This window comes from Helicoverpa zea, chromosome 14 (assembly GCF_022581195.2).
Source record: "Helicoverpa zea isolate HzStark_Cry1AcR chromosome 14, ilHelZeax1.1, whole genome shotgun sequence".
In the NCBI taxonomy this organism is placed as follows: Eukaryota; Metazoa; Arthropoda; class Insecta; order Lepidoptera; family Noctuidae; genus Helicoverpa; species Helicoverpa zea.
In genome coordinates this window covers 2,260,613-2,332,701 of record NC_061465.1, presented here as the reverse complement: position 1 = coordinate 2,332,701, position 72,089 = coordinate 2,260,613, and the positions used below count along the sequence as shown (strand labels likewise).

At 35.6% G+C, this 72,089-nt stretch overlaps 2 protein-coding genes across 2 annotated transcripts; both read left to right on the top strand.

Moving 5' to 3' along the window:
* Window positions 1–16,236: 16,236 nt before the first annotated feature.
* LOC124636338 lies at window positions 16,237–36,128 on the top strand. Its single transcript, XM_047172398.1, has 2 exons — window positions 16,237–16,302; window positions 34,231–36,128. Exon 2 carries the CDS (start codon window positions 34,234–34,236, stop codon window positions 35,581–35,583), a length of 1,350 nt encoding a protein of 449 aa, XP_047028354.1. The 5' UTR covers window positions 16,237–16,302; window positions 34,231–34,233; the 3' UTR covers window positions 35,584–36,128.
* Window positions 36,129–56,584: 20,456 nt separating this feature from the next.
* Window positions 56,585–69,209, top strand: LOC124636550 (odorant receptor 13a-like). Its single transcript, XM_047172682.1, has 10 exons — window positions 56,585–56,778; window positions 57,736–57,908; window positions 58,108–58,257; window positions 58,533–58,721; window positions 59,282–59,486; window positions 66,517–66,613; window positions 68,393–68,497; window positions 68,694–68,782; window positions 68,912–68,978; window positions 69,074–69,209. The coding sequence occupies exons 1-10, from the start codon at window positions 56,696–56,698 to the stop codon at window positions 69,137–69,139; spliced, it is 1,224 nt and encodes a 407-aa protein (XP_047028638.1). The 5' UTR covers window positions 56,585–56,695; the 3' UTR covers window positions 69,140–69,209.
* Window positions 69,210–72,089: the final 2,880 nt, after the last annotated feature.

Genomic DNA, 72,089 nt, shown 5'->3' with positions numbered 1-72,089 from the left:
CAACAAAGCATGAGTCTACAAAGTTGAAGGATAGATGGAGGGCTATGGGGGAGGCCTTTGACTAGCAATGGGGCAGTGTTGAAGAAAAAATGCATAAACTTGTAGCATACATGCACATTTACACATACAAAATCAAAATCAAAAATCATTTATTCAAACTTGGCTGCAAGACAGCACTTTTTGAACGTCAGGAAGTTACAATAGACAGCCCCCAAAACACCCACCCTTCACCACTTCCTATGTGTTTTTGCTGGGAAGAAGAAATGGCGCAACAAACTCCCCAGCAACGAGAATGAGCGGCGCTTTAGCACAGGAGAGAACACTGCAATGGCGTCTCCAGTTATTTAAATTCTCTAAGCTGACCACTGATTCGCTTGCCAATCGTATTTATGGTAATACGCGAACAAAATTGTCCATTACGTCAGGAAATGCGGATAATGTTCAACAATGGACGTTCGGGGAGTATTATATTGTTGCGAATTTAATCTGGTTTAGAGTACCATGTAACGATTTATATTTTTTATGTAAGTTATTTGTGTATAACGCTGTAATAGATACTGTTGCTCGATGGGCAATTATTATTATGATTAAGCTTTATTAACTGGTGTTTCTGCTGGACAAAGCTGAGGCCCCAAGCCAAGGGATTTTGACCATATTCATCACGCTGGGCATGTACCTATATTGGAGAGAGCTGTGTTGGATATTTTGTAGCTTCGGAGATGCTGCTCCCCATCTCCGAGCAAACTTGTTGCTGTGTGGTCATTATACCACCAGTCGGTTGCTAGAGCCTCGTTTGTGCTTCACTAGGGTGCACCGCAGGCAGGCGAGGTTGGCAATAGGGGCAGAACCATGGTGTTTTGCTCCCTTACACTCTTACACACTATTTTTTGCCCTTCTTATAGTTAACAAAAGTTAACTGTATATCAGATTGTCATTAATATTCTTTGACTTACGTTTAAACAATATTGGTTCCAAGAGTACTGTCGAGGTTATTGACCTCAACGTCGAAGTTTGAAAGACTGAGTCTCCAGAAACACTCATACATATTCAAGCCACAGCAGTATTTCATAGCTTAAACTCTTAAACACTTAACATATTATTAAAGAGAAATATTATTTGGCAGCTGAAAAGGGTTAAAGTAATTTATTATTTAAGAAAACTGTTTAACTCAGTAAGATCTTTTTCTTAAAATAAACAATGGACTGAACTTGAAGTCGTAGTGGCTCAGCAGTTAAAGCACCAGCTAGCAAGTATGACTGTGCAGGTTGTTTATGTTTTGGGCTATGTTTTGGGTCAGGCAAGTACCAATATAACTTTTCTATGTTATGACTCTCATACAAGGTGTTGATTTGCATTTGTGCCATACTTCAGGAGGAGGACATAAAATACGTAAATAATCGATTGGAATTACAGTGGACGGGAAATAGCTAATATGTACTGCTTTTTTTGTCATTGTAATGTCGTAGTATTTCAGAAGTAATCCAATTTTATGAATGAAAATTATGAATAATCGTTGCATATGCTTTGTGTTTGCGTTTGTGTGAGGGCGCAGCACGGTTTTAAGGCCAGTAACACACGCGTCAAGTTCAAATACGGCTAGATGACATTGACGGAATTCCGAAAAAAAAAAATTAAAAAAAAATTACGTACCAATTTTTTTGTTGATTTGGGTCGAGAATCATTAGCATAATTACGTCCTTGATTATGGCACGGATGCAAATCAACAGCTTGTATTATATCTTGAATCAATGACCGAGTAAAAGTGAAGGAAACGGCAGTCTTACATGAATAAGCGTGGCGATTCTCGATCATTTCTTCTCTGTGCCTTAATGTGGATCAATGAAAAACTGATGACGATGAAACAAAGAACTCAGTACATCTAATTTTAAAACGATTTAAGTATGCAAGTTCATTTACACCAGTAAATATAATAAGTAGTAGGTAAACACGAAGTGTAAAAATCTTTATCTACTACACTATAATAGAAATGGTTGTTAATCTCACAGTGTCGTTTTATTTATTTAGTCCTCGCTGTAACATTATCACTGTGTAACTTTTAATTAGATTAAAAGCAAGATTAAACGTTACACAAAGGGTCCTTCAGAATTTCTGAAATAGTACCATTGTGAACATAATCAAACCTACGCATTTACTGTGCTATGAATGCCAGAAAATTTAAATTAATCTCCTCATTTTGTTTTATATTTTACTGGACTTCGATGGGTGAAGAAGGGGTATCTAGTTCATACTCCTAAAATCATCTGCCTACCCTGAATTATCTTGAAGTTGCTTAAACGCAATGCTTAAGTCATTTGATGATAATTTTTAATTCACAAGCATAAAAAAATTAATAACGCAAAAGTGAGGGGGGGGCTACAGAAAACAAATATATTTTTCACTCTGGTCGAAGAAATCGGGTGAAACCATTTACTAACCTACTGCGTGCCTAGTGTAGGTATGCTATTTTCACAAACAAGATAAATGACTCATTATGGATTCGCTGCATCATTACACGCTTTTTATTAGCTTCACCTGTATGTTTGTATGTTTGTAACCGACTTCTTTGGGCGCGATTTTGACCCACTTTAAACGGCCAGATTTCGTTCAAACTTTGTAGATTTATTGAGGACCGATGACAATACACTAATTTGATAAAATTATTCCATTTTAACCGACTTCCCAAAAAGGAGGAGGTTACACATACACATCGATTACTCCGAGGTTTATAGACCGATCTACGTGATTCTTTTTTTGTTCGACTCGGAATAGCTGCCAGTTGGTCCCATAGTCATCAGGTCAGGATCTGATGATGGAAACCCTGAGAAATCGAGGGCAACCTTCGAAAGTTGTAGGCATACATAGGGTAAAAACTTGACACTCAGGTGTACGCCTAAAAGCACTATTCAACTGTGAAGATTTGGAGCTGACCTGATGATGGAGACCAGAGAGGGTCCAGGGAACTCGACAACTGAATATGTAAACTACCTCGTGTTTGGGCTTAAATTATTTGTATTGACAAGACCTTTGCAACAGTGAAGGTTTGGAGCTGACCTGATGATGGAGACCAGAGAAAGTCGAGGGAACTCGACAACTGAATATGTAAACCTCGTGTTTGGGCTTAAATCATTTGTATTGACAAAACCTATGCAACAGTGAAGGTTGGGAGCTGACCTGATGATGGAGACCAGAGAAAGTCGAGGGAACTCGACAACTGAGTAAATAAACAAATAAACTGAATATGTAAAATACCTCGTTTGGGCTTATATTCTTTGTATTGATGAGAACTTCCCACTTGTATGGATAGTGACAACTATTCGTAATATCACCCGTGTCGTCACGTTACGCACCAAATCCTCAACCATCAAGAGACCAACATCCAAAATATGTATTTTACCCGTAGTTAAATAAGCTTTATGTTTTACGCATGTTATTTTAGAAGAAATTTACACTTTACATATGTTTAAAATCAAGTAAGTATACAACAAATATTTACTACTTTACTTTTAGATCAAATGTACAAAATCACAATATTGTTAAATTGTCTTTCCATATCTATGTTAATTATTTTAAGATAATATTGTTATTCATATTTAAACTTTGTTAGTATAAGGTCAAATTGTTATATTTATTATGTATATATTCATTGTCTAAGAGTCATAATGTGTAAATTTTGTTCGAATTTAATGTACCTATACAGTACAAGTGCAAATTATGTAGTTCAAATGTTTTTAAGTATAGTTCATCCTTAGTTCATTTTCGCCCACCAAGGACGTTCCTTCAGTAACGTCCTTGGTGGGCGGTATGTTTGCGACTAACATTTGAATGCTTCCTACTCGCTCGATAGATGGCGTTGTCGCGTTTCAATGCGCGCTATGGTTTCGTTACAAGCGATACTCTAAGACAAAATGTTTTTTTTGTAAGACTTTAATATACCAGCTTAGAACAGTGCACAGAGGAGGTTTTATTTATCATCACCCCATCTTGTGTACTAGTAGGTCAGCAGATCACCTAGTAGCTTAGCTAGGAAACAACAGTCGATAAGGCAGGACTCGTTGTTAATTTTTATTTCCAATAATTATCTTTAGCCGTTTTCTCTAATATTGTAAAATTTTTGTATACTAAAGAGAATTTTAATTCTACAAAACAAATAATAGTTTAAAAAAAAACTAAATCTACTTTAAAAAAAAAAAACAAACTAAAAAACAGAAAATGCAAAATATCTTGATTCCTTTAACTAACAAGGCTATAATACTAAAAATAGTTGCCAAAATAAGGCGAAAAATTTTTTTAGATCGTAAAGCACTCTCTGATGCTTTGCATCACGAGTCGTGCAATAGTTTGAAATTAAAAAGCTATTATAAATAATCCAAACTAAAAAGTAGAAAATAAATAATAGTTTTAAAAAAACTAAAAAACACGCTTTTTATAGAAAACCGAACTAAAAAATAGCAAATAAATTTTAATGAATTTAAATTAAGAAAATAGTGTTCAAAATTTCAATGAATATAAATTAATAATAGTGTGAATACAAAAAAAATATTTAAAAAAGCGTGGGGTGCATGGTGTCAATAGTTATAAATATTTTATTGACAGATATGAGTAGAGTGATTTTCATTTCGATATGACCTTAAAAAGCACCCCACGCTTTTTTAAATATTTTTTTTGTATTCACACTATTATTAATTTATATTCATTGAAATTTTGAACACTATTTTCTTAATTTAAATTCATTAAAATTTATTTGCTATTTTTTAGTTCGGTTTTTTTCCGATTAAAAACATTGAGCAGTTCTTATTATGGAGCAATATAATTGATCATTTTGGTGCGACGTATATTTTATTTTCAAACATAAATTAGACATATTGATGTATATGTAACATATATCTTATATACTTAAGTATCTTATTGTACAACGAAAATATCGTACAATGATATCATAGATCTAGAAGCGTCCTTTCCCTGTAAACTATATCAACAGTTGTCGTTCTCAATCAGTCGGGCACACAAAGGGCGCCTGTCCAGTGAAATAGTAATGTAATATCAATGTATTACCCCTCATCATATCAATTTGATACATAGCCAATAATTTGATATTGTAATTTTACTCTGCATTAGCACGGTATCGGTGTCGATCGAGTTACTGAGATATATGGTGGATAAGTTAGTTTTTGAAACGTCTAAGATTTTTTTTCTTTTATTTGAGCAGTAAAAATGGTTGCGTTTCACAGAAAATCTCTCTACTTTTTATTGCTTCACTTATTGTTGCTTTTCTTAGAATCTAGGCGGTGCTATTTTCAAAGTCTACCATTTAACTGGTACAAGGAAACTTATCATCAGTCATGTAAAAACTGAGACGGTCTTGTTACAAAGACTGGCCGATGGGAATTGACTAAAAGATGCAAAACATAAAACATGGAATAGTTTAAAAGTACAAACGAAAACTGATATGCTCAAAGGTAATAAATATTCTAGCAAAAAGCTGGTGATTATAATCACCAGATGAAGAACTCAGCCTACAATATCTAATCAAGTCTAGACATAATCCAAACACCCTTTCTTACTCACTTGCCTGCGACACGAACGTCGAGGTTGATTGATGTTAACCGTTGCCAGAATATTGGGTTACCAACTTCAACCGAGTTACGTACTGATACCCCACGATTATACAGAAGTTTCCTCTCCTATTAACGCTTAGTAGTATTAGAATTACCGAGCGCTAATGGGGAGGTTATGTACTTGTATGTAACGCGTTTGGGTTATTTGGGTCATATTTTGCATTTGGCTGATCACGAAGAAGGTAAGTTGCACCGACCCGTAATAAAAGTTGGGATAAAAGAAAGACGATGATGTTTGGTTTGGCCAGATATTTTGGGAATTGGAAATCTGATAACAAAATATTTCAATAAAACAAACACTACAAGTACCTATTACTTTTTTTTTCTCCAGGCAAGACATGGCTGCTAAAAACCAACACAAACGCTTTACCAAAGTGAAAAAATGCGTCATGATTTGGTAACATAATTTTCTTTAGTCACCAAAGTAGAGCCTGTTGAATTCTATTGAGCAAGTCAGCCTATGACGGAAACTTTTAGCATACAGACGTTCAGCAAGGCAAGACAAATTACTTCAGCAATATTCCCATCTATCTTCGAAAGGTCACATCTCAAGGCACCCACGTCCCTATTTTAGGCAAAGAACCGTTACAAAGTTTAATTAAATATCTCAAAGTATTCCAGTTATCGGATTCAATGTTGAACACATTGTAAGGAATTTAATTTGTATAAAAGTTATCATCAAAGTCCCTTGACTTTGTACCTTTTTGGGCACATAAGTTCTTGTGTTCAGAACTTTTGTCATCAGTTTTTCCTGTTTGCGAAACAATTGCATACCAATTTTCGGAATTTTGTACCGGGGTGGGTCTCGATGGAATTTCTTTACTTTCTGTTCTTGTTGGGCTGTGATGGCTCGAGGTGCAATTTTTTGTACCTATCGGTGCTTTCCTGCTGTAGGTATTCTTGTTTCATTGCTAAATGACAGCTACCGTGTTAGGGTAATATTTATCGTATCTAATTTCTAGCACTGTCATTACCAGACGATGTATCTACTATAGTTCGTTGATAAGTTGTTTCTAAACATGTTCTAAACAATCATTAATTTGCGCCTGCACAAAAAGCAATAGCAATCTATTACCGTTATGTCATTATGAAGTATATGATATCGTTAAGGCACAATGGACATCGGTATTATTAAATCTGAACTGTAGTGTATAGTGGTTGAGCAAGTGGCTAGGAAAGCGATGATCACACAGATGGTGTGTACCCAACGTGTGTTAGCACGATTCCTCATGGCCAGGTCAGAGTTCTGTAGGTGTTCCATACTTTTCTATGTTCTTGGGATATGTCCTGAAATGTAATAGAGGTATGAGGCCTTTTTACCTCGACTTCGTAATGAAACATTGGCACCATGTATTAATCACAACGTATAACTGAATAAAATTTTCAAAATCCTAAGCCGTAAAGAACATAAGATATTAAAATACAATAAAGTTAGGTTAGAAGAAATGATTATAAAATTAGTCTTCAACTTTATTCCTCCCTAAAAAAGTCTTAAAAACAAACAATCATAAAGTTTAGGCTGACAACATTTGCAAAACATAATTTTATCCAATTACAAAATCCTGAAAGCAACTTTTAATCCTCTGTCTTAAGTTTATAACAAGCTTAATCCGGCCGAACGTAGTTTACTTGTCACTAATTTCCTTTACTAATCTATTTGTTTATTTATATTTATTGGGAATTCAAATAAATACTCCGGCATTTCTTTCTGCGCACCGCAAACTTTTAGTAGGCCGATAGTGTGTTTTGGCTCATAAATAAGTATGAAGATGAATAACATAGTACGCACATTACAAAGATCAGGTATTAAGCCAGTATCAAAACGACTGAAAACTTTGAGAAAAATCAAGATTTTCTTTACGAAAAAAAATAGTGTTCAAAATTTCAATGAATATAAATTAATAATAGTGTGAATACAAAAAAAATATTTAAAAAAGCGTGGGGTGCTTTTTAAGGTCATATCGAAATGAAAATCACTCTACTCATATCTGTCAATAAAATATTTATAACTATTGACACCATGCACCCCACGCTTTTTTAAATATTTTTTTTGTATTCACACTATTATTAATTTATATTCATTGAAATTTTGAACACTATTTTCTTAATTTAAATTCATTAAAATTTATTTGCTATTTTTTAGTTCGGTTTTCTATAAAAAGCGTGTTTTTTAGTTTTTTTAAAACTATTATTTATTTTCTACTTTTTAGTTTGGATTATTTATAATAGCTTTTTAATTTCAAACTATTGCACGACTCGTGATGCAAAGCATCAGAGAGTGCTTTACGATCTAAAAAAATTTTTCGCCTTATTTTGGCAACTATTTTTAGTATTATAGCCTTGTTAGTTAAAGGAATCAAGATATTTTGCATTTTCTGTTTTTTAGTTTGTTTTTTTTTTTTTAAAGTAGATTTAGTTTTTTTTTAAACTATTATTTGTTTTGTAGAATTAAAATTCTCTTTAGTATACAAAAATTTTACAATATTAGAGAAAACGGCTAAAGATAATTATTGGAAATAAAAATTAACAACGAGTCCTGCCTTATCGACTGTTGTTTCCTAGCTAAGCTACTAGGTGATCTGCTGACCTACTAGTACACAAGATGGGGTGATGATAAATAAAACCTCCTCTGTGCACTGTTCTAAGCTGGTATATTAAAGTCTTACAAAAAAAACATTTTGTCTTAGAGTATCGCTTGTAACGAAACCATAGCGCGCATTGAAACGCGACAACGCCATCTATCGAGCGAGTAGGAAGCATTCAAATGTTAGTCGCAAACATACCGCCCACCAAGGACGTTCCTTCAGTAACGTCCTTGGTGGGCGAAAATGAACTAAGGATGAACTATACTTAAAAACATTTGAACTACATAATTTGCACTTGTACTGTATAGGTACATTAAATTCGAACAAAATTTACACATTATGACTCTTAGACAATGAATATATACATAATAAATATAACAATTTGACCTTATACTAACAAAGTTTAAATATGAATAACAATATTATCTTAAAATAATTAACATAGATATGGAAAGACAATTTAACAATATTGTGATTTTGTACATTTGATCTAAAAGTAAAGTAGTAAATATTTGTTGTATACTTACTTGATTTTAAACATATGTAAAGTGTAAATTTCTTCTAAAATAACATGCGTAAGGGATTGTTCACACCAAACGTATTGTCCGCCGCTGACTGTGAGTATACTCACAGTCGGCCTCAGTGTGAACGTCGACTCAATCTGCAGTACGCGTACTCACCAAGCCGACAATAGGCTATAGCGTACGATGCGCTACATGTGTGAACAAAAGAATACGCTCGCGTAGGTTCACACTAGATGCGTACGCTGAGCGGCCGACTATTCTACACATAAAAGAGCTCAGTATTTGAAGTTGCTCGTAGTATTTTATAAACGATCTCTGTGATCACTCGTGGTTCCCATACGATAAAACTAGTGTATTTTTTTAAAAAATCGGACGTTTACTGATATTTCAATTAAATGATGCGCATTCAGATAGTTGCCATTTGCGAAGCTCTAGAGGAAGACGAAAATAATAAAAAGAAGAGATTGTGGGTACATCCCTTAAATATGAAGAGATGTTTTCTTGGTCAATTTCATACTTTATATTTCGAATATAGACTTTATCCAAATAAGTTCAAGAAATATTTTCGTATGACAGTAAAAACATTCGATGAGTTACTATCTTTAATACGTATAAGTTTATATAAAAGGGACACTAATTATCGACGTGCTATTCAGCCAGAAGAAAGATTGACAATTACTTTAAGGTAAGAGGAAAACAACTTGTACTGTAATCAACACTTATTTATTATAATCAAATCAATCACGTTTAAACAATTGCGAAAAGAACAATGTCAGACGTCCATAGTAACTTAGGCTCAATAAAAATATTTCATGTACAGTGAAAATTCTTACAGTTTCTTGTGTAGTTTAACGTCAGAAGCTTTTCTATGTTTTCCAGTTTTGCATTGAACTTCTCAAAACCAAATTATTAAAACGAAAAACCTGAACTCGATAAACAAAATAATTACTTATTAAACTGATTTTTTTTTTTGGAAAAGTTCTAGATAAAAAAGTTGATTGGGTGGGCCGAAACCTGACATTGTTCTTTTAATCACCTTGCAAAATTCTTTCAATGTCTTCTATAGAAGGTGGTTCCGATAGATTATCAGGAGATTCAGTATGAGATGAGGTGTCGATTTGTGTAGGTGAGGATGTGACCTGATATGGCTGTGATGGGGGTGTGCACTGTGTACGGTTCTGTGACGATGACATGTACCCATGATCATAATAATGTTCATGCTGATATGATGTGCTAGTTGAAGGACCGGATCCGTACATGTAGTCATTATTATATTTAATTTTATGTATTATTTTCATTATCTCAAATTTAAATTCAAATAATTGCCTTTCAGACATCGTATTCATTTCGGGTACAAGTGACATCAGAAAATTCATATGTGGGTTCATATTATTCTGTTCCTGTCTATTCATTGAATTTAATAAACATTGTTGAAATACAGTTAATCCTTTCGATTTTGACTGCTGAGATGAGTTGTTCATGATAGTATTATCACAACTATCTTCATTATAATTTATAGTATTATTATCCGAACTGTGACTGACTGGTGTACGTGCCGAGGGTAGTTGTATATTTGTGACTGAAGCAGGGCTCGAAGCACGTGAAATTGTTAAAAACTGAAGCATATCCAAATAGGGAGATTTGCGTTTCTTAATTTGGATATTGTCATTTGTCTGTAAGTCGTGTCAGTAATAAATAATTCACATTTTGTACAATTTAGTTCTAAACCAATGGAATGAAATTTATGTTTTAAATGAATGAAATCCTGAAATACGGTCTCTACATCGCCTCCCAGGGTCCCATCATCTAGATACCAAATGTTGAATTTGGAATTTAGCTCTCGAATGATCTGGTGAATGGCTAGGCTGAAAATTACAGAAATATCAGAAAAACTATACTTTTTGTTTAGGAAGTGAAAATTTGAATAAACATTACTTACTAGTTTCGTTTCTTTTTTTAGTTTCATAAACCCCCCAATCTTCATACATAACAGATGCTATGTCTTCCCAAGCGCATCTCCGTAAGTTTCTATCCCTATATTCTTCTGAATTCGCATTCCAAATACATTGTCTAGAATGTACTTCTGAAATAAACTTTTCGGTGTCGAACATCGCGAGGTGTCACGTGTCACGACTGTCCTGATTGAAGTTTGTTTCTCGAGTGAATTGCGGCAGAGGCGCGGCGCCTTGCCAGATGATGATCTAGCATTCTCCCCAAATCTCACCCAAAATCCCCCCAAAATGTTAGTGTTTTGAGAGAAAACCCCCCTAGTAATTAGAAAAATATTTATTTAAATACAATAATTTATAATAATTTTGCAATCGCTTCCATTACTGGTTTTGTGTGTGGTTCTATGGTGGAATCAAATGAAGTAGTAAGTAATTTGGTCGCGTTCAGTCATAAAACTTGTCCGAAAAATCCTCCAACTCCCTCCAAGCCAATTTTTAATCCCCCCGCTGATCCCCCCAAAGGATTGTTCCCCCCAAAAAATCCCCCGTGGGCAGAAAATACCCCCAAATTTGGGGGGAATCCCCCCAATCTGGCATCACTGCGCGGCGGTGCGGACGCGGCGGAGCGGCGGTGCGTACGCGGCGGAGCGGCGCTATTCGGCAACTGCGTCCGCGTAGCCAATCCGCGTCCGCCGTGCATAGTCGCGTAGTAAAATAATCGGCTACTGAGAGTCAGCTACAATAGACGACGTAACAGCGTATAGTCGGTTCGGTGTGAACGACAATTTCAAAATATATGGAAAAGCAATAAACTGCGTAACGCGCGCTCACAGTCAGCGGCCGACATTACGTTTGGTCTGAACGATGCCTAAAACATAAAGCTTATTTAACTACGGGTAAAATACATATTTTGGATGTTGGTCTCTTGATGGTTGAGGATTTGGTGCGTAACGTGACGACACGGGTGATATTACGAATAGTTGTCACTATCCATACAAGTGGGAAGTTCTCATCAATACAAAGAATATAAGTCCAAACGAGGTATTTTACATATTCAGTTTATTTGTTTATTTACTCAGTTGTCGAGTTCCCTCGACTTTCTCTGGTCTCCATCATCAGGTCAGCTCCCAACCTTCACTGTTGCATAGGTTTTGTCAATACAAATGATTTAAGCCCAAACACGAGGTTTACATATTCAGTTGTCGAGTTCCCTCGACTTTCTCTGGTCTCCATCATCAGGTCAGCTCCAAACCTTCACTGTTGCAAAGGTCTTGTCAATACAAATAATTTAAGCCCAAACACGAGGTAGTTTACATATTCAGTTGTCGAGTTCCCTGGACCCTCTCTGGTCTCCATCATCAGGTCAGCTCCAAATCTTCACAGTTGAATAGTGCTTTTAGGCGTACACCTGAGTGTCAAGTTTTTACCCTATGTATGCCTACAACTTTCGAAGGTTGCCCTCGATTTCTCAGGGTTTCCATCATCAGATCCTGACCTGATGACTATGGGACCAACTGGCAGCTATTCCGAGTCGAACAAAAAAAGAATCACGTAGATCGGTCTATAAACCTCGGAGTAATCGATGTGTATGTGTAACCTCCTCCTTTTTGGGAAGTCGGTTAAAATGGAATAATTTTATCAAATTAGTGTATTGTCATCGGTCCTCAATAAATCTACAAAGTTTGAACGAAATCTGGCCGTTTAAAGTGGGTCAAAATCGCGCCCAAAGAAGTCGGTTACAAACATACAAACATACAGGTGAAGCTAATAAAAAGCGTGTAAAACGGGTACTCTTAATACTTATAAAGCCGTCATTCAGTCAATCGTAAAAAGTGAGAGAGAGGATTAATATTCCGTAGTGACAATTGAGGAAAAAGAGTTTGAAAAAAATGATAAATATTTGGCGAAAACACGAGTCGCTTCAAAAACAACCGATCGGAAAAACGACGGCTTTGCAAAGTGATTTATTTTGCTAAACAAAGGTATACGAGATAACGTTCATTCATTGTTTAGAATTGTCTGTTTGATTTAGTAGTTTACTAGTAAGGGTTTTTCACTTGGATGAAATTTTAAAGTACCTAGATGACGATGTGGGCATACGTCATCATCATTATCATCATCTACCTAGCCTTATCCCATCTATGTTGGGGTCGGCTTCCAGTCTAACCGAATGTAGCTGAGTACTATGGTTTTACAAGGAGTGACTGCCTATCTGACCTCTGGTAAGACTGGTTGTATGTGTACTGGTTGTACCTTCTACAAAGATATGAAAAAAGGAACTACTAAAAGTATTTTTGTTTCTCAAACAATTAAGAAACGAGTAATGTAGTAAAGGCCCGTAACAAAATAAATTGGTCTACCTCTTTAAAAACTATTCTTAGCTAACCTTTTAAAAGCACCCTTTTTGGAAACACTTCCTGCTTTTTGTCTCCAATTACAATGGCCAACAGGTACCTAATTGCCGAGGTTATTGAGTTTAGAGACCAATTAATCAAGCAATAAAAAAAAAACTGGCTGTAGTCTGTGGTTTCCTCACAACCTTACGGAACTTCTTCGTGGGTTTAACCATGGCAATGAGTTTCTATAGATCCATTTACTATTCTTTCGAGATATTTAAATTGAACAGTTACTGCAAAAATACGTCTTAGTACTCTGTATTCTGATACCTTTTAACACCCAAGCTTATTACGTCCTTCTATAGAAATAAAGTTACTAATCTGTTGCTTAATTACTTAAGCAATTGCTATTGCTACCCAAGGCAGAGCCAATAACCGTATTATTTTATTAAGCATAAATAGTTCGAAATCCGTATTCAGCTCTCTTCGTACTGACCCTACCAAGACTTCGTGTCGCTTCTCACGGCCCATTATCTATTCGGTCCACGTGGTCGTGTTTCATGAGTTAATACCTACAGCCATGGCCCCTCTCAGAGGACTAGATGTGGTCGATTAAGTTAATCGGGTCGCCTCTCTGTGGTCAGCCTTTGCGTATCCCTGCTAATAGGTAATAAATCTGTTATGTTACAAGGTCTGACTTTGCCGACGGGTCTGCCTAAAAATAGTTGGTCTATGATTTATTCGGGCTCTCTATTTAGTATGGTTTCAATAGTATTTTGATTTGCGAGGCTTTTCTGAGAAAATTTATTTAGGGACCTTTATTGATACCGCGAATGTTGTATATTCACGAAATAAGTCTTCTTTTGATCCATTGTGTAATATAACTAAAATAAAACTTAGTAGTGCCCCAAATTATATGAATGGTCGTAACACATCACACAAGTCATACAAAAAACTAATTATACGCAGTGACCGATGCAACGTACCCAAGTGGTGGCAAGTTTCGTAATGATTACGCGAACGCTTCCGTCCTCGTCGCCGGCGTTATTGACATTGCGACGGAACAACTTTCTCTGCCGGTTGTACACCGATATAGATTGTACGGCCAATATAGAATTATATAAGGTTATTTGCTTGTTTACTTTAAAACTGCGAATGCAAAATTAAATTAAATTGCAAAATGGAACTTGTGTTTGGATCAGCTACACGGTCTCTATACGCCAATACGATTTTTATTTGGATCAAAAGACTATTTATTTGAAGAAGGTCAAATTATGCAACTCACCCGGATTCTAATCTATGCTAATATTACAAAGGTACGAGTTTGCTTGTTTGAACGCGTTAATCTCAGGATCTTCTGGACCAATTAGATTTTTTTTTTCAATGTTAGAATGCCGTTTTTATCTGTTTTGATACGGTTTGATATAAAGATGAATATCTAGGTCATCATTCTAATATTAAAATTTATATCAAGGTAAAACATAACACACATCTTCGATTACTTGCTTATATAAAATCCAATCAACTCTAATTTAAGTTGGTAATACTAGTGCAATATTAAGATTTTATAAATTAATTACAAAAATCAACAAAAACCTGAACGAATTGCTAAATATTTCAAGAGCTGAATCTAAGGCTTGAAATCAAACAATTATAATAAAACTACTAACTTTAAGTTGACAGTAACCAATTTATTATTTCTCAACTTTTACAGCAAAATGCGTAGTTTGGTCATCAATACGGGGTGTAACATTATATTACTCACCATCTTTAACATTTGATATTGTTTCAACCGAAATTGAGATTAGTATTTTTCTGGGATATGAAAGGTTCATTCAAAAGGGCACAGCTCGCCCGTGGGATAGATTTGACGTGGGCGAGATATTACCTAACCTAATTCATTAAGGCTATCTTTAGTGTATGAAGAAGTGACTCCGTTATGAATGACCTCTCATTTTTCCTGCTTACCAAGACTGTGATTGTATTAATTGCCTATAATTTCCTTACTGTCCTAATTGAGGGTCCTTATACTAATTCAACAGTCTTATAATGGACTGAAGATGACCAAATTCTAAACTTATCCTGTTTCATTGATATTGCCCGGGTAACTGGGTTGAGGAGGTCAGATATGCAGTCGCTCCTTGTAAAACACTCGTACTCAGCTGCATACGAATAGACTGGAAGCCGACCCCAACATAGTTGGGAAAAGGCTCGGGTGACGATGATCCTGTTTTACTGAAGTCTTCACAGAATTTGATGAAGAGTTCCTGCTAAGCTGTGCCCTATAGGGTCCATATTGTCACTAATCTAAATGTACCACCTATTATAACATATGGAATGCTAATAAAGAATTGAGTATTGAGTATTGAACTTGAAGAAGAATAGAAGAGAAACTAGCTGTAAGGCTATTTTTTTTTCTTTACATATGTTTCTTCTATATCTATTTTTGTTGTAAAGGAACAGGTGTTTGATGTATGCAACAAACATTCTAAACAGCCGATGAAGAATGTTACGTAAGACGCCGGAAAAGAACGGCCTCTTTGAGAAGTATGAAATAATACGACCATACTTGATGCCGGCAATTTATAAACCAGTGAAGGTAAACTTAATACCCAATTAAAGTTAAATCCATTTTTGTTGCCTTGAATATTAATATGCATTTTAAAATGTTTTATTTAAAAATTTTGAGGATTCATTAACCAATATAGCTCTCCAGCTAGTTTTCAACTTTCCCAGAATCACGGGAGCAATCATGATGATGTTTGTATTTCAGTAAAAAATAATGTTTAATAGCTCCCAATGAAATCAATAAAACATATTATTTGCCTCATTTTATTCAAAGTTTGGTTAGAAAGCTGTTCTTTTCCATATGTATTCAAATCAGAATATTTTGACGTCATAAGTCAATGTTTTTTAGATCTAACTGATCCTAGCAAACCGCAATGCAGTCTTTAATGACCGAAGATTCAAATAGCCTTTGAACAACCCTCAGATATATACTTACGAAACGTCTCATTTTCAAATAGATATGGATGAGTATTTTAAAGATTTTGTTTTCATAGAGTTCCCCAAGGACCTATTTAGGGTCCTTTGCCAATATTTGTTCTATCAACACGAGTGTAAAATGCAATGCAATTTATCTTATCTACTACCACTACAGGTGTTTAATGTGACCATTGAAGCGAATGTTGCAACCACTGGGTGGTGGCAACCGTCGTCCTCAGTACAGTGCCTGCCGTTGGACGGAACTAGTGTAGTGAAGTGAATGGTGTTCGCTGGATTTTAGTGTTGCGGTAGGTTTTAAATTCTTGTTTTTTTTCGAACGTTATGTTTTTGAAAACGGTTTTTGTTTTTTTTGGGTGCTATTGAGGAAGGAGTTGAAGTGTGCTGTTTGTGGTATCGAAATGAAAGTGTAGTTTTAAGAATAAGGTCAACCTGGGTAAACCTTATGATAGTTTTTGTAGGTTTGAAATCTTGTGTCATTACTCGAGAAATTAAGTGGAATTTGTGTGCCAGTCTTCGCTGATGAGTGCAGTGATGCGTTTGAACTAGTCGGTTCTAAAATAACTTTAAAAATAATATAAGTGATTCCAACTACGATACTAACAAATTGGTTTTGATGCGTGACTAGTAATATGTGTCACAATAACAAACACAGTAATCTGTGTAATTAAGCTAAATAATAAAACCGCATTATTTAATTAAAAATCTCCTGGGCACGATCAGTCACAGCTTACAAACATAAATATTCCTACCAATAAGTTTGAATCATTGAACAAAACCAATATGTGAACCGATTTACCGCAAAATAATTAGCTAGCATAATTACGTGGAGCAATTGCATTCAATTTAAAACCACAACATATACATTTCATTGAATGGGACGAATTTATTAATCGTTCAAATGTCATTTTAATTAATGAGGGTATTAGTGGAATGAGTAATGGTCTAGGAAATAGAACTATTGAGAATCATGGGAACAATGAATGTGGGACTATGTTGAAAGGATTAGCTGAACAATGTACTCGAGCCGCTAATCCTTTTGCAAATCATGGATATGACAATTTTATTGTTGTACTTGTAATGTATGGGATTAATGTAAAATAGGCTGATTATGCTTATAGTGATGAAGCATTACAATGTAAAACACATCTATTTGCAAAGAAGTTTTTATTAGTCATGTATTTGAGCAGTGTTCTGCCTTTTACTTTAACGTTAGACATCATTAACGTTTGTAAAATTCAAAAAGAATCTCAGCTAGTGCTAGTGTAATATTTTCACAATTCACAAATTAGCGAACCGTGTAAATTGTGCCATCCTTATGCCAAAATATATCCATCTGAAAATCAAACGACAGACACGAAACTAAATAACTATGTAAAAGGAAAAAACCGATACATAATATGAAATCCCTGACCTAAAATGATTTGGTGAGTATCCTTTTATCAAAAGGATTACGGCAAAGGATTCGTCTATATACGGTCAGTGAGCTACTGGATTATAGGTTTGTCTGATTTGACAGACCCTTCTCGAATCTTCTATTCTAAATATTATAAAGCTGAAGAGTTTGTTTGGTTGTTTAAACGGGCTAATATCAAAACCTAAAGTCCAATTTGAAAAATTCTCTCAATTTTAGATAACCTATTTATATAATGGGGATGGCTACAGGCTACTTTTTATCCGGGTTCGTGTAGAGGTTCCCACGGGATGCGGGTGAAACCGCCGGCAGAAGCTAGTTTTCTATAAGATTCCTCGGAATCCTTACTATCATTACTCATCAGTTTTTGCCTAGGATCTACTGGATCCTTTGAAATTTTCTATCAAATTGAGAGATCTAATTCGACTTGCTCTTAGGAGAATCGGTCTAAGTTTAGATTTGAGTGCCAAAAATATAGTTTTTAAGGTTTAATGTTGAAATAGGTTTGTTAGACGTACAGTTACTAGAAAAAGTAACACTTCTGATACAAAATGAAACACACAAGTGTTCTAATATCTATTTTGGATTATATAAGAGATATTTTAATAAGTTTGTGTACGTTAGTATAAATCTTGAAGTTCAAAGCAAATATATTCATTTTCACATTGACTTTACTATAAAAGACCACTGAGCAATTGTAAAGGCTTATGTTTATGGTGTTTAGATTCTACTTTCACTAGTACAACTAGACCCTTCACAGTGCAAGTTACTCTAAACTTAAACTCTGTTTTGCATGATGTGTCCTGCAGTGTAAGAGATCACTCTTAAAAAAATGTCTTGATTATCACTCACTTCAAGTCCATCACTTCTACTTTACTAATTGTCTTTTTAGCTTCTGCCAGCGGATATCGGCATATCGTGAAATCTTCTTAAATAATAAAAATAATTTTCAATAAATGGGAACACTGAAACTGAAGTTTTTTAAATCTGACTCTTCGATTAGAGCGTTCAAACAAACGAACAAATTCCATATCTTGTGTGTTGCCAACCGTACAAACACAAACAATTTCAAGCATAATCATGCAAATTAGTACCTCTTACAGTTACAAAATATTAAAGGTCAGAAGATTGTGCACATATTAAGCAACTAGCAGATGTGACCTCTGGTAACAAAATGAGAAGGTTTTAAACTGTTTTTGACGCGTTCAAAATATTTCCATAGATTAACAGTTCTTTAGTACTTTTCAATATATCATTCATTAACGTTAATTGTTTTATTCTACCTATATATTATGCAAAACACTTGAGTTCATATTTTAGGACTTTGTTTAGTTGCAATTTATCATCAGCTATTCTCAAGACAAGATAGATGTTTGATTATTCTGCAAAACTAGCATGAGATTGTGGTCTGGTGTCAAGGTCGTTCAAATATTTTGAACAAGAAATAAATCCATGTTAACATGCGTGCATTTTACAATTCTAATTATGAAAACTTTACAATAAAAGTGTGTTAAAATTCCCATGATCTATTGCACAGGAACTTTGGATACCTCAATATCATCCCGATACATTCTTAGACGAGATGGATATAAAAGTGAATGTCACAATAATCATTAAATACTATAACATAATCGAATAATAAATAATGCAAGGACATTAGTTCACATTCAGGAAATATTAACGTCATATCGCAAGCCTGAGACAGACAGAAGTTGAATCCGTCACCTCTAACATAAGGGGAATATGAAAACGAGCATTAGTTTCGTCGGATTATTATTTTTGTAGTTCTTCATAATGCTAATGATGTATGACTCGGTTTATTCTATTGCATAATGTACCTTGTGACTTGTAATATAAAGGTCAAAATGGTTTATTACGTATATCGTGAGATACGATAAGTATCTTAGTTTACATAATAGGTTTTTTATCACATCTTATGTCTTCCGATTTCCTTTTGTAGGCTTATGTTTTACACATGTTTTTCCCGTAATTCCCTTTAAATAACTGTAGAATTTTATGCTTAGCTAAAAAGCCATCTATAATCTTAATTATATACTTAGATATTAATTTGGCTCCGATATAGAATATCAGTATTTTTACCTGGCTTTGCCTTTTTGTGTACTTTATAAGTACACTTTAATAATATTGGCAAAATTCCCAGCGTGTTTTGAAAATTTAATTTTCCCAGCAAGTTTTTGAAACATAGTTTATCTATTGTAATATTATAGGAAGATCGTTTTATTCTGGGGGAATATAAGGTTCGATTTGTTTAAGGATATTTACCGTTCAATGTAAGAATTACATTTATCCAGGAAATCTATAGATACATTTGAAACTGATTACGCGAAGATTCCGGAAACATCATTATATATTTTCCACTGTCAGTAGAAAATACTACACCTATTACACCTTACCTCTTTAACGTTTAGTTCTTAGGCAAAAAACTGTCAACTTACGCAAGGAAAAATCGGACATCGCTTCTGAACTATTTCCTAGTCTACATTGCAATGACCAGGTTACAAATCGCAGTGCAATGTCCCACTACTCTTCGTTTGATGATGTTTAACGTCCATCGGTTATCACCAGATTGATGTTACGATATGTGTTTGTTAATCTGCAACGGTTTCGTTGCTTAACTGATGGCTCATTTACGCAGTGCCTAGTACTGCTCCATGAGGGCAGAAAGTATAGTGTTATGTCCATACAAAGGTACCATATTTCCATTGTATTAATTAGTTGAACTGCAAGACAAATATCAATTAAATACCATACACGATGGATTAACTCCCCTATTTCAAAGAATTCAAAGTAATTATAAATCTTTATTGAAAAAATAGAAGAATTCAGATACTTGCAATTCTCACGTGTCTATTGAAAAATTCATACATAATAATTTGTATTCAAATAAAAACGCAATAAACAATAATTACCACATATATTGAGTGTCTGCTTAGAATTTATGGCTATTAGAGGCATCTCTAAAAAAATTCCACGAATTTCAACCTTATTCCCTTGACATAAGAAGCTAATAAACCACATTTAGCACAGTTGTACATCACGTAATATAAATCTTCTTCGCCAAAGCTGTGACATGGACACATACTCATTGAGGTACTCACCTCGATAGGCTCACTTAACGACAGTAGCTGTTTACACGCGAACCATTGACGCGTCTCTTTGAATAGGTGATAAAAAAGCCAGTTGTAAACGAGCAATGGATGTTGTTTTTGCCGATGTTGTGGTAAAAATATTCTCACGCGATACGGTCGAGGCTACGCCTTTCACTTTCGATACAGAGATTACTTGTCACGTACTCGTTTTTATGTCAGCTGTAATGTAAGGTTTAAGACAATGCTTGTTAGGGGTCACAGTTCAACGAATCGTTACATGATTATGAAATGTCATAAATTCTGAGTTCTCTTTTTATTTTATTAATTTTCTTGCGAGTTACTGAGTATCTTATTTAAATTGCAAAAAACTTTATTATGTTTATTATTGTTGGCTTTCTGAATGATCGAACACAAACGTCTAGGTTTACAAAAGCAAATTGATTACTTCGGGTCAAAGGTACTCAAAACTAAATTGATGAAAAGGCTTATTAACCTTTACAACTTCAACATAGTTCAACAGTATACAATCACTTATAAAATTCAAAATTGGAACTAATGAAAAGTATTCACATTGTTGGGTATCGAACTATTTTGCTGACGCTTCACCAAATTATAGTATTAATTAGAAGTTCTCACGGTTGTTAGCAACCAGTGGAGCGACAACCGTTGTCAGTTCAGCTGGTTGATTGATGAGCTGGTCAATCAATGACGTAGAACTAACGGCTCTTTTAGGTACGTGTAAAGCTTTGTCCTTATTGGAACACATTTGTTAGAACAAGTTGGTCCTACGTGGCGCAGAAATGGGATGAAAATACAAGGATGTATGTTAGCGTTTTGTCATAGGTAGGAATGCTTATCAAAATATTGAATTAAATTGGTTCGTAGTTTTTCTTAATATTATCAGATAGTCTTTAAAGTATGTTACATCAAGATAAGATTAAGCTTAATCACCATAAGTAAAGGAACTACTGTTCTCGACAAAAGGAACTGGAAAGCAACACACGATGGGCACTCCTTCGCCTACTCCATGTGGACAATAGTTCATATCCATACCTTAAAAAAGTAAGGAACTAGTTTAGTTGTCCTACCATACCTTTTGTTAACAATATTCTCTGCATCAAATCCATTAAACACACTAAAGAACCACTTCTATTATAATTGTATCATCCCGTAAGAATACCGTTCCTCATTTTCCATTATACCCATGACATATTAGCAATATAACTCCTTATCCTTATAATAGAAAACTGGTAGCGTAAGGTGCACCTCGGTTCACAAAATGCGCCAGTAAAAATAAATTGAATTCGTTTATAAGGCGGCCTCGAAAATGTTTGGGAGGCGCGAGATGCGAATGGTCGTGAAATCGGAAAATGATGAGATACATAGCTTAGGGATTGAATTGGCGTATAAGAAACGTATCGAATAAATGCTTAAGTTAAATTCGATTCCGGTTTGGTGAATCGATATGGCTGGATTGATTAATGAAGTAAATAATAATTATGATTTTGCAAAAATTTTCTAGTAACAGTTTGGTATAAAAAATGGAGTATATTGCGTTTTAAAAGTAGGAAGGTGGACGTCTTATCCAAAAACTTACAGTAAGTAGAGTAGTGAGCTAAACAAAATATTTTGTAGTATTTTAATCCTTTAAAGTACACGCTTGTCAAGCCCCAAGCCTTCACAATTTAAAAGCTTACGGAACCACATTCATATTTCATGTACATCCTCACTGCAGTCTCTTAATTCAGTCTCCGCCTTTTGCATACAACTTAAATATTAAAGACCTTTTTCTAGTCCCCGACGTTACTCGCAATGTGAAGGCGACAAAATGATATTTAAATGTATGTAGACGCTGACTTAGGTGCTTGCATAAATTCTCAACGTATTTCTAATTCATGCATTTTCAGAGAAAATTGATCAAGACGCGGAGTTTCATGACCTCTGAAAACTAGAATAAATGATATATGAAGAGCCTTATTTTAGGAGTTCAAACTTGTAGAGGTTATTTAATCAATTTGCTTTAAGCTTCAAAGTTAAATAAGTATTTTGCTGCTAAGATGTCATACGAAGATGTTGGCATTGTTTGAAAACGTTTTTGTTTAATCAGTGTTAGGAATTTCTCACATTTTTATCTGTTACTAAACTTATGACATTTTCTTATACTAACAGTAGGTATTTTTACAAATATCGGATCATAAAATTATCTTTTATTTCTTTTACTCTTTTACATATAACTGATAAAATATTGCAGTGAAAAATCACTGAACAATTTTTACAGTTCTTATTCCAATATTGGTCCTTCCGGACAGATCTTATATGCCTTGCACTCGTAAATTGGTTCTTTATGTTCTTTTCAATAGTTTGGTTCCCTTTTCTTTCGAATGGGCATGTCATATGCAAAAGAGAGCGACGCATTAAAATATAGGCCAGTCAATACGCTACTTCACTTCGTCCAATAATATAACTCGGCCCTATAAAGTATGTAAGGGACCATTAGATAATAGGTCACCTATTTAGACCCACGGGCATAAGGACCACAAAACCACGAAGGCCCACTTACATATCGTCTTATTCAGAGTGGGCGTTAGATCCTTTTAGGGTTCTATTTGTCTCTCAGAAGGTCACATGAAATACGTTACGGCCTAACCACGTGAGATGTGCCTGATATTCCTAGTTGTTTACACTTCCACACTATGTTTATCTTTTAGTTTTTGCTTTTAATACCAACAGCCCTTGTACAGTAGACTGCACATCAGTGGTAACTGTCATGCACCTTAACTCAATAGTAATAAGTACGATTTTCCTATAAAACTGTTACCACTGACCTGAAGTTGACTGTACGCACGGATAACGGATAGCAGCAACTTTACAGAAAAAATATTTCAGTTCAAAGAAAATTGCTAAAGGCGTTCAGATTTTACTGGAAAAGCATCAAGACATAGGGGTAGTAAAAATATTTATAAACGATCCAAATAGATGTGTTACTGTAAATTCACCAGTGCTAAAAAGCAACACAATTTTTATCAGTAGGTACCTACAGTGCAGAATTTGAAATCAGTAGACAACATTACCCAAAAGAACCGGCGCGGCGCCCCAATTCCATGAATTACCACAAAACTCTTTTATTACCCAACAATATTATAAAGTGAAATGAAGATTATCCACTTACACAAGATCCGGTCATTGGTTGCGTAATAAAGTTACTGGTACTCGTACACTAGTCGATGAATCACCTCGCTTTATAGCTACTACCGTCATAAACACAGGCTCCTTTATAGAAGGGTGAATACGGTCGGCCAGCTAATGTCTGCCGTGTTTGGCAGTGCATCATATTTTACTAGTAGTATGATGTAAGATCAGAGGACGGAGATATGACACGTATGCTTGCTTTTGGGATTAGGGGAGAATTTGTTGACCGATGATGTATTGAGTCCGGCTTTGCACGTTTTTGTTGACGTACTTTTGATGCGGGTAATATTGTCGATGTTAAAGCATTTGTTCAGACCTGTACAGTAATATCAAGCCTTTATTTTGCTGAAGAAGGGAATTACCATGGTGACAAAATTCTAATTTAGTTTATAACGATAAACGCGTGCACTCCGCATGCTCAACCTTATAGCGAGTGAAACGGACCTATTTTATTGTTCTCCGAGTGAATTCACAAGGAATGCATTATTTATTATTAGTTATAGATAGTAGATAAAGACTTTAGTATTTAGTATATATAATTTATATGTAATTAAGGCGCATTTATCGCATTGGGGTAACCTGTAAAGGTAAATGTATGTAGATAAATAAATAAATAAATAAAAACTTTCTGCTCATTTAGACTTCTGTAGCTATTGTCAGCGTTATAGAAAATCCTTTTATTCATAGTATTAATTATCGCCGAGGTTAGCAGTATTCACAGCGTATAAAATAAATTGGGTTATCCCAATAATATAAATTGTTCGATAACTACCACAGACAGACGTTCTACTTTTCAAATTCGTTTCATTTTTCGCGCTCAATTACGCGATGATTTACGCTTCAAGCTACTGCTGTTAACTTGCTATTAATTTGCCTGAATGTATTGTTAAATATAGATCCGTAACTTTTAGAAATACATTTACCAGTAAACGTTAGAGCGTAAATCAAAATGTCCTAAAATCATTTGCTCGGAAACTTTCTTTTTATTCAGGAAAAAATGTATTGATTAGTAAGTTTATATACTGGCAAATTAGTTATATAAAAAATAATATACAAGTACATAATTTTGAGCTTACCAGGTTTTAATTTTTTCTCCAAAGTCGTCAAGGCATATAAGTAACATTAGAAAGTACGTAAGAGATTGCAAATACTGTATTTGAATTTACATATTCATGCTTGAAACGCAAACATAAAGATCAAACAAATAGACAACAACTCAATTAAAGTGAAAAACATAAGCAATGTATACAAATATGTTTCTTTCTTCAATCGCAAACATATTTTGCCAATGTACGTACGTCGCACAATTATGTTAGGATGTTACATCACAATATACATAATTTAAGTAATGGAATAGACGGACAAACGGAAGCAATAAAACGAAAATATTGTGCTTCATACCTTACAACGTTCGGTGACAATAATAAATGAAAACGAACTCTAAAACGTTCACAATAAGGTTGATATTTCTGCGCGAAAATTTCCCAACACGACATAAACCTTGATATTGCTGAATACTGTATATCCATATCAAAGGGCTATTCGTCAAAATTAACGTTTCCTTCAAACAGAATAGATGTTGGGGTACTAAGAAAAATGTCTTACATGTGGCAGAACGTAGAAAAATATCATGGATGGCGGCAAGAAATCCTACTTAAATAACATTGAATCCGGCGCGAAGGGCTAGATTGAAAGGGTTTATCTCGACTGGCATATATTAGCTTTAGTCAAGCCTAGGTAATAGGATCCTGCGTGTTTTATTATGTGTGTATCTTCAGGCTATTTTGTGTCAAAGAGAATACAATTTATAGTAGCAAAATGTGAGTTTTAGACGCGTTTTCCATTTATGCTTTCTACGCAGCAATTTTGCCTGTGTCTATCATAGCTCAACAGAGAGATTGTATCGGGAGGGTAGAAGTCAGATGACGTTGTGAGGGAAAATAGGGCGCCTAGTTAGGAACATCCGAGTCGGTCACTATGTTGCTCGTAGCACAAAGTCCCTGTACTGAAAATGAGCTTAGAAGTCACGAGTGTGCAGGTTAAAAGACCATTTTATACTGATGAACGTAACAAAGGACCAGCATGTTTTTTAGCATTACTTTGATGAGTTTTAAGAATACTACATATATCCACAATTAAATGAAAATTGTCTATTCAAGATTAAATCGGGAATATTCTAATATCTGAACTAGAAAGAATAAAGAGTAATAAATATCCAAAGAATTGCCTAACCTATCTATCGCCCTCTTACAAGAACCGATTTAAGGTGTTATATCAAAAGTGTTACATCCCAATCTTGACTGCCAATTGCCTTTCCCACCGTTTCTTATCCTACCCACCAATGTTATTGTTATCTCACATGAATCACGCGCAAACTGTTTTCCCTCTCATTGTTTCCATATGTAAATCTAGGGAGGATCGAGCTCTCTAACATAATATATCCTATACGGAACCCTCGGTCCCCTATTTCATTTGGTTTTGCTGGATATAATAATATTATATTTGATGTTCATGAGAAAATCTGTTGGTTATCGTAGCATGCAAATTGTTGAGTGGGGTGAAGGGTTTTTTGTGTAGTTTCTGATTGCCAATGATTGGTATGTTATTTTTTATATTGGGTAGGAGAGATTGATAGCTTGTCTGTCTTTATCAATAGGTATGAAAAATGATAATTCACAAACGTCCCGGGGGAAACCACTTTTAACAAATGAGTAAAATGTAGCATATCCGCCTTTTGACATTTAATATTTTAATTGATGCAGTAGTTTTACGTTGTATCTTTGAATGAAAAACAACCTACGCTTACGTATTCTCGTTCGAATAAGTGCTTCATTCATCTGTCAATGTAAATAATAAATTTATGACTGCTGGATTTCTGAAATAATGTACGTAGTTAATCCAATGAATTAATTCTTATACTGTAACTTGCGCCGTCTTGTACTTAAGTAACTTTCTTGTTAGGGCTTACAAATATTAGCAGACATACTAAACATATGGCAACAGGACATATTTATCGTTTTAGTAAGGTGTTTTTATTTTATTAAAGAAAAAGCAAATACAAAAATCTAGTAAAACCCAAAACCTATTTATGAAACCTCAAAGACTGAAAAAATAGTTCTTATTCGGCGATTTATTGGTAAAAACTGTTGACTTTTATACATGAAAAGATTTTTCTGGGTCGCCAATAATTTCTTTTGACGCAATATTCTATAACTCATACCTTCACTATATATAACAGCTAGAATAAGTCTCAACCACGGAGTAAGGAAAGATGAGCGGAGATGCCATAATGCAGGAAGGTCAGGCGCCTTCTGCTATGTGAAAATCGGATGGTGGGCATGACTAAAACGATCAGTTACGAGTGAACTAACGAGGCGTTTGGGATTTTTGACACCTCAGTCAATGATTTTAAGTCCAAAGAAGGTGTATAAGGGCGAAAACAACAACGTTCCTCGTCCCCAACTCACACGGATTTTAGCGCGTTACTTTCTTTCTTAGGCGATTTTCTGTTATACATTGACATCTCCGCTAGTCATTTTGTTCTCCATGGTCTCAAGAGAATATAGATTCCTCGTTTTATGTATTTGTATCACAAACACGATTGCTTTGTCTACAAATAGAGGAAACAAGTGCTATTGACTCAGGTGATGTCTTGTGAGGAACGAACGATTTTCATGGAAAATGTTGGGCCATTTATATTACAGTTGATGTCAAAGAATTTGGGGCGGTAACCTTTTTTTACTGCAATCATCATCTTTTTTGAGATACTGTAATACTCGTGTTTGCCTCGAAAAATATAGGTACCGTACATATTTACAGAATACATACATACATAGAAGTACGTAACTGATGATTATAGTCAGAAGTGAGACAAATGGGGATAGAATGGGATCCGTGGTTTTAATTCTCGCATTCAACAAAGAAACTATTGGGCGAGTCAAGCAGTTTTATCTCTAGCGTATAGTCATCACAATTGGTGAACGTGTACAGTACAGAGTATTTTAAATGAAAATATTGAAATTATCATAAAAGAGATCAAATAGAAATTGTTTTACATGTCTGATGTTAAAATCAATCAATAACTATAAAAAAACTAGGTATATTATTTATTTATATTAATTAAACGAAAAACGCTAAGAAGAAGAAGAAGAACATTTATTTATATCAGTTAGTAAAATATTTAAAATTATTTTATGCTAAAAATTACCTTGCAATGAAGATAATAAACGAGCTGGAACAGAATTTAATGCCTTAATAATATTAAAAGTTGTTGAACATTTTTATACCAATTTTTCCTGAGTATTTTACGGCCAAAACTTTACTTTCACGTACGTAACTAGCAAGGATATATTAATTTTAAACAAACGTACGTTTTGTAATTGTCTACTGAGCCGCATTGCATCATGAATGTTGACGAACTCGTGCGCAGAAAGTGTTTCGAGTTACATACGTCACGGATCGTAAATATGTCGCAAAGGATTGTTAGAATGCGTTCGGTAATAAACGCTAGGGTTTATTTTGCATTGTTCAGAAAAAAAGCGTTCATAATTTATTTGTCTTCATCGTAAACGAGATATTGAAAAACTATCCAATTGACTAGTTCGGGTTAAAGAGTGTTAAGTGAGTTAAATACTAATACGTTATATAGTGAAGTAGACTTGCGCTATCAATCAAACACGCAGAGACACCAAGTTTTAATTTTATAGATTTAATAATAATACTAAGTTAAGTAGTTCACTGGTATTGGAATGCACAAACTTATACAACATAAAGTTACGTTCCACACGAATAAGCCTAATAAAAACACCCACTAAAATAAGAGATCATAGAGTCAAAAACAAAACAATGCTAAATCAAAAGACATAAGTTATAACAATATAATAACTGTCCTACAAGGACATGACCAGACTTTAACCTAAATATATTAAACCCTAGGTCGTAGAAGTCATAAGGTCTAAGCCCCATCTCAAGTTACTGCAATACATGGAGAAAAAAATTACTAGTGGAGGTGCCATAGCGGAAAATCTCCTAAGAAAGTAACGCACCAAAATATGGGTCTATGGGTACAAACGTATACCGTCTCCGCCCTTATACGCCTTCTTTGGACCCGACATTGTTGACCGATGTCTCCTACAACTCGAACGCCTCGTTAGTTCAGTAGTAACTGATGGTTTTGGTCATGCTACCGTATTTATTTGACCTTTTTTTTTAACGACGTCAAAAATCATCAAATGACCCCTCCCGCTGTGGGTTAGCAGCGGTGATGGAGTGTCAGAGTCTTACTGACTAAAAACCGTCATGTTCCGTCGTAGGCCTTTCATGTACCAGGGCCGCGGTAACTCTTTCGAACAATCCGCAGCCCCGGCAGAGGCGGAAGAAAGAAGAAGAAGAAGAAGGCGCCTGACCTACCTGCATTATGGCATCTCCTCTCATCTTTCCTTACTCCGTGCTACAATAGCTAATAAATATTAATGTATGGAACGTAATCCAGAAAGTATGAAGAAAGTGTATCGTGTTCCAACGTCACGGTTAGTACACATTGCTTTAAGGACTGTTTACATTTGTTCGATAAGAATTGTAAGACTATTATGACTGTGCATTATTAATATGATCTTTTAAGATTGTGTTACAAAATGTTTGATTCACTAAATATTCTAGAACGACTTCTTGCTCCTCAAAGATTGTTACTAAAAAAATATTATATTATGCTTTTTTCAAAAGTCCTCTGCCATCTAGAGCCTTTGAGTTTCGAGATTTACGGCATAAAAGTTGAGCATTCCAAAATTAGGTATATTTATTATTTATTTATTTATTTATTTATTGCTTAGAAGGTACATTTTACATTATAAAAAATATAAAATGTCCAACAAAACTGTATACACAGTTTATCTGTTGGATCAGATTTCTAAACTATTGACTTACTATTATAGGTTCTATTAAGTTAAGTTTACAATAATAATAAAATTAAGCCCCGCAGGGCATCTGAGGCGGATGACGGGGAGTAGCGACCCCGCGGGGCTATATATCCGAGTGCTCCAGGGAGAGTATACTGTCCCCCACCTCCGGCTTGCCGGAGTGAAGCATGACGGGGGATAGGTCTCCCGCCTCTTGGCTTGCCTTCATCGGCCGGTCAGAGTGGAGTCGCTAGAGCAAGGTTAGTCCTGCTCGGAGGGTAGGTGCCTCGTGGTAAGTGGCGAGTGGGCCGGTGATGCTGGACCCACAGGGAGCGCGTGATCTGCGTTTAAAGTCCGCCGAGGTATCCTCACCCTTCTCAGCCGCTCATGTCCCTGTTGCCCTCTTGTTGCTTTTCAGTGACTGATTCCCGGGGGCCCAGTAAGTGAGTTGGCGAGTCTCCACCTGCCATTTTAACATGTATTTAATACATTGTCATCGGCAGGTGCCATAGTTCCCGTAGTTTCCCCATTCCTAGTCCATTAGCATCCCATCACAATAGCCTAAGTAGTTTTTATCCATAGTTAGCAATAGTTTAGCACAGAACCGGGGATTGTTCTTGGGTACATTTCTATAGTGTATACAGGGATAATCGTCGGTTTGTGTTACCATTTCATTAAAGTTGTCTCAAAAGGGCTTCAGCGTGTTGGCTTCGGCCCCACGTTCGCCTTCCAAAAATCCGGGACTCTGTAGTCCCGTGGTCGGATAGAGACATATAAAATTAATATATTAGTATATATTAGTATTATATTATATATCTCTGCTGCACAATATAAAAATAGCATCCAAATCACTGACAGTCAAAAACTGCATGAGAAAACTTCTTCTGTAATCTCAGTAATAACCAACAAAAATAACTGAATATGAAATAAATAACCCACACTTTAGGCCTACAGTTTGAAGGGCACGCCACCATCGTGGCGGTAAGTCCCCTCTTTGAGGAGTGGCTCGGGAGGAGTCACGGCGCCCTCACGTACCGCATGACGCAGGTCCTCACCGGACACGGTTGTTTCGGGAGGTACCTGCACCGCATCGGTCGTGAGGAGGCGCCCGGGTGTCACCATTGTGCGGACAGCCCCGAGGACACGGTGGACCACACAGTCCAGGTGTGCCCCGCATGGGAGGGGCACCGCCGGGTCCTCGTCGAGGCTTTGGGCGGCGGCGACCTCTCGCGTCCGGCCCTGGTTCAGGCCATGGTCCGGGGCGAGAGGGAATGGGATGCCGTCGCCTCCTTCTGCGAAGCGGTCATGCTCGAGAAGGAGGAGGCGGAACGCCAGAGAGTTCGCACCTCTCATCCCGGCCGCCGCGCTGGACCAGGTAGACACCATGGGCGCCGGGTGTCGCGAGATGACTCCCGGCCACCGTAGGCGTGGGTCTGTGGGCGGTGAGTTCGGGTGGCTCATCGTCCCTCTGTCTTTCTAGACGACAGACCCGTGTCGACGGCGCGCGTTGTTCCACGCGCTCCTCAAAGAGATGTCAGCAACCCCAGCGGGGCAAAGCAGGGCCAAGGCCTGCCGGGGCTGCGGGTTGTTCGAAAGAGATACCGCGGCCCTGGTACATAAAAGGTCTATGACGGAACACGACGATTTTAGTCAGTAAGAGTCTGACACTCCCTCACCGCTGCTAACCCACAGCGGGAGGGGTCATTTGATGATTTTACGTCGCTAAAAAAAAAAAAAAAAAAAAGGCCTACAGTTTGATTTATGGTACAAACATTAAAAGTTATGTAATTATATTTTTTACCCATTAAAGGACTTATAACTGTATAAAAATAACAACAAAAATGCTTATCACATACATCATGTTCCCGTACAAATGTGTCGAGTCTCTAAATCAACGCGAACACTGTTCATGATGACATGCAATTAAAATTTCATTGTCACTGCAAAACAAGACGGTGGAATGCTTCACATGTCTGTGTTTGGTATTTGGTATAATAACCTACATTCATACAATTCATACATACATAATCTATGTATGTGTGTTTGCTTGTATCATATGTTATGTGGGGTTAATGGACTTAAATGCTGGATGATTGAAGAATTGTGTTTTAGTTGGTCAAGTCAATATCATTTGAACACAAACCGTCTTACCACAAAAACTTTTAAACGTCAGTTTATGCCTTGTCTAAAAAAATGTCAAATTATGACGTTGACATATGGTTCATTTTGCAGCCAAAATTTTATTAGACAACTGTAAAACAGGGTTTAAAGTTTTTGTAGTAAGACCAAACATATTTAGAGTAACACGCTGCAAATTTTTAGTTGGCCGATAGTTTGTTGGGGCTCATAAGTTAGAATAAAAATGAACACTAGTTACATGGAACGCACGTTACATATATTAGGTATTTAGCCAGTATCAGACCGACTGAAAACTTTGATAGGAAAGAAAATTTTCTTTAAAAAAAAATCCGACCATCATCGGGTCAAATGTCAGCCAAGTATTTAGTCTGCAGTGTGCTCTTAGTGCTTGAAAAAAAACTTCAACTGTATATTTAATTCAATAGAATATCCCTACTCCAAGCTTTATAACCTACATAATTTGTGGAAAAATTATAGTTCAAGAGTTTAATACAAAAGGAACATTTAACGAACTACGCATAATAATAAAAACTGCAGACGCTAAAACATTTTGCGCAATTGCACGTGAAGCTCTCGACGTGTAGTTCTGTGACACTCGGCGGTAATTGCACGGGGATGGCCTACAAACCTTGTTGTAACCTATTTTTTGCTTGTTGGAGATAAGAGGTAGGGGAGTATACGGTATCAAACAATGCTCGCTCGATAATAAAGGTGAAACTCTTTATCGTTTATGGACGAGATGAGATCTTTATTCTGAGACTGTGTACAAAAATATTTTAGACCATGACGCCTAAAAACCTGTTGAAATCGAAAACTTTACCATCTATAGGTATTATTCAGTCTAGTGATAATATATAATGTTGACCAAATTGTTTACTTTGCCAAAGAAGCTATCTTTTATGGTTTAGGCGAAGTAGGGTAGACGATCGTCTCCAAAGCATAGTATCTAAAGTGTTATGTACACACCTAAATCTTAACAAAACTGTAGCAGTTAAAAATAAACTTTTAAAATTCAATAAAATCTGCCCTTTATCAAGCCATCTCCCCAAGTTAATACTTTACTTGAACATACTTTGAGCCTATTAAAACTAGGTCCCGATTTGCACAATCTTACTGCTGACAATCTGTTATCTGAACGAGAAATCTTTAAATATCATTTGAGAGTCCTATTGGAACTTAAAGAGATCGTATCATAAGATCTAAACTTTACTTAAAAAAAGATTCCACGTGAAGCCTTAATTGGAATAAAAAGTAATGTAAAAGAGTCACCTTTTCCGGGGGTGATCAAAATTACTAAGGTAATTTATCATCGTTTAAGTTTATTGGAAGATGGAAAGAAATTCTAACTAAGGCTAAGATAGTCTAGATATTAACAGTCATTTCAAGAAACAGGTTTATCTGCGTGGTGCAGCATTTTACGGGCAACTTATTATCGGCATTATTCACATTGCAGTAGAATCAATAGACACTATGGTGACGTACAAAAAATGTGTCAGTTGATTTAGATTCTATCACATTAAATATAACATCTATAATTGTTTAACCGTACCTGGTTACGGGTTTTTGCACTAGAATATATCAATGGTTTCAAAAACCTTTTGAAATCATGCGTTAGTAATTACAAAAAATCTCTCAAAACCCAACCAAAAGCCCATTTGATACGCAGTTTACCCAACCATAACTAACAAGATACCATAACATTTTTCTTCTAACGCAGATGTGAGTGGAGCGTTCTATAAGTGATCCTGTAGCCGAAACTTTTGAAACGATAACAACTTCCCGATATCTTGCGATCCTCCTAAACTTTGCGAATTACGATTATGGTACTGCCATGTAACTCAAACTGTAATTACAGAGATAACTCCGCCAAGGCTTATACAGTTGCCTGTGTATTTTATTTTCTTGCCGAATTTTGGTGGAGAATTTCTTCTTTTGGCTTAAATTTTATTTTATTCATTTGCTCTTTTGGAATAGGCTGTGGTTTTCTGTTTGCAAAAATGTAGCGATTACCTTGATTAATGTAATGACCTAAATTGTGCTTGTGTTATTTAAAACAGATTATTCAGTAACGCTACTAACGTGTTTATTTTATAATCGCAGGAAAAAATAAACCGATCAAAAAGTTTAATAATTCCGGATCGTACTTTTTCATTTCCAATAAAAACAAAGCAGTGGAAAATGTTTTTCAATATTCAGCACGATTAATTTATCACTCTGTTTGAAATTGCTAGAAAAATCTAAAAAGTTAATAATGTATGAGTGCGTTGTTGAGCTCGGCACTGATTGGGATCGTAATTGCTGCCCTATCGTTTATTTTTACTGCGGAAAACAATGAGCTATCCGCTGTCAAAGTAATACCGATATTCGATCCCAGAAATATTTATCTCGATTTTATCTCGAGCCTTTGTAAGGACTCCGATTGTGAGAAATTTAAAACCGTCAGTTAAATAAATTTTTTCTTATTTGTTACAGAAAATGAAGCTTTTTTGGTGTTGCCTTCTCGCAGCATTGGCGACAGTTTCGGGTGCTGCACTTGATGTAGAGAAGACCGTCAAACAAGTCCAAAGTATATTACAATCAAACCAGCTCTTACCAAGACTAACTAGAGATGAAATCCTACAATTACTTAACGACATAAGAGCTGAAGATGCCAAATCGTCATCAACTTCAACATCAATAGAATCCAAAGAAGATAAAAAAGAAAAAACCACTACACCTTACAGTACAATCGAAAATGAGATAAACCCGCAGGAAACAAACTTAAAGAATAATATTTCTGATGACGATAAAAATGTGAAAGTATCATCATCAGCACCCACGATAGTTGAAACGACCACAAAAAAAGCTGAACCAACATTGATGGTGGTCCTACCTTATACTCCAAGGGATGGGTCATCATTGCAAGAGTTATATACTAGACCACCTCGTACTGAAGTGGTTGCATTACCAAGTACTACTCCTAAACCTAAAACGTCGAAACCAAACCAAAACACTGTCAAACCAAAATATGAGCTACCTGACAAGCTTATTGATAATTTTCCTGATGAATTACAGGCTTTCCTAGATGCTCACGGACTTAAAGGAAAGCCAGGACAAGATCATTTTCTTCTACCCCTTGAAGGATTCAAGCCATTGCCACCTCCGAAGGTTATAGATGGCACAGTTCAACTGCCTGAAAATATTTTACTAACTTATGATCTGATATCACCAAGCAGTGATGCCAAAACCAAAAATGATAATACATATTCTTTATCACCTAACAACTTTTTGTATGAACCTCTCAGACCTGAATTACCATTTGAATTGGACACATCATCATCAGAAACAAAAGAGGTCAGCTTACCATACGATATGCCAGTCAGAAAAACAAAATCAGTACCCACACCGAATTACGAACCAATAGATTACGATTCTGTAAAAGTGATACCATTGAACAAAGGAATCAATCCAATTAATGAGCAAATAAGTACGAGTAACGAACAAAATAAAAGACAAGCAGATGGCACGACAACTGAGAAATCAGAAACTTCTTCTACGACGACAACAACTACGACTGAAGAACCCAAGACGAATGCTGTGAGTGATTCATCAGTCTCAGCTGATGACTCAGGAGCTTCAATAGCTGATCTAGAAGATTCTTTCGGAGGAGCCGCTCCTGCCGTACCAGGAGACTCAGAGCTACCACCACCAAGAAAGAATGGATTCTACTGGATGCTTGATTGGAACAGTTTCCTAGAAGTCGGTGACGGAGACACAAAAGTGAACATTCGTTTTGAACCCAAATTAGGAGACCCTCAAATGTTTCTACCAGTAACAGTACCATGAGTAAATAATTGAAGATAAATTGTAATATTTATGAGTTCTAGTCTTTTGGTTAGTGTTAGAAGGCCAAGTGTTTTTGTAAAGTAATTTTGAAATGGTGTGGATAATACTAAGTGGTTGTTTGTAACACTTAATGGCTGTTACTCGGAGTTATATTTACTGGTGGTAATTAGTAATATTGGGTGCATAACGAGTGAAATTCACAGAACTCGAACATTAGCTAATTAGACTATTACCTATTAAATAGTGTCTTGTGATGTAAGAACATTCCATAAGTGACCTGGGCTTCGATTTACTAACTTAACGAGGCAGAAACGATGATGCAAATACTGGATGATATGGATTTCAGTTAGGTACCAACATTACTTGTTTTTTTCCTGAAACTGAAACTTGAAAATCAAAAGCGATAGAACAAGGAAGTAAGAGATGTCGTTCATGAAGCCAAAAGAGCAAAATGTTTACATAGTAAATTAGCATGGGGTTGTAGTAAAATTAGTTTATAAGGAGCCATTTTGTAGTTTTTATAATAAAATACCTATTTAAATGCTGTTCATAATTTTATTTTCTTCACCTTTCATTTTGAAACTTAAACAATATTCTCTATTTAAATGCAACCCACTTTGCTAAAAATGTTTTGGTATCATCAAAAATTTATAATTAGATCCATTCCAGTATTTTTTTCTTTCAAACCAAAAAAATAATTCACTTTAATCGGCATTATATGCATTTGCAGAACTAGTTTACTTTGGACATAATAAGCCAGGTAAGGCAACAATTAACAAGATAACTTGTCGTTAAGGCAGTAGCCATATAATCCTTATTGTACACTTTGTACAGCCTGAGAACAATCTACTAAATAAACAAGACGTTTTACTACCTAAATTAGTTTTCGTAATGCCTTAGGGTGGGTGCATACTGAGGCGTTATTTTAGCACCGAACAACGTGCAGCGTGTAACAGTTTGTCAATACTATATTTTATTTTATATTGCTCTGTTAGAAACTGACAGTCGTTTTTAAGTGGTCAATAGTACATTATATTACCAAAAAGTTACTTAACAATTAGAAACATCAACTTGGATAACATGACAATATTCTTGTTTAAATGCCCTTGACTTTAAATTTAGAAATAAATTAACCGAAATATTAAAGCCTATATAAAATTATAGGGTGATGACATAAAATCGCACACAATTATATTAAATACAAAAATATTTACACTAAAAAGTCGTGGTGGCCTAGTGGGTAAAGGACCAACCTCTCAAGTATGAGGGCGCGGGTTCGATCCCAGGTCAGGCAAGTACCATTGCAACTTTTCTAAGTTTGTATGTACTTTCTAAGTATATCTTAGACACCATTGACTGTGTTTCGGATGGCACGTTAAACTGTAGGTCCCGGCTGTCATTGAACATCCTTGGCAGTCGTTACGGGTAGTCAGAAGCCAGTAAATCTGACACCAGTCTAACCAAGGGGTATCGGGTTGCCCGGGTAACTGGGTTGAGGAGGTCAGATAGGCAGTCGCTTCTTGTAAAGCACTGGTACTCAGCTGAATCCGGATAGACTGGAAGCCGACCCCAAAATGGTTGGGAAAAAGGCTCGGAGGATGATGATGATGATGCCAAAAATATTTACACTAATACATAGGTACAGATTTTGTTAATATTGCACAGCAGTGAATATAACGTTATCTAGAATTGCTCTAGTTTGCACTCACCTTATTGTACACAGCAGGGTTTAATATCGGACTTTTATTTAGATAAAAGAGCAAGCTACGAACTTGTTTATAAGCTTATCTTATGCTCTAATTAAATGCTGATAAAAGGTATGTTATAATTATTGATATAAAAGTCGAGGAGTGAGATTCAATTTTTTCGTTTTAGGCCAACCTAAGCCTTGTGCCAAAGACGCACACGGCTTTGGTTGACCAATATTTAAGTTTCTTTTTCTCCCCAGCGTAAGTCCTGACTCATGACAGTATGTCCTATTCTCGTATCCTCTTCTTCTCGCTATGTTAGTATTATATGTACAAAATATTGAATAAAGAATGTATAATGTGTGATTTTAAACATTGTCCATATTGTGTAGTTCATCATCTCTGAACACGAGCGTTTATTGATTTTATTGTTGAGTAAGAATACCATAAAGTTCAAGAAGAAAGTTTAGGTTTTTATTTTCCATTTTAATATCTACTGGAGAGTTACCAATTTTATTATTTTTGTATTCTTTTCGTAATAAATAAATCCCGTAGCCCGTCACTGAACATCGTTGGATCGAGTGTCGGTGCTCCAAACATAGCAGAAACGACCGCAGTATTTTACTGACAGGTTCAAAATCAAGCGGATGAATAGAAGCCTGCGGTGACGTCATATAACATGCTCTCAATTTACTCACGCATCGTACGTATTGAAAACTAGCTTTAGATCGCTAAGTCACTCGTGTGTATAAAAATCCTCAATTTTTATCGCTCTAGGTCAGAAAAAAGATCCGTATCTAGATCTAATTTGACTATTAACAATTTAGTTGTTATTTTGTTTGCAGGATCAACTACATATTATGGAATTCAAAACAGACATTTATAACTAACCTAAAAACACTGCAAATATATATCAGATAACACAACTGTATTCCAACATTTAAGTTCACTAATACCTAATTTCAATCTCAGGGCTTATACGAACATGAGTTAATTAGAAGGACTTCTAGTTATAAAGTCGGACTGAATTTCCTCACTATAATCGATACCGATTCCGAGTATACAAAACCGAGAGCCTATTTAGTCGAGTCAATGACGGCTAAACGAAGCTTCTGCTAAATAGTCCAGAGTTGCTACTCAGGTTGTCATTACGATCATCAATTTATTTGTGCTTCAGCTTTCACGGAACTAAAACCGTCTATCATCAGGATATTCGCACGTTCAAATCTGGGCAAATGAATCGATTCTCCAAACCGATCGGAGGCCTTTATACCGAGTGTGTATCGGAATCTATTTAGGATCGAAATTCGTGGGTGTACTGTACAACGATTATAGTGAAATTGATGGCAATTATAGAAATTTTAATATGGATATATCAATTTAGTTGTCGGTCTTGTTTTCAAAAACTTTTAGGTTTATTCAGGCTCCAATAATAAGCATGGTGAATGAGATAAAACATGAAACAGTTCTATTGAAGGATGAGTTAGCTATTTGATCAGGCCTAGAGATTTAGTACTGATATTGCTTAAGTTTTGGTATGTATGAATAGGGGTTACACTTGACCATCCACCAGTGTTGTTCGAAGCGCTTGCCATAAATAATGTGATACCAGGCGTTACATTAAACGCCAACAATAATAATTCATTAGGCACATTTTGTGCAAGCCCAAGTTTGTCACAGTAACATTCTAGTTGGTGCGATCAACGTCGTCAGCCAAACAAAATTATGAACACTTGGCATAATTCACAGCTGTTCCCGCGAACTCGCTTACATGTTATTTCAAAGTGTATTTCACGCCCACAAGTGTATCCTTATGTCCTGGGAAAGTGTTGCTACTAGTGGAACTCGAATTTAGTTAGGACATCACTTTAAAACGTAAATAAAAGTTATCAAATTGTTCTAGATTGGGACTGTCGTCTTTTGTTTGCATTGCGCGTATGACAATGACGATGGTAATGAAATGTTATTTAAAAGAGCAGTCTTGTGTTCCGAAAATTTGCTAACACTCAATCGTTTTGAAACGATCTATTCAGCAAGTTTCAATCCAACCACAAACGAAACTACGACCCTAACAGCTCTTGCTACAGGTCGAAAATCTGCTACAGTTACCGTCTATCTAACCAATGCCGTTCAGAGTTTCATCGTGTATCTTGGAATAGCACCAAAATTTAACCGAATATGATACTTCAGATTAGTCGAAATCGTCAAAGGCACGTTCAAGGAGATCGGAACCATGCCATCATTCTCGGTATTGTGGTTGCCAAACTGAGCATACTCCAATGCTCAGCCACAAAACATTACGTTCGAGAGTTAGCGAATCGCTTCAAATTCTTTACAATGACTTTAATTGGCTTTTAGTTTTAACTTTGGATTCTTTTGTTATTCAATTTGAATCATTTTAAATAGTTAACTTTGATAAGGGTCTTTTGTTCTGACCATAGTTTTAAGTTTAGTTTCAAAGTCGAAATTATGTTGTTCTCTAATTAAGATTTTTAAACAAAGCCCTAGGTGTCTCTTGGTTAATTTGACGCATTCATTGCTGCATACATCGAGAATTTTCTTTTTTAGCATGATAACCTTGATAAGACTATCAGATGTTTGGCTTCTAATTATCTAATATTACGTTAGCATCATGAAATTAAGTATAAAAATTCAAACTAAAATAAAACTGCTACCAGACAGTTTACTTTTGAACACCGCAAGAGACAAATTTTGCATAAAAACCTTATTCGCATGCAGTATCAATGTGAGACAGCATATTTGTAGCCTTTGATAAACATTTTCGATTCTGAAATTGCATGTGCAACGGATAACATAAAAATAAATGCGAGCTTCTGCTGCGAAACTTCACAAACTCGAATCAGGGTTACCGGGCAAGGAAAAAAGGAATATAAATAAAAAATATAAAATGTATTGTAGAGGTGTAGGTAAATACTGATAAGCTTGGATAAGTAGACCAATGCAGTTATACACAAAAGTGTAGCTTAAAAATCTTTAGATCATCCCTACTAATATTACAAATGCGAAAGTAGCTCTGACTGTCCTTCTGTCTATCTGTCGGTTTGTCTGTTACGCTTTCACGTCTAAACCACTGAACTGATTTTAATAAAATTTGGTACAGAGATAGAGTTGACCTTGAGAAAGAAGATAGAATAGCTTTTATCCCGGATTTTGGAAGAATTCTCTTGGAAACGCGATATAACCGAACTCTACGCGGACGAAGCCGCGGGCGGAATCTAGTATTAGATATTCTCCTCAAAAACTGATTATTCCTACACGTACCTGCAGAATTCTTGAAAAACCCTGCCTTTTTTTCGTAACCCGTTACGAAAAAGACGCAACATTTTTACTTTCCCGAATCGGTGCCATGTAAAGATTTGATATGGAACCTTGAAATACGATATTGGCGATCAGTTTGCTTTCCTCGCGCAACAAATACGTGCTGTGAATAGTGATGGGGCAACTCTCTACGCCATATTGTTTACCCAACGAACGAGAATCAATGCGAAACAAATTGACCACACTATACAATTGGTGACTTTATATCGTTGAATTTTATTTTTAGTGCTGTGGGATCAACTGTGAAGTTTCGCTTGAATTGAGATGAAATTTGGTAATATGGTGGAGTTCATAGGGATATGCCTAATGATGATGATGGCTAAAAATAAATTCCTTTGTGACAACACAAAGGAACTAGGACTTAATTTCTCCACAAAGTCCGTAATTCCAAACAAAAATCTACAAACGAAATAATCTAACAAAGCAAATACACCACACATACTACAAACAGAGAATCCAATAATATGAACTCGAACATTCCATAACTAACGTTCGACTGTTTAAACTCCCCAGTGACTATGTAACCCTAGTACATTTTAAAATATTCAACACTATTATTTCTACGTAATTACAAACACAAGAGGATTTTAGCGTTCAAGCGATCTGGCGTGAATCCCGGCGGGAACCGGGGTATGAAATCCCGGGATTATGTAAATAATGTGACTATTCACCGGGGAATACTTCGACCTGCAGGCTCGTGGACCACTCTGTATTTGAGGTTAGCTTGACCCGTAGTTACTTGGGTTTATTTGAATAGAGAATGTAGACATTCAAGTTTGTGGTTTCTCCTTGTTTGAATGATAACGGGAAAGATATTTAACTTAATAATTTTTGGTTTTGGAGTACCTAATAAACCAGTAGCTGGCAGTTTACCCATTTATCGGTATATAAGTTTAGTTTAGAAATAATTTATTGTTGAATATCAAACTGTTTTTACATCAAGAACATAAAGGACAATTCGTCGTCCAATGCCATTGCAACTCTCGTATTTGTGTCGTCCCCTTTTCCGTATCAAAACAAAATGAACATCGAAAGTAGTAATAGGCACACTCTATTAATACTCCGAATACCCAAAAGCACCAATAGTAGTGGCAAACTGTAACAAGTTCACAAGCTAATCAGATATGGCGACGTCTCACTGGTAGAATCTATCGGAAGTTTGAACGCGCCCGTCACGTTGTAATCAAAGTTTTGGAAACTGCTGTCATACCATCTTGTGTTGGAGCCTTTCTATCTTAGCTGAATTAATAGGGTTTTAGTTTGATGTTCACGTGGCTATGAGTTGGTGGAAGTTGCCAGATGACGCCGAGGAAGGATTGATGGTGAGTGTGATCGATATTATTATGGTATTTTGTATTGTGTTGTAGCTTTAGCATATAATACTATTGAGTGATTACATGATCTTCGCATATCATGCTGGGGCGGCGGGATTGTTAGAAAAAGGTGACCGCGGCCCTGGTAACATGATGGGTACAGTCAGTAAGTGTCTGACACACTCCCTCACGCTGCTGCCATTTGATGATTTCCCATGAAATAAAAAATCTTCGCGTATGTTCTCTTGAATATTGTGATTAAACACTAAAAAATAATGTTGAATAATAAGCATTTCGTTTCTTGTAAATGTTACTTTCCGTAGAGAGCTATGTTTTGAAAAGATCAAGTGGAATCATCTTGTTTATATTATTGATATTTAGAAGTGCCTACATTTGCCTAAATGAAATAAATGATTTGGCTTTGAATCCATCATTAGTATTTGACAAACCTACTAAACAAATCCTATTGCTTTTCCCCATTAATTATGTCTAGAAAATCAGCAATTTCAATACAAAATACAAGGAATACAAATCATATCGAACAGTGAATGACTTCATGATAAATAGTGAAATACCTACCATTTATAACTCATTTCTTGAAAAGCTATAGAAAGTATTTAAAGAGCATTGGAACCAATTGTACTAAATAAACTGGGCTGCCTGATTTAGATCCGTTTGTACTAACTGCGATTTATAAATCGGAGCTGTTACCACAAGCCCATACAATTATACTGGAAGATTCTTTTTATAGCTTCAAAGTCTGATAGAAGGAATAGAAAACCCTGCAAACTTTTAGTCGGCCGATAGTTTTTTTGGGCTCATAAAACCAACTGAAAGGTATCAAGATTTTCTTAAAAAAATAATTTCGCCAACCTTTGGGTCATCTGTCGGCGCTGTCCGGGTACTCTTACTTGTTCTTTTAATTCTAATCCATACAACCAAAATCTACTTACAGCTCCGAGGACACAAACAAAAATAAAGCCTCAAATATGAAAAAAAGGGGTTAACGAAAACTAAATCTCTTCAAAAAAGGGGCTCAAAAGAAATAACGGCGGCAAGCGCTCTCGAACCCCTTAGAGTTGGAAAGAGCGATCGGATTCTAGTTTCAAAGTCAATTGACCGTTCGTGGAGTAACGTGCCTTCGTATGAGAGCTCTCGACCGCATACCCTGTGCCAGGCGATGGTATACGATAATAGTCTTTATCTTGTGGTAATTATAAATAATTGGTAAATTGGTACATTTTCCTCAAAAATTGGTACCAGCAAAACCAGTAAAGCAGGGTAATGATAATTAAGAAGGAACTTCAAAGGATCAATGGTGCTGTGATACGTTTTTTGATGTATAAAAAATGAAACTCAAACTCAAAATATTTATTTGCTTGTCAAGGCTGAAAGGTTTTTTCAGTTGTTAATCTGGATTATAATAAAATATTTTTTGTGCAATAATTGAAAGTAGTGGTCGTATATATTTAACTATAAGTTTGGCTGTATGACTCTTTTATATGGAAATTGTATAAATAGAGATATTATGTGGTATCTGCATGAACTGGAGAAGGTTGCGCATATGAGGACGACAACACACTACCGAAACAATCAAAATTGTCACTTATTACACAAAAAAAAATATTACTTTCCAAATTAAGTTCAGTAGAACAGCCGAGTAAATTCAGGTGTTTATCTAGATAACCGCAGCGTGTGATCAAGTAATAAGTAGTTTACAGCTTTATAGTCTGGTGGAGCCTGAAGTAATCCATTTACCACAGCTGAGCTGGCAACACCGTAATAGATTTAACCTGTTAACTAATAAATCGTGGTGGAACATTTGCGGGTCTACTATGTCTTGTGAAGCTGGATTGTTGGTCCTAGTTTTTTTGGTATTATTGTGGAAGATAAATAGTGGTCTATATAATTAAATTATGATTAAAATAATATTTATCAGAAAAAATATTGTTTGATTTGAATTTTTTAGACAGACCATCATCAGGCCTTTGTCATGTTTTCCTCATAAAATATGACGAGAATTTCCAAACAAAAAATAAAACACCGTCCGAAACGATTTTCCCATTAAAACTCACACACATTACAAAATGATATTTGGTGTCGTAATATCCGAGTTTTGAACGGACATTTAGATATTTTCCAAAGGTTTTGTTGCTACCCTCATCATGTTTGAGACAGCTTGTCACGTAAAATTAAATAAACATACATAAGTACAAAGTTGGAACATTTTCCTCAAAAATTGGTACCAGCAAAATGTTGTATTATTGTGTTAAGCAACGAAGTTTTTGTATAAACGTCATTAGGGGAAAAACTGTCCTTCGGTTTTCAGAATTATGGAATTTTCCGTTGCGAGAGTGGAAGGAGATCTAAAATTAAGTTGTCAAAGTCTGACACAGACATGTTACTAAAAATATACAAGTTGCTGTGCCTTGGAGGTCTCAGCAGAAGTTCCAGTACTCCATACCATTTCGTGTTCTTATAGTGTAGGTTAATTAACTTAACAAGTCCTACGGTCAGCTCTAGTCATAAAAAGATGGCTGCATCACTAACAGCAAGTTATAATAGAAATAGTGTAAAGAGGATCCATTACATATGAAATTTCCGATTTCGTATGTAATGGATCGATTAACGATTTCCACATACGAAAATCACCTGTTATGCATGCAAGACAGGGAGAGATTATTAAACATACATTACAGTTTATCAAAATATAGTATTTCAATATAACCTCTATTTACTTAGACTCGACTACCAGATCCATTTATCTTCCAAAGCCGTCATCACTCCAAAATCAAAATAGTTCCAGTCTAGACACACTGATGTCAACACTGGGACTGTAGGAACACTGGTGTCAAAGTGTCAAGTCGTGAAAAAACGGCTCCGTGATTTAATATTTTAGAAAAATAGTTATTTATTGATAATCGTGTTTAAAATCGTGTAATATAGTTAATAAGTGTATGTAACAGTGTTGTTAATATGTTTTTGTCGCAAATATTGAAAATTCAAAGCAAATGTGATTGAGTGAACCAGCTGTCAAACGGACAATTTGAAATCTGGGGAGTATTTTGTTTTTCTTTTATAATATTATTGTATCTTTGTGTTTATACACTATACAAACCACTTAAGTACACTGCTCATTGTTATGAGCAACGTCCCTACACACACATCGGCTCAGTTACTGTCTCCTTCTGCTTGACAATATTGTGGAAGCAGAATCGACGACGTTAACGTTCGCCGCAGACATTCAAACACTTCAATTATTTAATATATACACTCATACAACTACTAAGTATTACTATACTTTTCCATGATCAATCCTTCTATGTATTTCTATTAACTTCTGTTCTGTGTCAAACTTACAAACCAATTCCTTTGTTTGTACATAGTCAGTTTCACTTTTGTATTTTCTAAATAAAGTCAAACTTTTGTGTTTAATGTAATCTTCCTTAACTGTAGTCACTTATCTTGTTTAAAAAATATTTTTTTAACATTTTGATATTAATTCACCCTACCCACTTTAATTTTTATTTTTAGTTAAATTTTCTTTTGTGTTTTTTTTTCTTTTTCTACTAGTTCTCATTCTGTTTAATATTGCTCTTCCCTGATTGTGTCCTAAGAAACATATTTTGCCTGCCACTAAGCTGTTTCCTGTCACATTTCAGATAACTGAACTCAAAGTTTACAAAATGACAACCAGGAGGGCCGCTATCAAAGACTTGGAGGACAAGCTAAGGGCCACTCTGAAGGATCTTGAGGCATCAAGAACACTTTGTAATCAGTTACTGCAGGAAAGGGAGGACAGTGAGGTGGAAGTGAAAAATGTTGTCGACAAAAACACAGTCCTAAAAAATGACCTGGCCGAGCTGCATATACAGCATATGGACCTTCTAGACCAACATAACCAACTTCAGGCATTTGTATCATCTTTTCAGGAATGTAGTGAAACACATGAACTTACTTTAAGACGTATAACTGAACTCGAGCTTGAACTAAGTGAGGCCTACAACAAAATATCCTCATATGAGTCTGATTTAGCTCGGGTGCAAACTTCTGACACCCTAAATCGTTTCACTAAGTTGGTAGGAAGTACCACAGCTGTGGGCAGCTCTGCTGCAATTATAGACCTGACCGGTGATGATACCATCACACAATGTCCTTTAGTATTGAGTAAAAAAAAATTTAAAAAGTATATTAAGTATAACAAAATTATTAGGAAGTGCCGTTTAGCATTAAAAAAACAGAGTAGGGTAAAACACTGTGTTAATCTTAGAAGAGATAGGGTAAAGCTAGTCCAACAATTAAAAACCTGTTCTCTTGAGCTAGAACATTGCCAAGTTTCTCATGACTTAGACATAAAACAGTTGCATGAACAATTAATTGTGAAAGAAAATTTACTATCTGATATTTTCAGGAAATATGAGGAATCTCAACATGAACTGAGTATGCGCTTGTTGCAGGCTGGTAAGCTAGTGGATCTGGTGAAATACAGTGCAGAGAGATATGAGTCACTAACTAATAATCTTTCCTGTACCCGTGCTCACCCAATCCCAATCCCTGAACCCCGGCCTGTTACTACATTACTAGACCCTCCTCATACTGTTCCAATCATTCACAACACTAAGCAACACAAGTCAGTCTTATTTACAGATAAATTTGGTAAAGGTTTTAGGCTCATATATTCAACACTCACTCCCACAAGAACATAATGTAACTAGTTATTGCTACCCAAACCTACACTTCAACAACATAATAAACAAGATAGTAAATACACAGTTTGATGCTAACACTACACTAGTTCTTTTGATAGGCAACAGTCTTGATGTAATTAAAAGTGACATTGCTTATGGTATCAACACCTTATTAAAACTAAATTTAAAAAACATAATGATTTGTGCACTCCCATATTCTGACTGTTTTTCTGACACTCAAAATAGTTATGTTCATACTCTGAACAATTTCATATACACATTGACATGTTGTCATAGGGACAAACTATTATTCTTTGACACTAACAAGTTTGTTAGTGAATTTCATTTGAGTAGGGAAAGCATGTTTTTCCCTAATAAATATAAAGATAATATAGCTACATTGATAGCATATAATATTAACATTGTCATAGCCAACAATATGACAAAATGTAGGATAAGCGACGAGCCAGTATTGACTAGTTATTCTAACAATACTGTGATTGATTGTTTAAACTAGGTTCTAAGACAATAGAAAAGCGTAGCGATAACCTCATCCTATTTCATCAGAATGTAAACCGTTTTTCTGGCAAAATATTAGACATTGAACTTTTAACTGATAAGTTTTCTATAGATATATTATGTCTTTGTGAGACATGGCTCAAGCCTGAGAAAATGTTATTTAATATCAATAATTTCAAGGTTGCTAGTGTATTTAATAGGGTAACTGCAGAGGGTGGGGGTACATTGATATTGTGTAAAAATAACTTAAAATTTAAGGATAGAAGCGACATCACTTCGAGCTCTGTTAATCGCCTGTGCGAGGTAGCATGTGCAGAAATAGGAAGTCATTTATTCTTATGTGTATATAGACCACCAGCAAGTAACTTTTCATTATTTATTACAAATATGGAGGAAATACTTAGGAAGATTTTTAAGTCAAATAAACTAGTTTTCATTTGCGGTGACTTTAACATAGATATATCTTCTGAATCTTCTGATAAATATCAACTGTTATCTCTATTTCAATCTTTTAATTTAAAACATTTGTTTAATGAACCCACTAGAATTACACCATCTTCAAGTTCATGTTTAGACAATATTTTTACAAATTGTGTGGTTCAGCATTCTTCCATTATTGCTGGTGTGAGATCGGATCACTTAGGGCAGCTTGTTAGCTTTCCTGCTAATAGAAACACTCCGTCAAACATAGTAATAAAATACAGACAATTAACAGACAGAACCTTAGAAACCTTTAAAAATAATGTTGTCAATAAATTATGCAGTAGTTTTAAATCAGAGGACTCGAATACTAAATTTAATAAGTTATCTAACACACTTTGTCTAGAATTTAATAAATCATGTCCTATTAAGAAACTAAAAATCGACAATAAATTAAAATTCAACGAATGGTGTACAAAAGGGATTAGGATAAGCAGAGATGTATTGTATAACCTGTATCGAGAAAAATCAATGACATCTGATAAATCTTTTCATGATCATGTACGGAACTACTCTAAGGTATTCAAAAGTGTATGTATTCTTGCAAAGTCTAAATCAATTAGTGACAGAATAACTAAATCGGATAATAAAATAAAAACCGTTTGGAAAATAATAAATGCGGAAACGGGTCAAATTAAAGTCCGGGATACTGAACTATCGTTAACGATTAATGATGCAACTGTGTCGGATAATGTGCAGGTTGCTAACGCGTTTGATAATTTTTTCTCTAATGTACCAGTAGAGGTTACTAAATCACTTAACTCGTCCTCTACACTTGCAGAGGCATTACTAAAACAAAATTTTACTAAAGAAGTACCGGATTTCGGATTCCATTACATAACTTTTAATACAGTAAAAAAAGCTTTCAAAAACCTTAACTTAAAAAAAACGGAAGACTTATGGGGAATCTCTGTTAAAGCCCTGAGCTCCGTGATTGACAATATTGCACCAATACTCAGTCAAATATTTAACTCGTGTATAGATGAAGGCACCTTTCCTGATTTGATGAAACACAGTAAGGTCATTCCAATATTTAAGTCAGGTTGTAAGAAAAATCCGTCAAATTACAGACCCATTTCTATTCTCCCGGCTCTAAGTAAAATATTCGAAAGGATCATGCTTGATCAGATGTTAAACCATTTTAACTTAAACGATATACTGCACGACCGTCAATTCGGCTTTACAAAGGGTAGGTCCACTACGGACGCAAGTGCGCGGTTAGTCACTCAGATTTTGGAAGCCTGGGAGAGTTCGCAGGATGCCGTCGGTATATTCTGTGATCTCTCCAAGGCGTTTGATTGTGTGGACCACGATTTACTCATTTCTAAGCTGAGACACTACGGCATTCGTGGAAAATCTCTTGAACTTGTCCGGTCTTATCTATCCAACAGACAGCAAAAAGTGGATGTCTGCGGCTCAACATCTTCGGGGACAGTTGTAAAAATGGGCGTGCCTCAAGGCTCTATACTGGGTCCATTTCTGTTCCTAGCTTATATAAATGACCTTCCATTTGTGTTGTCTGATATTTCGGATGTTATTTTGTTTGCGGATGACACTTCCCTTGTTTTTAAAGTTAAGCGTAAGAACCCCAATGTTAGTCACATTAATGAAAGCCTAGAAATTCTCTCCAAATGGTTCGCAGCCAACAATTTATTATTAAACGCTTCCAAGACTAAATGTCTTAAGTTCTGTTTGCCTAACGTCACTGCGGTTGAAACAAATATAATGCTCGATAACAGCAAATTAGAGTTAATTAACAGCACAGTATTTCTGGGCATTACCATTGACAGTAAATTGCAATGGGGTCCCCATATATCCTCCCTATCAGGGCGACTTGGTTCTGCTGCTTTTGCAGTCAGAAAAATCAGACAACTGACCGATATAGCTACGGCCAGGCTTGTATACTTCGCCTATTTCCATTGCGTGATGTCATATGGCATTCTGCTATGGGGGGCAGCGGCTGATGTCCAATCAATTTTCGTTTTGCAAAAAAGGGCGATCCGAGCGATCTATGGCTTGGGCTCTCGCGAATCTCTTAGAGAATTCTTTAAGGAAATTAATATACTTACATTACCTTCCTTGTATATTTTTGAAAATATTATGTTTGTTCGCAAAAACATCCATAAATTCACAGTTAAAAGTGACATTCACCAGATAAATACACGTAACAAACATAAATTAGTGGTTCCCAAGTTTAGGCTAACAAAAACAAATAAGTCGTTCTTAGGGAATTGTGTACGTTTTTATAACAAGCTACCTAAATGTATCCTTGATCTCACGGATAAAAAGTTTAAGAATGTAGTTAAAAACATTTTGATTAAAAAGGCGTATTATAAAATTCAGGATTACATTAATGACAGTGATGCCTGGCGCTAAATTAATATTGTTTTTTCTTTTTCTCTGCACATGTGGCTTCCCCGGCGACCACGGGCACGGGAGTGCCTCCGCCCAGACCAGCCAAGCCCAAGCCAGCAAGACCCCAAATTGCATTGTATAATAACTTGGTTACCCAATATATTTTTTCTTTGAATTGTATAAATTATTTTTCCAGTAAAGATTGCACTAAAATTATTTTGTATAATTTATTAATACATTTTTAGCTCAATTTGGATTGTATAACATTCTCAGGGCTAGTTAGAAAACTGTATGTCTGTAATTATTTTTATTTTCTTTTAAAAAGAGTGTCCATGGAGTTTCTTGCCGGTTCTTCTCCATGAGACCAACTCTTTGGAACCGTGCACCTAACTTTGACGTTTCGAAAGAGCTTTCATAGGCCTATTTGAAATAAAAAATTTTGAGTTTGAGTTTGAGTTTGACACAAGTCAATTCAGACTCTATTTCAGTCATATTACTTTACTATTCGCTAGTTTTACTACAGTTTCAAGTAGAAGATTAGCTTCGATAAGTTTTATAGGTCCAAGATTAGCTTCAGTCAGTGTGTAATAAAATACACTAGACTGAAATAGTTTTAGAGAGCTTCAGTTGCTTTGTATCAAATAATGATGTCTTATCATTATATTGTTATCCAATTTATATAATAAGTAAATCAGTATGTTTTATCAAACTTTAAATCGAGAGACAATAACGGCTGAACCAATATTCAATATTCTATAATATCTGTGTTCTTACTAGACATAGAATTTTTACATCGGCTCCATATAAGTATTGTCAAATTCCTGTCTTGAGATAGCAAAAGAAAAGATAGGTTAAATATAGGAAGAGCCGTAAGTCGATTTCTTCCAGATTTGCAATCCAGACCCAGGTCAATGCCTTACCTTTTAAATACGTAGAATTACAAACTCATTGCTCTTATATAAATTACACATAATGGCCTCAATAAATTCAAACTAAAGCCTTTTACCTATTAAAGTGTTGCTATTAATATAAAATATTCGCTGTAAGCTAGTAATCCAGTGGCGTTTGTAACAGTTTTTGTTCATCCATAATATCAACAGTAACAAAAACTCAATTTGCATAATTGTCGATGTGTCGAGCTACTGATAGTGTTTTGTTTTTCTTCTATGTACGATTAATGCTTCTTTAAAGATACATACATTTTATATAGTAACGTGTTGTCGCAATACTAATTAGGTACTTAGCGATTGAATAGCTTCAAGTAAAATAAAAAACTTTTCACGTCTTAGCAACTCTTCTCATTCCTTTAATGAAAAGTGACAGGATGCTAATGTGAGCAAACTACCATACACTAAGTTCGACACTACGTTTTTTTTAATCCCAAGTACCCAAATATAAGTTGATAAAATTATTCCTGCGTCCTCAACCCCGGTTCGTAATTTAACAATTTTAATTTTTACGTAGCACAAAGTTTTATAAATCAATGTTTACAAACCCGTGAAGATTTATGTACCATAACTTCCCAGCAATTCGTTATTGATTCGAAATCCCGTCTTTCATAGCGATTTTCGTCATGATAAAATATCAACAATAACTCTGAGAACTTTTCAAATAAATGAAAAGTTTACGGTTTCCGCTTAAACTTCTATTACTCTGTTAATTGTTTGTTTTGTCAATTTGTAAACGATAAGTAAGTTAGTTAATTGAAGGAGTTTAGATACATTTCGTTATGAGACGATGAAAATTTACGCGTCATTTTCAAACATACCAACCAAGCTTAAGGAAAACTTCGCACGATAATATGGCAACAAGATAAAATGTAAGAAAGGTTTTTATGTATCAATAAAGTTTTTTTTTTTTATTATTTATTGTTGCAAAATGCTGAGTTTTTCCTATTTCTTATACTAATTTGAAGCCTCGTACATCAGAAATCATGACGAATTTATACTTAACCATTTACGATATTAAAATAATTATTAGGTACACACTAGCTGTTGCCCGCAACTTCGTCTGCGTGGGCAATATAGAATCGTCAATAGATTCATTGATCAAGGTTGTGTTGTGGATGTGACCATTTGTCTAAACAAAAGAAGTAAAGTTTGTGACGTTGTTCAGCCAATTTGGAAAATTATTACGTATGGTGCGTAAGTAATTTTCACAGGAAACAGCTATAATCTATGTCTACATGTTTTGAGTCTGACAAAGCTGTCATTTGTACATTTTCTGCAGCTGCTGCGACTAATCAGAAGCCAGAAAGTCTGTCAGTCTTACCATGGATATCGTCTTGTGTAGTTGACTGGATTGTAGATAGGTAGTCGCTCCAAGCAAAATATTGGTACTCAAACAGATTCGGTGACTGGAAGCCAACACCAACATAGTTGGGGAATAGCTGGATGGATGATAAAATGAGTCATCATCATCAGCAGGCGCATAGGGTAGGATAGTTTCACTTATTCACTATGGTAAGGCTGACCCCACATTAGGCGTGCGCGATCCTCGGGCGTGTGAGTAGCGCGGGCGTCGCGAGCGCGCTGCGTGAACGTCGCGTTTTGCTGCCCTGCGGCATGTGTGAAGAGTGCAAGCGACGCGCTCGCGGCGAGCACGCGGCGCTCGAGTTGCGTTCTTACCCCTTCGCCCGCTATCCCCGCCGCCCGCTAAACGCCTTGGCAGTTAAACGTCAAGGAGAGCGGCGCGTGCGCGCCGCGAGCGCGCTGCAAATGCCGCAGGGCAGCAAAACGCGACGCTCACGCAACGCGCTCGCGACGCACGCGCGGCGCCCGCGCTACTCACACGCCCGAGGATCGCGCACGCCTAATGTGGGGGAGGCTTAAGCCGGGACTCCACCGAAATGTTTGCATTAGTTCACGAATAGGCAAAATGTACGTATCTGTGAGAGTCCACTTAATGTGTTCGTACTTGAAACCTGCAGTTTTGCCAAGATTTCCAGAATGTACGCTCGCAATTTGTCATTTCTTGGTGGAGCCAGCAAATCGCTACCGTCACTACCGCACACCGGGAAAATTTCGCTCTTGCGGAGGACGTTTATATACCATATTTTGTGTCACACGTAAACAGGACGACAGTAAGTATCCACCGAAACACTTTCAAAGATCTGATGAACGAACAAATCAGACCTGACTTGGTCACCTGGGGCCAATCAGAGCTCTATGAAGCGATAATACGCTTTGGCTCCTACTGTTATTGTGGTTTCTGAAAATTTATTCACCTCATTCAACGATGAATGTAATTCTAATGGTACTATTAAGAACACTTGCTTAGCGCAGAAGCTGACGTTGGCAGGTCAACTCTTTTGACTTCTTGAATAGGATACCATTGGTTTTTGTGCAATGCACACCTGAAATGCATTCTGGATTAGGATAGGATATAGGTGGATAGGATTTGCAACAGAAAACAATTCTGTCTTTGTGATTAAATGACATCAAACGTAGTTTTATATAAAAGGTGTTTTTAGGGTTTTTAGACTTGGCTCGGGTCTTACTGAGACTGTTCGTAATCGTGGACAGTGTATTTGCGATCAGAAGTTGAAAGTAAGCATGTCTCTGGTATGCGGCGCGTAATTTGTACGTTTTCAGACGCATAAAGCATTTTACGTGTGTATGGTATTAAATAGAGAGAGCTCCCATTTCTTATCTGCACTTTGTATCTGGGCTTGTTTTTAAAGCTACAGAATCCTACATTACCTACCTCACGCTTAGCAGCGCTTGCGAGAGATAGATCCTCATTTCTTCTAGGATTAAGTTTACATATTTTGCATCAGAAAAAATAATTAAGGTCTACTTAATACTTCTCACTCAAAGTAATTTGTTTTAAGGCCACCACATTAGTGGAAGATAAGCTAAACTATGTTTATGAAAAAATCCTGATATGAACACCATCTGTAACTTTAAATGATAATTAATTGTTCCACTAAAGTCATCATTTTTGACATAATGTTCAAAAAATAATTTAGATGGCACCGTTTTAAATTTGGCTGAGAACTATTAATTTTCTTTTCATCAAGGTAATAATTATAGTTGGATTTTGATGTGGCACGGCAAACTGACAAACACTATTGAAATGTCTATCGAAAAATTACACTACGTGTTAAAATATTTAACACGTAGTGTAATTTTTAAAATATTTAACACGTAGTGTAATTGAATTGGTGAATTACGGAAAATACACAACTCCATCTGTTGAAATAATAATCCTCTATAAAGGATGTATGGTAATATTGTCATTTACCACCTCGCTCCTTTGACAAATTTGATGTATTTTATTTACCACAGATGGAGCTACTTTAACCTTGGCTAAACAAAATTTTCATTTTTTTTTCTTCCGAAGTTACTTACAAAGGTGTGATTTTCTGTGTAAAGATTAATAATAGGCCGATCAACTAATATAAGTACAACATTCAAATGTACAGTTTTGACAAATAGATTGCGTGTCGTAATATTTTACATCTTGAATTCACAAAATTAATCATATCTTTTGACAGAGTGAATCGATTTCGATGAAACAAAAACTAAGTAATACCCCAAGTTACGTAGAATTTTTGTATATAAGCATTGTCTGCATTTAATTCGTAGATTTTACGTGAATCGCGAACAAACAAACAGATAAACAGACAAACAGACAAAAATGACAAAAATGATGGAAATGGGTTTTGTTAGTTATCCTTTAACATGCTGGTTATTTTTTTTGTCAATTTCTTCAATGTACAAAAAATACTTTTCTACAGATTTATTATATGTATAGATAAAATTAAAATTAAAGCAAACCACTGTCCAACACACCTGACCATAAAACCAAACAGCATATTAATAATCATTAATTACCCAAACCAGACCCAAAATTTACGTAAAATTTAGTCAAAACCCTAGGTGTGTTGCTTGTTCGACTAATCGCGTCGGACATCCGAAGTAGGGTAGGTAGGGGTAGGGCCCGTAGTCGGTAGCCATTATTTTCATAATGGATGTCGGCAACGTTACGCCAGACCCAATAAATTATTTCACAAGCGTATTCCTGAAGAATAGGTGTTATATTCCAGAAGAGGAATTGTCTTTGGACTGTGCGCATAAATAAATGATTAATGCGGCCTATTGAATTTTGGTAGGGTCTGTATGAATTTTAAGTGTTGTTGGGAAAGGATTCATTCTTACTTATTTATTACTCTATAATACTTGGCAAAATAGCTTACATTTTCTTAAATAAGAAGCTAGTGGTTACGAAATAAAAATACGTATTTACAAGTATATGTGACTCTGTTTTCCAAATTATTTGCTTAGCATCTATTGTCCACCCGCTGACCTCCCCTCATCATACAAAATATATGATTTCAATATCAAATTCTGTTTAAAAGTTCCCGTTTGAAACAGCTCCAATCTCACTCCAAATTGAAAAAAAAAACAACGTAATTTAAAATCAAACCATCGTAAAATCATTCTATCAAATCTGTTATTCGATTGCCAGCATACAAACCGGCACAAGTACAAAAGTCCGGGTAATACCTCAACGTGAGCATTTGCCACTGCCAATAGCGGATTCTCCACAATATTTCAACAACAACTGATCTGAAATCATACATTTTGTATCGTAAATACATTGGAACCGTTTGTCATGTTCGAGGCTTCGTGCAAATGCTCTGAAAATATACTGAAGCTTTTTTATATTGTACGCTGAATTATATAAGTGAGGGGAACATTATTGTTGCTCTCTTGTTTTCGTGGAGTTGATATGATTTTGGCCTTTTTGATTTTGAGATTATATGACGGATTATTCAGAAAAAAACAGGTGCAGGTATCTGTTGAATAAAAAAAAAATTGGCTTTGCAGGAAACATTTTAAAGGGTCCAAAACTAGCTTTCTTTGTAGTATCCATGGGACGCGGGTGAAACCATAGTACATAGGCAGTACTGAATACTTTACGCTGTTTTTTTTATTTATAGATTGAATACAAAACAAATTAAATCCAACATTGAATTAAATAAAACATACACACAACGATTACAAAATCAGTATTTAACATAATTACAGTTCAGTGCAAAAAATGTAGCCACCTTCTTCGTAATACCCACAGTCTAGTGTTTAAATGTTATTTGTTGTGATTACACGTCCAGCGCAAATAATATGCCTAGGACACGAAGGTAATAGAAAGTAATATAAAATCAGCAGGGGTTTGCTTGATAAAATTATACGGAGTAAATTTTTCTAGAACAAAATTATAAGCGAACGTGTGTGAGGAGTGAGTTTTATTATATTTCCGTGGTTCAGTAAGTTTTTAGATGAAGATTTTATCGAAACTGTGTTCTCGTTTTTTTGCAACGACGTGTAATAGTTTAGATGTTTATAATTATGGACAGCTTATAGTGTTATATGATTATTGTACATATAAATTAAAAAATGTTTACCTGTAACCAGCATAGTCCCGGTGAAACGTTCACCATTTACAAGTATTTTTGAGTACGCCGAATGTAATTAAAATCAATGCCTGTTAATTTTCTGTGTATTAAAAATCATTTACTTTAGGTAATACAAAAACGTATCTACAATTAACACTACGTGCTAAAATTAAATTATAATCTTAAGGTACCCTAAAAACTAATACAACAGAATTCATTGAAAGCTATCCAGTAATTTGATTTGGAAGTAAACAAACGTATTCTCAAGGGAAAAATACATCATTCGAGGCGCACCACTCGATCACCTTCAGGCATTCAGGCTTATGGAAGATGGAAGTTCTGAAACACTTCCCAGAAGATTTCTCAGAAGCGTTACAAACCAGCTTCTTCATTTTGAGTTTTTTTAATATCAGGTGAGTATAGGTATTTTTTGTGAATAGTCGTGCTTCGATTTTCCGGAAAACTACATTTTTTTCGTCAAATGTGTAATACATTTTATTTTAAACCACATTTTTCCCGTGGTTTACCCATGTCCCGTGCAAATTATGTACTGCTCGTACCGAGATAAAATATCGCCTATGTAACTCGGGAAGAGTGTACCTTCCCAGTAAACGAAATTTTTAAAATCAGTTCGGTAGTTTTGGAGCCCTTGGGGTGCAAATAAACAAACATATTTTTCCTTCTTATTATTTTCGTATAGTATAAATGCATCATTATTATGATTAAGGATCTATCAAAACATCATCCACTTAAGGCTAAGTGTACGAACGAAATGTTCTATTTTATTTCCATCATTGCAAAGAAAAGTCATGAAAGCGACACATCTGCCGAAGCAACAAAAGATTTTCTATTTTCTTGTTCCAAGAAGAAACTAAGATAAAAATTTAATACCTTTGAAATTAGACTCTCAGAAGCTTTTGTTACAAAGTCCTACTTGAGTTTCTGTAGCAATCAATAAGTAGGGAATGAGAATAAAAGTTTCATTTGCAAGTCTTGCAAATAGAGTATCAGGTAATTTGTTTCTTCGTATCACGTTTACTTGTAGGTACAGAAATAAAATCCGGGTATTCTTCAAAATTGATTTAAAAAAGAGTACTTGTTAAATATAAGGGCTTGAATCAACTATAATCTGAAATCTAAACTTAAAGTTTAGTACGCAGTTGTGCATATGACTCAATAATGTTCGGTATTGTAATTGCATCCGAATTTGACTCAATTTAACATTAAAATTATCACATGCTTGGTCACAAAATGATTACCCATCTTTTGGTTCAATACACTTCCCAAAAGCTAGACCAAGAATACCATAACACAGTCACTAATATAAGAATGTATTTTATGTGTGTCTAGTACCTATTTTTTTCTTCTAGATACTTGCAGGATGATCTATCATTTATACAGAAGAACTGGCGTTTCAGCTACTTAGTCCTGATTGTGATCATCCATGTAGTCACCTTGGGTCTTCATCTGCCAGAGCTAGTGACAGGAGACGAGATGTCACAGTTTGCTTATTTGATTCCTTCTATTTTGGTAACTGTACATGGTAAGCTTTTGGAAAAACAATAAAATTTTCGACGTCTGTTTACCTTTTTTGTATAAAGTTATGGAATCAGGCGTTACTTTCTTAAATCTATGGTATAAAATGTTTAGAATATTATGTAGCGTTAAGTTGAATCGTCGACAATTCGGGCGCGGCGATTTTTAATGGTTTAATGACATAAGTATTCATTCACAATTTTTAGCTATCTTCAAGTGTTTCGTGTTGCTTCCAAAAATAAAAGAAGTGTCCACATTCTTAAGGGAACTAGGCTCCCTTTGGAGAGTGAAGTTTACTGAAACACAGAAGCAAGAAAAGGATAAACTACTTTTGAGACTCCATTTGGTAAATAGAGGTAAATTGTATTAACACATTTGTGCATTTCTCTTTCACAAATAAGAATTAACTTACATAAAAAAATTGAAATTCTCAGTTTGACCTGCATGTATGTTTTTGCATGATTGTATCTGAATACGACTGAACCGATTTTGGTGCGGTTTTTGGCACAGTACTTTTCAGGCTTAGGAGAAGGTTGAAGGTATATTATTAAAGTTGTTTTTATTTTTTATCCCAATTAGGTATGAAGGTCCTTATATAAGTGCTTATTATTTTTCTGTCATAATCTTTCAGTTAGCTTCTGGATATCAGTATTCGGGACGAGCCAATACATGCTGTCACCTTTAGCTGAAACTTTGATTCGAAAGTTTATACTGAGACAAGACTGCAGGCTGATTCTTCCATTTGATTCAGTCTACCCATTCAATCCTACGAAGAATTGGTTTATTTACATCATCACGTATATATTCCAATTTTATTCTTGTAAGTTGAATATTTTGATTGCTAATATGTCACTGTTTCTATGATATAACTTTGTTCAAGGGTTACACAGAATTGATTAACGTAAAGCGTAGCAGCACTGTTACAGCCTTTTTTTTAAGCCTAATAGCCTAGTAGAAAGGTTGCGTCAATTTTACTCTTGAAGCTGATTCTGTAATCATAGTCATTTATTTCTGTGAACATTTGTGCATATACAATTAACATGCGAGATATCCTACTTATATAATCATCCTACTTATATATATATATATATGTATATATTATTATAAATGTGAAAGTTTGTGAGAATGTATGGATGTATGTTTGTTATTCTTTCACGCAAAAACGGCTAAACCGATTTGGTTGAAATTTGGTATGTAGATAGGTGATACCTTGGATTAACACATAGGGTACTTTTTATCAGCACACCACGCGTGGGAAGCTGCTGGCGGAAGCTAGTAAGTTATATATGTATGTGTATTACCATTTAATGGCTGTGTTAATTAAAACACGTTATGGGCAATACTTTGTCAAAAATCTCGGAACTTAATTTTTTTTTGCAGTGTTTCTCTTAGTCACCGTATACTCGGGTGCTTCATTGATAATGGTAACATCTTGTGGACTTCTAACCACAGAGTTCATAATGCTCAAAGACGATCTAACTAGAGTAAAGCCCAGGATGAAAATAAAAAGAAATGAATTATCAAAAAATGATGATGATAAACCAACTATAGAACAGTTCGTTGAACGACACCAGAAATTGCTAAGGTTGGTTTTTTTTTTTTTTTTATCTTTTATTTTTAGAGGCTTAAACGCTGCTGCGTTATGCCAGCCTCGTAAGGTTTTACACAAATTAAATTAAAAAAACACATAATAAACTCGATATACAAATTAATCAATAAAAAATTTAGTGAATTGAATTAAATATTGTGCATTCAAAGACTCGATGCCAGAGCCATTCGATATAATCGATGGCGACATGCACAATGACAAATCCCACGCCTTACTTGAGAGACAACCCGAAACAGAATATAAAAAATTAACTAAGGATTGAATGAAAAAATAAATTAAAATAAACTGATAATAAAATACACGAACTAAAAAGAATCTCTCCTCAAAAACACATCTTTTACAAATTTATAGACAGCAACACTCTGTTCCGAGAGAGGTCTCCCAAGCAAAACATTAACTCCACCACTATACATATCGCTACCGATCGCCGTACACAGCTGTAGCCTCAAGTCGTCGAATGCACAACATTCTAACAGAATGTGGTATAAGTCGTCCACTACTTGATGAGTGCAGGTATTGCATAACGGGGATGGTTTCACACCCATCAAGTGCAGAAACCTATTAGCAGGCACATGGCCTGACCTTATTCTAAATGCTAACACTAAAAGTTCTCTCGGCATGTTGCCCACGTCAAACCAAGGAGCTCGAGGCAGATCATGCTGAATAGTTCTGTACCACAGACCTTTTCTTGCTGTAACAAAACTAAAATGTTCCTCCCACAAATTATGACAAAACTTTTTCATGTGAGGAATAAGCTCAGTAAAATAAGGGTCGCCGGGAATAACTATGCCATCAGCAATAGCCTCGGAAGCTAGCTTGTCAGCCATTTCATTTCCCGGGACACCTATGTGAGAAGTTATCCATTGAATTTTAATATTTACAAGTTGTTTCTGAAGAAATTGTATACTCTTTAATGCCTCGTATGCAATCGGCATGCCTCGAACTCCGGATACACAACGAATCAAATGCTGTAAAGCGCTCTTGGAGTCGGTCATAATCACAACATTCTTATACGGCAAACTGTGAACATAGGACAAAGCTTCTACTATAGCCGTTAATTCAGCTCTCATGATACAGGCGTCATTGCACAATTTAAATTTCATACTAGTGTTTGTTTGGACATCAAAAAATGCTGCGCCAACACCATGAACACTTTTAGAGCCATCGGTAAATATAAAATAATAACTATCGTATCTACATCTAAACATATTAGAAATCAACATTCTTAAATTTGCCACACTCATTGAACGCTTTGGTACACCTAATTCGTCAACATTACAAATAACACAATCTCGAATATTAATATTTGATACCCAAGTATCCAAGCTATACATGTCTAATATAGGGGACTTATGCACAATATTGTTATTGAACTTATTATGAATATCAATCAAAATGGGTTTATTCTTATTCCTCCAATATGCATTGGTGCACAAAACAGATAGTTCTTGTAATAAAGATAAAGTTGCATCATTGGAAAAGGAGTTCAACCTCAGCCAATACCTGCAGGCTAGCCAATATCTCCTCACAAATAGTGGTGACACGCAGAGCTCACTCTCCATCACACAAATAGGTGTTGAACGAATGAAACCACCACAAATTCTTAATGCACGATTTTGTAAAACATCTAGTTTATACAAATGCGTCTTAGCACTATTACCGTATAAAAAACTAGCATAATCAATTCGACTTCTAACAAGTGAGATGTACAGTCTCCTTAAATGTTTCGGATGAATGCCCCAAGATTTCCCAGCTAAAGTTTTAAGAATATTTAAATATTTGTAAGCTTTCTCACATGTCTCGTTTATGTGAGCTCCCCAACGAAGTGATGAATCAAGCCACAACCCCAGATATTTAATTTTATCAACAACTTTCAATTCCTTTTTATTAATACTAATGTGGACATTCGTTAAGCACCTAGACCTACTAAACAGACAAACATTTGATTTTGATTCCGACAGAAATAATCCCATCTCACCTAAATTTTTAACAAGAACATCTAAAGCTGTGTACAAGTGACTGATGGCTGAATCTAAATTATGTTTACTTGAAGACACATAGAGAACAAAATCGTCTGCATACTGTGATACATTACAGCTAGTGATTGATTTACAAATATTCATAGTTGCAATATTAAACAGGAGAGGAGATAATGGGTCACCTTGAGCTAAACCTACACTTGCCTGTCTTACTAGGATACCATCCATTCCCGTATCGATTTGTAAATACCTTTGACTCAAATAATTAAAAATATATGTACAAAGCTTCCCCCCAACCCCAATTCTATTTAACAAGGAAATCATTCTATTAATATTTACATTATTATAAGCGTTATTTATATCAACAAAACATGCAATAGTGGCCATATTTTTAGAAAACCCAATCTGAATGGATGATATTATAGTTCGGCCATTCAGAGAATGCGTTCCTGACACGTCGCGATTGAACTGACGACGTAACTACATTCATTGATTATTGATATAATAATGTTGTTTTAATGCTCCTCAATTGTTAAAACGGTAAACAACCAGCAAAAATATTTTTATCGTAACTGCAACGCCATTGCAAAGTTACGTCGTCAGTTCAATCGCGACGTGTCAGGAACGCATTCTCTGAATGGCCGAACTATAACCGTGTTAGGTTGTCCAAGCACGAGCGTGACCTACGAAAACCAACAGTGGAAGGAGACAAAAGGTATGATTTCTCTACGAACCATTCAAGACGTTTCAGTAAAACTCCATGAAATACTTTACATGGGCAAGACATTAGGGAAATAGGCCGCAGGGAATTAGAACTATTGGGGTCTCTACCGGGCTTAGGAATCGGAACTACCTTTATGCTTCTCCACTGGTTTGGTATTATACCAGTTTGTAGTATTAAATTATATATATGTAACAAAAACTTTTTACCTGTAACAGACAAATTGAAAAGCATAGAATAAGATATATTATCTACGCCTGGCGACGTATCTTTGTGCTTCAAGCAATTTAACAATTCAAACAATGTTATATCTTCTTCCATGGCACATGAACCCTCCATAAAAAGTGGTGGTTCCTCGCAAGCTAAATCAGGTGTCAAGGATTGTAATAGCTCTCTACATTTGTCAGAATCAACACAACGGTTACCATACCTCCCACCTTTTACCCATCTCATTCTTTTCCACATCTCTGACGCGGATGTTTCTGAATCAATACTCGTGCAGAATTCCTTCCAGCCCGTAGAACGAGCTTTGCCAACCAATTTTCGGGCTGTATTTATTTTAGCCATATACATATCATAATTATCTGGAATAGGATTACGTCTTAATTTTGCCAATGCCAAGCGTCTCTCGGCTACGGCCTTAGACAACTCTGAAGTCCAATAAGGTTTCGGTACAAATTTTGCTGTAGGATCCTGACAGATTTTAATCCATGGAATTGTCTCTTCAGCTACCTGATCAATTTTGGATGCAAATAAGTTATAAGATTCCTGAACACTCAACGAAAGATCTACATTAGCGAACGCTTCTTCCGATTTTTCGCGGTATTCACTCCACCGAGCTTGCTTAAAGTTACGTCGCTTTATGAAATTATTTACAGATTCATAACCGTACTTCATTTTGATTACGATGTGATCACTGCCTAGTGACTCATTTGTAGTCTCCCAAGACATTTTTGTAGCTAGATCAGTAGAAACAAATGAAGCATCTGGAGAAGATTGTTGTAAAAATCCATTAACAGACTTAATTCTTGTAGCATTTCCATCATTCAAACACAAATAATCTTTATCAAAATAAGCGTCATATACCATCTCTCCCCGTCGATCAGTCTTATTTGACCAGGTTATATGATGCGCATTAAAATCACCAACAATTAATGTTTCTTTATCAAATCTGTCAAAAATATAATGCCAGTCGGACTGATTAGTAATAGATGAGGGGGGGGCAATAAATTGAAATAATGTTCTTTATTCCAGGCACATTAAAAACTTCGACGATGATCATCTCAATACTAGAATTGGGATGTACAACATCTCTGTGCAAGACTTTAATTGACTTATGCGTTATAACACATACACCTCCATAGGAATCCAATCTATCCTTTCTGATAATGTTATAGTTACTAATATTTAAAGATTTGTCAGAAGATAACCAAGTTTCACTTACAACAGCAATGTGTATCTTTTCCTGTAGTAACAAACATTGAAAATCATCTGTTTTAGGGCTTAAACTGTTCGCATTCCGCTGTAGAATGGTAACAACTCTATTTTTTGTGTTGAAGTTCTTATCCATTGTTAGAGCACCCTAGTACCTCCAGCAAAAAATCAACACTCAGAAAACTCTTCAGGAATGACTTTAATTCTGTAGTAAAATATTTTATAACTGCTATTATTTTGGCTTCCATGCAACTGTTTCCACTAAAAATTTCTTTTATATTCTTCAAAAATCGTTTTAGACTGAAATCATGCTTTTTACGAGATTTATCACCTGATTGGGACTCAGTATTCTCTATATTTTCTGCCAAAAATTCCGATATCTCTTCATCCTCAACTGGGCATCTTATTTTTTTACGCCTGCCTTTCTTGACTTTTGTAATTTTATTTTTGAGAGTCTTCTTAGAACGAACCAAAAGTTTATTCGAATTCAGAATAGGAGACATTCTATCTTCATCCGAATTTTCAGTAGGCAGGAATGACTGCTTGACAACATCTGAATAGGATTTTCCAGCCTTTACCTCGGCTCTAGTAAATTCATCGACAGTAAATAAATTCGGACTAGGTACTACTACATTCTTATTTTCTTTATTTTTAATAAGAGCCATTTTGTATGTGCAATTATGTTTGCACATTATATCTCTAATTTCTTTTTCACGTAAAAATGCCGGGCACTTGCTTTTCACCATAGACATGTGGTCTCCTTTACAATTAACACATTGAAAATTAATTGTTTCACAATTGTCATGCTCGCCACCACATTTCGGACAAATCTGCTTTTTATTAGGACAAAATGCTTTAATATGTCCGTATTTCCAGCATTTTGAACACTGGGTAACAAGGAAATTAAAAGGCAATACTTCCATCCTCATACCGTACGCAAAAACAAACGGAGGTAAAATAGGACCTTGAAAACAAATGCGAATACTCGCACTTGCAACCCATTTGCCTTCATCGTTTCTCCGGCTTAAACGTTTTACGGATAAAATATCAACCTCACATTCTAGTATGTCCTTAATGCTATTGTCATCCAGATCGAGGTCTATTTCTTTAATTAAGCCGTAGGAAACATTTACCTCATTAGTCTTCTTACAGACCCATCCTCTTTGTTTGATAGATGCAGAAGATAATAGTTTATCTGCAGCATAGTTACTTTTAAATCTAATCAAAATTTTGTATGGACTTTTGTAAACAATCCTCATTATTTCCGGAATTTTTTCAATACTTAATAATTTTGCTAGCGTAATCTGTTTCGGAAGGACTTCTTTTGATATAACCGATACTTCAACATATTCAGGATTATCACTCACGAACGATTTTCCTGGAGAAAATCCAGAACGCGGTGTAGTAACTTTAGCTTTCTTACCACGCTTTCCCACCGTAATGAACTCTCCATTCTGTATATCATCATCCGGACTTGAATCATCTCTGCCTCTTTTATTCCCAACTTTCAAATTGCTTTCAGTGTCACCCTCTTCTAAATCAGACGTACCATCAGTATTGTGTATCATAGCTCGTAAGGTCACAGAGCTAGAATGACAGCTGCTACCGTCCTCCTCGTCGCAACCGCTTTCCATTATTTATAGAAACTTTTTTATGAAGAAAAAAATGACAAATGCCAACTTTGACAATTAAAATAAGCTGAAATTTTATTTAGAAATTATGCTGAAAAATGGTTGTATCACTGGTAATTTGTGACACAAACACCATAATTATGTCCAAAGAAATAATATGTTTTAGTAGTAACAGTCACTCACTTCAAAACTTACACAAACTCACATAAAATAATTATTATACCGGAGCAAAACTAAACAATGTTGTCGCGTCTAAATCACGATGACAGATGTAAGGTTGGTTGTGAACTAAAACAAAATGTATATTTACAATGGCCAAATTGGTTTTGAAAAAAAATCGCAGAAGAGGTGATTTTTGATGGTTGTCAAGATGTAATTTGTGATGAGAGAATAAACATTTTTATTATTTATTTAGTTATTATTTTGTAAGTTATGTAATTTCTATTTGTTAAATATTTGTCTGTAGTTTATAACATATTCCTGGGAATTGGTCCTTTATTTAGTGTGTAATATAGCATATTCTATGAATCAGATATTCGGATATAGATTCCCAAAAAAATCATGGAACAGTATTGGTTTGGTACAACGACTTATAGTTTTTGCTATGCGGAAATGTTTGCCTAACTTCCAGCATAAGTAGCACTATATTCTAGAGTTCTGTGCCACATGGAAGTTATCAAGAGCTTCAACTTCACTGAAACCCATATCATCAATCTTTATTACGAGTACCAGTTTTTCTGGTCTCGTGCCAACAATACCAAAAGTTTTTCCGCTGTAACTATGTCCTCACCCTGAGAGACCAATGGCCTATGTAATATAAGTGATCCTACTTTTTCCTATTTTATGGCGTGTGAGAGTAATTTTACCCTCTTTTGGGCTAGTTTTGTGAAGTATTGTGTGAGGACCTCGTTATTTTTGAAGCTGGTTTTGAAATATGTTTTTTTTTTTTTTCATGACTTTTTGAACTGCACTATCTTTAATTACTTGAAAATATCTTTCTTAAATCATACTTGGTCGCCTGTCATCACTTAATTCAATTTTTATTTAACTCGTAGCCTGCATTTTGGTCCGATAGCTAAACTGTTTCATAAATCAATTTTCCATAACATTTTTCAATACTACTACTCTATTCCAAAAACAGCATTTTCATGCTAAACTGTTTTCTATTCTAACCCCTTGTATGGCATCAAAGCCGACATAGGGGTGGACATAAATAAAACATGTATTTTATTTGTTGACAGGCTATCTCGGCTGCTGGATAACGCATTCAACGGGATGGTATTCATAGATCTATTGTTTGTCGGCATCACGGTGTGCGCTTTCGGTTTCATGGGACAGGTAGTTATTGGTTTTTGGAGAAGAGTAATTTGAATAATCGTGTATAATTAATCGGTAGTCTTTACCGATTAAGTTTCTCCTTGAGTTTACGGTTTGTATAGTTCGGCCATTCAGAGAATGCGTTCCTGACACGTCGCGATTGAACTGACGACGTAACTTTGCAATGGCGTTGCAGTTACGATAAAAATATTTTTGCTGGTTGTTTACCGTTTTAACAATTGAGGAGCATTAAAACAACATTATTATATCAATAATCAATGAATGTTATAATTCAGTCAGTTCAATCGCGACGTGTCAGGAACGCATTCTCTGAATGGCCGAACTATAATCACTAACTCCATGTTTATCAGATAGGAAAAGTTATAGTGTATCCCAACAATACAAAAAATAGGAAACACCAACGATCAGAATGAATTATAACGTTTGCTCTCTGACTGATAAATAATCTTCACTACAACCAATAATCAATCCGTTTAATAAAGGCCGAAACGCACAAACTACTTTATTAAAAAGCCCTGTAAATAAAAACACGGCTATTATAAAGCACCGAACAACCCGAAAATTTACGGCCAGCGAAGGGGAGCGTCATTCCAATCGTTTGTATGTAAATTGAGATTCCACAAATTTTATTAAAAGAGTCGCTCGTATAACAGAAAAGTTTAATCCGTTACCCAATTTGGGACGCTGGAAGTCGGTTTTAAAATGAGGCCTTTTGCTACAATCTGCACTTTATGAAAACTTCTTTGCTCTGCAGTACATGGAATACAATTTGTGTTCTACGCTCAGCGTTCTTTCTCGAAACAGTGAAAGAACATCCTCAAACAATTGAGCTCAAATAAAAATGTTTAACAAACTCCACAAAAGCTGGGTATCTTTACAGTAAAATAGGTTGTGCGATGAGTAGGAAAATGGCGGCATGTTCTACTGAATATTTGTTTAGGATATACTCTGGAAACAATCACACCCCACAGTTGATTAAAAAAGATGTATCCTGAACAATCATCCTTTGGTAATTTTGTCTGAAATATTGATTTCCTATTATGTCATATTCTCGTAGTATGGGCACTGTAATATAGTACATTCCTGACTGATGTTCTAAAATTTCTCATTCGATTTTTCTACTAAAAACAGCCTTTGACGAAGCCCCATCTAAGCATACACGAGGTACAGTTAGCAGTATCGAAAAAGCTAGTAAGCTTTGTGAATCAAAAAACATCGTGGCGCATTAATTGCTACATCATGTTCACTATCTACTCTATTCCTCACAAAGCAAATATTTGAACGAGTATCAGTTATTCCGAGTCTTATTTGCGAATGCTAGACTTTCATCCATAAGAGTAACAGCATACTGCAGACTTTTTAGTCGGCCGACAGTTGATCCGATAGCTGGCAGTTTTTTAAAGAAAATCTTTGTTTCGTTCAAATATTTCAGCTTTTCTGCGAAATACCTGATCTTTGTAATGTGTGTACCACCATTTATTTTCATAAGCGCACACTAGAAACTTTGGGCCGGCTGATGATAGTTGATTTGGGCGCATATAAATCAGTATGAAGATGAATTTAAGTATACACGTAACAACAAACAGGCATGTGGCTGGCTATCAGACCAACCAAGTATTTTGAAAAAAATATTTTCTCCAACCATCGGGACAACTATCGGCCGACTGTTTAGTCTGTAGTATGCAGTTACTTTAAGGGTACGTTCCTCCGATACACGAGAGATATCTTGCTTTAAATATTCCATTTAATTTGTAGGCCTTTTGTGTTTTGTTTTTTCAGTTTACACGCAGTACCATGTACAAGCTACTGAGTTACTTAGGAGTAGTCTCGTCTTTGCTGACCGTTTTGTATTTATGTTTCTACGGCGAACAGCTCACGAGTGCGGTAAAACTTTTAATACTTATTAAGTAAAGTGTTATTAATTAACAAGACTTTGTTGATGTTTTATAGCGATGTTGGCTTGTTTCGAGGCCAGTAGAATGTTAAAGGGAAGACAGCAATAATTTTTCTTGACGATTGAGATTTTTGAGATGAGTTAAAAGTTATTTTTTTTATTATTGAATGCCGGTACGTTTTTCAGAGTGCGACCATCGGGGATATGGCATACGAGAACTTGTGGTACAAAGGAGAGAAGCAATACAAAATGACCATATGGCTGATCATCAAAATGTATGTAATCACTAAAAGTTTATATCATCGTTATATTGGCTTCTATTAAAAATAAAACTTTTATCTACATACTTTATAGAAAATAATATTCTTGTGATTTGTGCACTTACTGCTATTTTTTTTTTCTAGAGGTCAAAACCCGTGTCGTCTTACATCTCTACGGTATGCTGACGTTTCTTTGAATATGTTTACATCAGTAAGTGTTATATACGTCGTCTTTTAAATGTAATTTCTTTACATAGCTGAAGCCTCGTTGTATGTATCGTTTACTTTACGTATCCTCTATTGCAGGTTGTAAGTTCTACATGGTCCTACTTCTCATTGATGAACAGCGTCTATTCTGAAGAAGAACTTTAATTATTATTAAAAATTAATAGAAGAAAACACTACATTTATCCGCTAACTTTAGGCGCGCTAATGCACATATAATTATTAAATAAACCGCAACCGCAAATGATTTGCGTAGGTACTTATATCAGTTGAAGTTGAAGAAAATTTCACAATACTTATCACACTGCACGCGACTTTTTAACTTATTGTATGATACTAGTCATTAAATAAACTAAAAGTTTGCTAAACTACTTACTTATACATCTTAATTTTCCCTTAATCTTTATCCTAAACCTCCACCTAAATTAAAGTGTCACACAAACTAACAAAAACCTAAAAAACACACAAACTTCATTAGTATCTTACACCCTCCTACAAAATAAAACAAGTGTGAAAATAAAAATGTTTCTCGTACAACATTCAGCAATAAAGTTATCAGCATAATACTGCACCTACGCATAAATTATGTAGAAGAAAATAGAGATTTCCTGGTGCACTGCAAAATTGCGGTCGGATCACGGATCACTGTGGTTTCTATATAAGACCGCGTACAGATGAGGCGAGTAACACAGAAGCAGATAACTGGGGCATTCCCAATTGTAGGGTAAACATCATTGCGAAAGAGAAGCTTTGAGGGGCTCGTAGTTTATAAGCAGCAATTACAGTCGCGTCAATTGATCTTAGCAAAGCATCAGAGGTCATGGCTAAGTGACAGCCATAAGGGTCCATCGATCAAAAGTTGCAATGCTTGGGATGATCGGTCTGTATATAGGTGGGTGACTGTCCTAACACTACGAGTTGTACGAGTACCTAAGAAAAGATGGATGGATTGCCTGAAAGATGACATGAATAGGAAGGGAGTGAGTGTCAGTGTCACGATAAAATTGGGAACAGGGCAGGAGGAAGAAGAAGTGTCCTAACACTACGAGTAATTTCACACAAACAAAGCATATCGGTTTGTCTTCGTAACTATTGTCAAGTTGGCAGTCGTTTCATAACGAATAGTTATCCTCAGCTGCATCTGGCCATGCCGATCATAACCTAATTACGACCTTAAAAAACGATGAAGAAATCGTATGTCTTTTGTTTAGATTGTAAGAGCACATCAGAACACTAACAAATCGATTACATTATTTACTTACACTTCAAAGTCTTCTTAGTAACAGTACATATAGCTTCCATTTCTAAGACAAATTAAGAGAAGGCTTAGAGGCACGCACTGCAATTCCTAGAAGGCTCCTGAGGTACCAAGAATTTATGATATAACCCTCCTTTGAGTCCTCACGCGTACATAATCCTCGTAACCTACTTATTTTGGTATATACGCCCGGCCTAGGTTACAGAAAAAATACCTTCACAGTTGGTCATAGTAGGAGTAAAATACCTAGCGGATATTCAGCCTACAACACACAGCTTCTAAGTTTTAATATTCTAGTCCGCATGGCATAAGGATTACCGTCTGATACGACTATACGAGTGCATACGCGCAGTAGGTCACTCAAATGCGGTGACGTCACACAATATATTGCTGTGTCAGTGAATAAAGGAACGTATTATGGAAATGTGTGAACAATGCAGGTTGCGTTTATAAACTCTAATGTCGGGGTAGTGGAAGAGTGTTGATGCTATAAATTGCAGCTATGGTAGCAAGTAAGTAATAGTGAAGGTATAATTTGCTGAGAATCGCATGGTTTGGTTTAATACCGAATTTTTGAGTTTTTTTGAAGAGGCATAAGACTAGACGTAATTATGGCTGTATTTATGGTTTCTGAAGGTTTCTAATAATTTTCCATTGACGGCTGACCAAAATTTCTGACCAAATAACCAAATAATTTCGTCTCTCGCCCATTCAACGAAAAATATCGAAAGCGAACTACCTAAATCAATTTCAAATCATTTCATTTAGACCCGAAGGATAAAAAATGTTGAACAGTAATTTCATCCGAAAAACGGAGCTGTGAACGTAAACTTTCTAGTCTATTTCCGTTAGAGAGCTCACAAAAAGGTCCTACATAAAGATGTCCATTTCATTCCAAGCGTAACCAAATTGATATAGGTTACGTAAACGTTAGTTTCACAGAAGGATATAGCGTTATTTACATATAATGCTAACAAAATTGAGTGACGTTAGAATGATGAATGGTCCAGGCCATTTGTGACCTTTCTCCGATCCTGAGTTATGTAAATATTCTCGGCTCGAGAGGCCGTACCGCGGAGTTTTGCATCGATTTCTGCAGACCCTTCCTAAACTGTATGAGCTAGCTATTACAATAATAGATATTCTTATATTTATTGGCGGATTTTGGCCTAGGATTTTGTACTGCTTCGCTGATGATATGAAGATTTTATGTTGTTTACCTTTCTGAGGGACAAACGGAGCGCGTTGAAGACAGTTGTGTAATAATCATTTGTGAACCAAATAAGTTGCTATTTAGCTGAGTGGGTCGTCGAAATAGTCTCAAGGCCGACCCAAACGTTTGCACGTGGGCCAGTTGCCAGTTTAGGATGGAGCCAAGCAAGTTACGGTTTTTTCCCTTGAGAGTTTATTACAAGCATGTGTACGAAAAATATCACCCTGTCTACAGCTGTAACTTATATGAAAAACCTACTAAGGGATTGGCCATACTAATCCGACTTCCTTTTACTGACATGAAATTCTGCTACAGTGATGAAAGAAATAAGAAAAAAAAGGATAAGTAAGTATGAAATCCACCACCGAATGACACAGATATCAGAATGCTGTAACTACTGCATACGAGCTAAAACTTCTCAATATAAAGTACAGCAAAAATGCATAATGATAGCATACGAGAAAGTTTTGGCGTGGTAGCAACGTCGCGAAGCTTGTCGTCAAACTTGTTCAAATTTGTTTAGACCCGACAACTTCTGGCTGCATCCACTGCATTATTATGAGACTCATATGAAATACGAGTTGGGTCCTTAGTATGAAGTTAATCTTTTTCAATATAACATTTGT

Excerpts from the sequence above, each read along its gene's own strand:
- LOC124636338 (XM_047172398.1), top strand. The coding sequence starts at position 34,234 with ATGAAGCTTTTTTGGTGTTGCCTTCTCGCAGCATTGGCGACAGTTTCG.
- LOC124636550 (XM_047172682.1), top strand. The coding sequence starts at position 56,696 with ATGGAAGTTCTGAAACACTTCCCAGAAGATTTCTCAGAAGCGTTACAA. Across the intron at positions 58,722-59,281 it reads TATATTCCAATTTTATTCTT|TGTTTCTCTTAGTCACCGTA; the intron begins GTAAGTTGAATA and ends TTTTTTTTGCAG. Across the intron at positions 68,979-69,073 it reads CTTTGAATATGTTTACATCA|GTTGTAAGTTCTACATGGTC; the intron begins GTAAGTGTTATA and ends CCTCTATTGCAG.